General features: G+C 33.6%; 6 protein-coding genes across 10 annotated transcripts; 4 read left to right on the top strand and 2 right to left on the bottom strand.

Moving 5' to 3' along the window:
• The first annotated feature begins 13,906 nt into the window (after nt 1-13,906).
• LOC106775673 (glutamate synthase [NADH], amyloplastic) lies at nt 13,907-25,954 on the top strand. Of its 4 annotated transcripts, XM_014662819.2 has the most exons (22): nt 13,907-14,565; nt 14,640-14,759; nt 16,256-16,360; nt 16,683-16,835; nt 16,988-17,088; nt 17,179-17,275; nt 17,750-17,859; nt 18,157-18,260; nt 18,330-18,509; nt 18,602-18,945; nt 19,029-19,099; nt 19,188-19,657; nt 19,741-20,610; nt 20,820-20,974; nt 21,175-21,336; nt 21,433-23,034; nt 23,223-23,429; nt 23,524-23,792; nt 24,028-24,333; nt 24,464-24,731; nt 24,815-25,072; nt 25,341-25,954. In XM_014662819.2, the coding sequence occupies exons 1-22, from the start codon at nt 14,227-14,229 to the stop codon at nt 25,629-25,631; spliced, it is 6,582 nt and encodes a 2,193-aa protein (XP_014518305.1). In that variant the 5' UTR covers nt 13,907-14,226; the 3' UTR covers nt 25,632-25,954. The 4 variants fall into 4 exon arrangements, with proteins under 4 accessions (XP_014518305.1, XP_014518309.1, XP_022642455.1 ...); XM_014662823.2 differs by lacking the exons at nt 13,907-14,565; nt 14,640-14,759; nt 16,256-16,360; ... (1 more) ...; nt 16,988-17,088; nt 17,179-17,275 and adding an exon at nt 17,339-17,400; XM_022786734.1 differs by lacking the exons at nt 13,907-14,565; nt 14,640-14,759; nt 16,256-16,360; ... (1 more) ...; nt 16,988-17,088; nt 17,179-17,275 and adding an exon at nt 17,345-17,462.
• Nucleotides 25,955-26,085: 131 nt separating this feature from the next.
• On the top strand, nt 26,086-28,840 carry LOC106775366 (putative RING-H2 finger protein ATL21A). The gene is made up of 2 exons (XM_014662483.2): nt 26,086-26,978; nt 28,179-28,840. The coding sequence occupies exons 1-2, from the start codon at nt 26,288-26,290 to the stop codon at nt 28,622-28,624; spliced, it is 1,137 nt and encodes a 378-aa protein (XP_014517969.1). The 5' UTR covers nt 26,086-26,287; the 3' UTR covers nt 28,625-28,840.
• Nucleotides 28,841-30,048: 1,208 nt separating this feature from the next.
• On the top strand, nt 30,049-36,481 carry LOC106776205 (phosphomevalonate kinase, peroxisomal). The gene is made up of 10 exons (XM_014663582.2): nt 30,049-30,281; nt 30,380-30,533; nt 30,612-30,709; nt 30,847-30,956; nt 31,036-31,088; nt 31,170-31,550; nt 32,248-32,352; nt 33,645-33,872; nt 34,914-35,036; nt 35,910-36,481. The coding sequence occupies exons 1-10, from the start codon at nt 30,274-30,276 to the stop codon at nt 36,174-36,176; spliced, it is 1,527 nt and encodes a 508-aa protein (XP_014519068.1). The 5' UTR covers nt 30,049-30,273; the 3' UTR covers nt 36,177-36,481.
• Nucleotides 36,482-37,174: 693 nt separating this feature from the next.
• On the bottom strand, nt 37,175-40,963 carry LOC106776124. 2 transcript variants are annotated; one of them, XM_014663458.2, is made up of 3 exons: nt 40,816-40,963; nt 39,666-39,777; nt 37,175-39,411 (listed from the first exon to the last, which is right to left on the bottom strand). In XM_014663458.2, exon 3 carries the CDS (start codon nt 39,354-39,356, stop codon nt 37,539-37,541), a length of 1,818 nt encoding a protein of 605 aa, XP_014518944.1. In that variant the 5' UTR covers nt 39,357-39,411; nt 39,666-39,777; nt 40,816-40,963; the 3' UTR covers nt 37,175-37,538. The 2 variants fall into 2 exon arrangements, with proteins under 2 accessions (XP_014518944.1, XP_022642440.1); XM_022786719.1 differs by lacking the exon at nt 39,666-39,777.
• A 3,617-nt stretch (nt 40,964-44,580) lies between these two features.
• On the bottom strand, nt 44,581-52,577 carry LOC106774582 (mRNA cap guanine-N7 methyltransferase 2). The gene is made up of 11 exons (XM_014661616.2): nt 52,394-52,577; nt 52,239-52,314; nt 52,053-52,147; nt 49,116-49,187; nt 48,763-48,872; nt 47,864-47,986; nt 47,690-47,782; nt 47,275-47,343; nt 47,063-47,151; nt 46,851-46,948; nt 44,581-44,965 (listed from the first exon to the last, which is right to left on the bottom strand). Exons 1-11 carry the CDS (start codon nt 52,472-52,474, stop codon nt 44,834-44,836), a joined length of 1,038 nt encoding a protein of 345 aa, XP_014517102.1. The 5' UTR covers nt 52,475-52,577; the 3' UTR covers nt 44,581-44,833.
• A 219-nt stretch (nt 52,578-52,796) lies between these two features.
• Nucleotides 52,797-56,048, top strand: LOC106775232 (uncharacterized protein HI_0077). The gene is made up of 4 exons (XM_014662322.2): nt 52,797-53,022; nt 53,116-53,235; nt 54,605-54,835; nt 55,552-56,048. Exons 1-4 carry the CDS (start codon nt 52,834-52,836, stop codon nt 55,921-55,923), a joined length of 912 nt encoding a protein of 303 aa, XP_014517808.1. The 5' UTR covers nt 52,797-52,833; the 3' UTR covers nt 55,924-56,048.
• The last annotated feature ends 12,051 nt before the right edge of the window (nt 56,049-68,099 follow it).

Genomic DNA, 68,099 nt, shown 5'->3' on the forward strand with positions numbered 1-68,099 from the left:
GAAGTAAGTATATATACCTGAACATCTTGCCATAAGAGGTTCTTCTCCACCTCTGGGATGTGATCCCAAGTTGGATGAAGGATAGAAACATAGGTTTTTGCTATCTTACCCAAACGACTTTTAAATCTATCAGCATTTGGCCCTGTAGCCACACCGGTTTTTGGGTCAAAATCAACATGTATCCTCAACCCAAGAACCTGTCCGGATGCCGCTTCTGGCAAACGTGTCGCTCCTCGTGTACGTCTGCTATGAGTTGATGCTGAGTCTGAGGTCGACATACCTAAAAAATATATACAAGGTTAATATGAATTGAAATTGTAATATTCATCAAAATAAAAATTCATATAAAATCTAAACAAAAATAAACACGTTACTTATTAAGATATTGTTTTCTCCCAGAAACCTTCATTATGATCAGTACGAATTGCATGTATGTCATCGGCAACGTCATCAATGGAGTCTTCATTGGGTCTTGATGTGGTACATGTTGTCTCAAGAATATCAAGACATTCTTCATCATCAAAACCGTGCATGTTTTTCCCTTCCAAAACCACTGACCATTTTTCATTCGCTGGATCGCTGACGTAGAATATTTGACTTGCTTGACTTGCCATAATAAATGGNTCATCGGTGAAACTCATCTTTGTCAGATCTACCAATGTGAAACCAGAGTCATCTGTAAGGATACCAGAATTTATATCAACCCATTTACACTTGAAAACAGGGACTCTAAACCTGACATAATCCACCTCCCATATTTCTTGTATTACTCCAAAATAACTAATTGATGCAGTGATGGGATTTTTGTCTTTAGAACTACAGAAGTGCATTGACTCAGCTTTTAGTGTAACCCCACTGTTTTGAACTCTACTTTTATCATCTTCTTCCGTTGTCTGAAAAGAGATCTTGTTAATATAGTACCCACCATATTTAATGACATTTGTGTTCGGCCCCCGAGATAGCCTCAATAGAGTTTTAAAAACATTTGGAGTCGCATAAATCTTTTTCTTAAACCATGGTAAGAAGGTTTTGACATGTTCATTAAGCTGCCATTTGTCATTCATTCTTGGGTGTCGTACCTTTATTTCATGAACATGTTCAGAAATGTAAGGAATAACATCATCAATGTTGTTTAAGATGTACAAATGAGCTTGATCAACTTCTTGTCTACTTACACGTTGAATCCTCACACCATGACCCTTACCTTCACATCTTCCTTCACTTATGCTATTAGGTAGACCCACTGGTTCACAACTTGGCATGTAACTTAAACAAAATTCAATGGCTTCTTCTGCAATGTATCGCTCTATGATTGAAGCTTCTGGTCTATACTGATTCTTGACATATCTCTTTACGATTTTCATGTATCTTTCAACAGGATACATCCACCTTAGGTAAACCGATCCACATATTCGAATTTCTCGGACTAGATGAACGATCAAATGAACCATGATATCAAAACAAGAAGGTGGAAAATACATTTCCAATTCACATAGTAGTCTTATTCCTTCATTTTCCAATTAATCTAAACATCGAGGGTCAACAACTTTTTTGCAAATGGCATTAAAAAACAAACACAGACGTGTCAGAATACCCCTAACAAAACGAGGTAATATGCCTCGAATAACAACTGGTAACAATTGTTGCATCAATATATGACAATCATGAGACTTTAATCCAACTAACTTAAGGTCTTGCATAGAAACAAGGTTACTAATATTAGAAGAATAACCTTGTGGAACCTTCACACTTCGTAAAGAATTACAAAAACTTTGTTTTTCTTTTTTAGAAAGAGTATGACAGGCTGGGGGCAAATAAGTGCGTCTACCTATTGTCTGTGGATGTAACTCTGTTCGAATTCCCATGTCAGCCAAATCTTGTCTTGATTTTATCCCATCTTTGGTCTTCCCTTTGACGTTAAATAAAGTTCCAATGACACTGTCACAAACATTTTTTTCTACGTGCATCACATCAATACAATGTCGAACATCAAGTATAGACCAATATGAAAGATTAAAAAATATTGATCGTTTCTTCCAAACTTGTTTTGCAGATGAACTTTTACGATGTTTTCCGAATACAATGTCAATGTTTTTGACTTCGTTGCACACCTCTTCACCATTCCGGGGTCTGCACACAACCTCATCCTCGACACTTCCATTGAATGCTTTTTTCAATCTACGATAAGGGTGATTGTGAGGAAGGAATTTCCGATGTCTTGTATAAACCGTCTTCTGACCATCCTTCAATTGAACGTAACTAGTGTTTTCTTCATAAATCGGACATGCAAAATGTCCTTTAACACTATAACCGCTCAAGTTTCCATAGGCTGGGAAATCATTTATAGTGCAAAACAACATTGCACGCAAACGGAAATTGTCTTCAACATCTGAATCAAACACTTCGACACCTTCTTCCCACAACAATTTCAAATCATCAATTAAAGGTTTCAAGTAAACATCAATGTCATTGCCAGGTTGTTTAGGACCAAATATCATCATTGACAACATGACATATTTTCTCTTCATGCACAACAATGGAGAAAGATTGTATATCATCAACATAACTGGCCATGAACTGTGTTTGCTACTCAAATTCCCGTACGGATTCATACCATCAGTTGCAAGTGCAAGTCTTAAGTTTCTTGGATCTGCACCAAATTCGGGAAATGTTTCATTGATCTTCTTCCATTGTGGTGAGTCTGCTGGGTGTCTAAGAAGATTATCGCACTTTCTTCCTAAAACGTGTCATTTAAGGTTCTTTGCATCCTCCTTAATAGAGAACATACGTTTGAACCTAGGTATTGTAGGAAAATACCATATGACCTTACCAGGTGCACCATCATTACCCTCTTCAGTGTTTTTGTCACGTTTCTTCTTAAAACGGCTTAAACCACATGTTGGACAATGCTTTAGTGAAGCAAATTCCTTAATGTACAAAACACAATCATTGGGGCAAGCATGTATCTTTTGATATTCAAAACCCATTGGACACAAAACTTTTTTGGCCTCGTAGTTACGAATAGGAAGAGTATTATTTTCTGGAAGCATCTCCTTCAGCAACTCCAACAACTCCATGAAACTTTTATTCGTCCATCCGTTCCTTGCTTTTAAACTGAACAACTTCAAAGTTGCAGACAAACGTGTAAAGTTCGTGCAGCCTGGGTACAACAGTTGCTCAGAATCATTGATAACAGAATCATACAAATTAGCCCTTAAGAAGTTATTTTCACCAACATCACGTATCATGTCCTCTAAATGATCAGTCATCCATTCTTCCACATAATTTGTTCCTCGTGACGTCATAGGCTGGTCTAGTANTTCTCCATGCCAAGTCCAAACGGTATACGATTTCGTTATGCCGAACATGAATACATGATCATGCAAATTGCCCAGGTCTTGTCGTATTTGATTAGCACAACGAACACAAGGACAAAAATATGTCTCGTTCACAGACTTTGCATTTTCTTTAACATATTGCAAGAACACCGAAACACCCTTCTCATATTCTTCAAAAATGCGTTGTGCATTCATCCAGCTTCGATCCATACTATGTTCGTAACGTACTTCATTAGTATTAAATTGGACAATTGGACAATCAGACAATTCAAAATTTAATAAAAACGATTAAAAGATTAATCGTTTGTGTTAAATTTCAAACGGGAAATACGTTTCACTAAGTGATTCCATACTAATGCATGTCAATTATAATAACACAACTAAACTTAATCACGTGCATATACTAACAATCTGCAAACACATGCATATACTAACAATTTGCAAACATATGCATACCTAAATGTCAATTTGAAATCATAAAAAAAAAACCAATAATATCCATACGCAAATTCAAAATGCCAACATCATACGCAAAAGCCAATAATATCCATACAAATTAAGTTTTCAAGAAACAACCTAACATTTTTAGCAAATTATATATAACCAAATGAGATAGCTGTCGTAGTGCACGCCCAAATATAGGTCAGAAATGCAGTCCAAAAACAGTCCAAAATGCAACCCAACAAAGACGTTTGAAACTGTAACAAATAGGAACGAAATGAAATTATGATCGGTTCAAATGAAAGCTTTTTCATCAAACACTGATTCAATCGAAGCAAAACTAAATTTAAACGGTCAAAAACACAGAAAACGAACCTCTAATGGCGCGACGGAGAAGAGCTCTCGACGAAGAAGACGATCAATAGTGGAAACTGTTCGCGGTTCACGTTCTGAAGTTTATTTCACTATAGACGTCGGTTACCAGTCGAGATAGACGTCTGAAAGGTTATAGACGTCGTTCATCTCACTAATGCGACGTCTATATCATTTAAATATTAATATTGGCACGGATTATAGACATCAGGTAGGTGCGCAACTGACGTCTAGTTGGACAGAGTCGTCGGTTGGATTGTAACCGACGTCTAGTCTGTAGCATAATCATTACAGTTTCACCTAATTGTCAAGTTATAGACGTCTCTTAGGCGGGACGTGGACGTCTATGTCTCAGACATTAATGGCACCAAACTACCTATCAGGTTATGGACGTCTATTGGGGGGGCATCGACGTCTACCTCGCGACTTTTCACCATCTGTGAGACCGCTTAGACGTCGGTGGTGTTCTTGCAGACATCTACAGGTCGACTGTTCACCTTACATGGCAGCCTGTAGACGTCTCCTTTTTTGGTGAGCGACGTCTATAATTCTTCAGGCATCAGGTGGGCCAGGGCCCGACGTCTGCTTGCCCTATATTATTACGAAGTAGCCACCGATCATCGTTTTATGTCCGTGCACATAACAACCAACGTCTAGGCGGTGACGTTAATCAACGTTTTTGCACTAGTGAATACAAAATCATGGACCAATTTATAATTTATATTATCAACAAAAAATTTTATTGATAATTTGTAATTTTCATTATCAGCATAATTTTTTACTAGTAAAATGGTTAGTGAATTTTTAACTAATTTTGATGATTTTTTATATATATTAAAAGGAGATGAGTGAGAATAGGAGAAGAATAGAAAAAGAGAAGAAGGAAGACAAAAAAGAAGAATAAGAGGAAGAGAAAGAGGAGATCGTGGAAGTAGTGGTACGACGACGATTACTACGATGATGGTTAAAATTAAAGGAGAAGGAAGAAGAAAAGGAAGAAAAAAATGAAGACAAAGAGAAAGATGAGAAAGGGGAATTGGAAACGACATTAATGATAGAGACACGATGATAAAATGAGGAAGAAAAAAAAAAGAAGAGAAAATGAGGAGAAAAAGTATTTGTTAATGATATTTACAAAGATCCATAATCCATCAATATCTACAAAAAAATATTTATTGACATATTTAAAATAGTTGGTAATTATCAACAGATTTATGATTCGTCAATAAAATTGATGAACATTTTATCAATTTAATAATCAATTAATAAATTTAAATTATTCACATATTTTTTTATATTAATACGAAATTTGCATTTTATCAATTGTTAATAAATTTAAATTATCCACATATTTTTTTATATTAATATGAAATTTGCTGTAGTAAATATTTATTGACTTTTTTTAAAAAAAATTTAAATAAAATTTGAATAGTTATTATTATTTTATTTCAACTATACCACTTTTACTTTTAAAAAGATTATATATCTTTAAAAAAAACATATATTATATTAACAAATTTTATAGTTAAATTTAAGGATACAACTTTATTTGTTTAAAGAACATAATTATATAACACATTTTTGTTTAGTTTAATTCTTAGATAATTTATTTATTTTAATCTTTTACCTTTTAATTATTTCTTTGTAGCTTTATTTTCCTTTTACTCAGTCTTAGTTCACAAATACATGAACCAAAACTATTATAAAATTGAAATTAATGTTAATTTTTAAAGTGCTACAACTAGATTAGATTATATAATTGTGTATATTAATTATTATAAAATAATCAATTTAAAAAATGAGATTTAATATCAATTAAAAATTAAGGTAAGTTTAAAATCACTAGTAAGACATAAATGATATAAAATATGTTACCTTTTTCGATAAATCAGAGTCATAACCAACATAATTTTTTCTTAAATAATCTTTTCTTCAACAAATCAAACAATAGTTTCAAATATATTTCACAAAATTTAATCCCATCTAAGTGATGAAAAAACTTATAGTTATAATAATACTAAAATTTTATATGCAATACCTTACTAAATCTTAAATCCTAAAATATTACAATTGAAATAGTTGGAAAATTTGAAAGTATTTTACTACACAATTTATGAATTGTGTAACATCTGCATGTTATATATTTCACATCCATTACATAAAGTATTAGTCACATTTAACATTTCTTTATTATTTATTACATTATATCATTGGTAACTAATTTAATTACTTTGAAATTAAAAATTTATTGTGATAGGTTCATAAAAAATGATTAAAAATTCAATATATAATATTTTTACCTAGTAAATCTTAAAACCAACACATAATAACTGAATTTTTAATTAGGAAAACAATATTATAATGGAATTTAGAGTATGTTATTAGTTTGAACAAATTATAATACCTACGCATCTTATAATAAATATATAATGTTTTACTTCTTTTTAAGGTTGTGTTAAAAATGATTCTACATTTTTTAAAAAGTTAAAAATGATCCCAACTTGTGAAAAAAATGTCAAGTTAATCCTTTTTGCGTAAAAAATGTAATAGTACAACTGCCTTTGGACAAAACATAATGTCGTGTCCATTTTTTTTTCTCATACGTCGCACACTAAGATAATATTACGTGTCTATTTTGAATTTTAAAAAAAAATTGTTTGTCACATCAGCTTATCTTCCACCTCCAAAAATCTTAGAGCCACAAACTACCGCTGCCAACACCTCAGACCACCGCTAAGGCTACCAGCTTCTTCTTAACAACCAGATCACGTTTTCCTCCTCCATATGCACTACAATGAAACCAAAAAACCACCATCATCTTCCTAACAACGAATCATGGCTTTGATATTGGAATTTACTTCTGTAAATGGTTGAGAAGGAGAAGAAAAGTGGAAAGTTGAAAGAGAGAGAAAGATCGAGGTGCAGTGCAGTTTTTGGTATCCCTCTTGCCATTCTCGGTAAATAATATCTTAACTTCCAAAATTGATTTGCTTACCGAGTCACTCCCTCTGTTCCCGATTCACTTGACAAATTGCTTTTTCCCTTTCCCCTAATTTCAATGCTACTTTGTGGTTACTGATTGAGAATGTTTTGTGGTTACTGATGTTTTTCTTGAATTGGGTGTTCTTGGCCGCAAATTATTATTTTAGTTCAAGAGAAGAATATTCAAAGATTGAATGAGCTAGTGCGACATCTCTAGAGTGTAAAGGACGAAACAAAAAACCACCACTATCTTCTTCATCTGACTTTCGAAGAAACTTATAAACAAAAATGCAAGCTCCTCATGTTGGAAGTCCCACATCTACTAGAGATAAGAGCAATTTATAATATATAAGTGAGGTGTAAACCTCACCTTATAAGCCGATTTTGTGAGGTTGAGTTAGGCTTAAAACCCATTTTCTAATATGTCCACCAATCTCCTCCTTCGAACACTAATCGCAGGATAGGAAACCCTAAATTAGGAACCCTAATTGCGAGTTCATGGCGAATAAAAAAATGCCCAACTCTCTTGCGCATCAAACTCTTCGAACCTGCAAGCAAACCCTTCATCGCGCCATCAACATCTACATCTTCTTCAACGTAGAGCAACCAACCCCTTTTCTTTTAACCCTCTGTCAAAATATTTTTTTAAAAAAATTTAAATTTTACACGTCATTTAACCTCACACTGCCACACAATAAGATAAACTGGATATGTATTATGTTTTGTCCAGGGGGCAACTGCACCATTATATTTTGACGCCGTTATTAATTTGACCTTTCACAAGTTGAAATCGTTTGTAACTTTTTAAAAAAGATATGACTATTTTGAACACAATTCTTCTTTGAAGAGATCAAAAGAGATATTAAGCCTAATTTTAACTAAAACTGTTAAACATTTTTGCAATATATTCTAATAAGAGTTAAATACCTTAAAACAAATTTAACTAAGATTATGTGATGATAACATAAATTTATTGTTTAAACACTAGATAGATGCATGCTATTGGTAAGAAAAGTTGTTAATTGTTTGCAATTCGAATAAAAATACACTATTGTTTCTTAATTAAATAATACTTTTATATTACAAAATTTTAAATTTAGTTTTTTTTGTTTATTTTCAATGAAGGAAACATTAGAGGGGATGTAAAACAATGGAAAAGCTGGATTTTGAATATCTCAAATAACAAAAAAAAATGAGAAGATTTTCAGATCCAACTTTATTCAGAATGTAAAAAAGATGAAAAAAATTGGACATGATCCATTATATTCAAATGATTCATTATTATAAATCTTTTGAATATGATCAATTTTACACATAGATAAGTATAAGGTTTAATACCTATTTTGTTCTCTCTTTTCGGGAGGTTTGTTCAAAGTGGTTCTCCCTTTTTTAAAAAGTTCACTAAAGTCCTACTTTTTGCAAAAATTGTGCAAGTTAGTCCTTTTTTCTAACGACGTTAATTCTGCTAACGGTAGAGCTGTCCAGCTGGCAAATATTTGATGATGTGTAATATTTTGATTGTGTTGGCACTGTTATGTGTTAAAAAAAATTATTAATTATGACATGGAATGTAATAAAGTTAGGATTAAATTAAAAATTGAAATTAGGGTAATTTGGATTAATTAAAAATTAAAATTAGGGTAATTTTGGTTAATTAGGTAAACAGATTGTTAGTCAGATGCAAATTTTACCCAAATTTATGATTGCAATTGGGATTTTCTAGATTTGCGATTAGGGTTTATCAACCTTCAATCATCGATCTTTTACATACATCAAGCAACCGAAAACGCTTGAACCCTTCCAAATGCAAGTAACAAATTACAGATGCCAGGCACCCTCGCTCTTCTTTAACAAAAACAATTCAAACCAAATATAACCCTTTGCGGAAGATTCACATGTTCTAATATACAAGAAACTCTCGTAGCTCCAGAAAACAAGCAAGGGAAATGGTTAAATGCAAATCAATTCAAATTCCTCATCCCATTTCAACGTGAGTACAAAACCCACTAAAAAGATAAAGCTTTCAGGGTTTAAATTTGGGAGGTGCACTGGGTCCTGAAGCCTTCCCGAATCCCAAATACGACGACATTCTTCTTATTCTTCTTCTATGAAAAAACTATTCTATTTTGGCACAGAGCAGAAGCTTCTTCTTCTTCTTCTAATAACCTTTTCTCCTTCTACGCTTGGATTCAAGATAAAGAAGAAACCCAAAAACCAGGTATCGTTTTTCTTCCCTTCCCAGCGGGAGTGAACTTTTAAAACATCTATGGGTCTTACGAAAACTCGGTGTGGTGATTCCAAATCGATCCTCAAGGTGATGAAGCGAGTGAAGAAAGGAAGCAAGACTATCAGATAGGTTAAAATTTAAATTCCAGTCACAAGCTCAGAAAATCTCAATCTTAATCATCTTGAAGATTGATGAACCCTAATCGCATCCTCAGTCGCAATATGCAAATTTGGGATTTTACCAACAATCTATTTACCTAATTTAGCCCTAATTTTATTACATTCCAGGTCACAATTAATATTTTTTTCACATAACAGTGCCAGCACAATCAAAATGTTACACATCATCAAATATTTACCAGCTGGCAGTTCTGCCGTTAACAGAATTAACGTCGTTAGCAAAAAGGACTAACTAACACAGTTTTTACAAAAAGTAAGACTTTAATGAACTTTTTAAAAAAGGAAGGATCACTTTGAACAAACCCTCGGAAAAGAGGGACCAAAATAAGTACCAAAATAGGTATTAAACCTAAATATAATAAGAGATTTCTGTTTTTTCTATTATAATATAATAAATAACTACAATAAAAATATAATAATAATATGAGCAAATAATTTACATTTTAATATTTTTATAAAATAAATTATTTCAATATTTAATTAATAATCTTGTAAGAAAAAAAATAAATTTAACTAATTGTTTTTAAAATTAATTTTGTTATATAATTTTAAATTTATATGTAATATATAATAACTAAATAGTTATAAATATATTTATTAGTATATTAAAATGAATAATATTTAAATAATGAATAAAATAAAATAAATTTAATATTTTTTTAATATATGTCATATGTTAAAAAATAATTAAAATAAAATATTAAAATAATAAATAAAATAAACTTAATTAATTTACATTTTGATAATTTATTTTAATATATGTTACCTGAAAATATAATTTTTTATTTATTAAAATTTTATAATAAATTTGCATTTTAATTTAAGTAAAATATAATTTCAGTTTTAATTTACATTTTGATAAATTTATTTTCTTACATTAAATTATTTTTAAAAATTGATTTTATAGATTATTCTCCAAATATAACATTACTACATCATTGAATTTTCTTTTTTAATCCGTCCTCAAATAAAGACTCTTTCTATACTACTGTGACATGTTTATTATTAAGAAAATACACTCCATGATCATAATAATTAGATATTCCATGTTTGTATACTGCTGGAATAAAAAATAAATTATACTTGTTTTTTATTTGAAAAGTTTACTGAAACTATAAGTATAATACTGACAAAGATTAATATTTCCACAAATGAATAAATTAAAAATAGGATAATGATATTTAGACAACATTTTTTTTGAAAACATTTTAACATTAATTACGTATCAATATGTGATTGGTCAAAAATTACTCCATAATAATGTTTATTATTATTATTATTATTGATTGTGGAGTAATTTTTAATCAATCACTTGACACATAATCAATGTTTAAATATTGTCAAAAAAAATTGTCTAAATATCATTATCATTAAAAATAATTGGTGACAGTAAGAAAGAGAACCTTGAACTAACAACATGAAATATACTAGAAAGAGTAAAGCATCGGATATTGGAAAACATTAATTTTAAGTGGAAGTTTTTTTAACAGACGACAATACAGTAGTAGAAGAAATCCTATAAAAATGTGAAAGGTACATGTGTGTTTGTATGATGAGAAAGTGGGGTCGTGTTTGGCACGCGACTTTTGGGATGAGTGAAAGAGCGCCACCATGTGCTTGTTAAGCAAATGGTGGAAATTAACCACTTAGCTTCTCAACTTATCAAACGGTCATGCTTTATGGATTGAATATATGTGGCTTAAATTTTAAACCAAAATTTCAAAACAGATAATATTTAAACAAGTAATGGTATCATGATATATTTTTATATCGGACACCAATATTTGTTAGGAAGAAAAACCCTTACGGATTTATTTTTTATATTATCCAAAAAACCTCTTATCTTATTATTGGAGGTATTCACGTGTATATAAATCCTTGACCAGTTTTTTTTACTTAATGTAAGATTTTGTTTGCACTTCAATAATGTTACCTGTCCACAAAACAGAAAAAATTACATATATTAAATTTGAAATAAATTTCCTAGAAAGATGAATGGATGAAGGAATAAAAATTACTGGTGATGTGCAGAGGCAGCATTACCCAGATGAATGGGTAAGTTTTTGGATAAGGTGAAATGGATTTTGGCCAATAATACAAGGTGTTGACTGTGTGTGGAGTGTAGCCTTGCCACCCTCTTTAGCCAGTATCCTCCTTACAAATATAAAACTGCAGTTCTGCAACTTGCATAAGCATGAATCACACACGGTCATCGAAAACAAATTTGATACTCACAATGAAAAGGAACACACGCAACAGCAACCTCGATATGCCGCATAAATATGTTTTCTCTTTGTTTTCTGAATTCTGGAAATTAACGACTGACGTAAACATTTGTTTTAAATTGGTATCCTTTTTCATTTTCTTTTCTTTCTTTGCATTGACCACAGCACATGTAAAACCAAACCAGGTGCAGTTCAATGTTTACTCTGTTTGGTGTTGCGTCAGTCATTAAAAAAACCGTGGGACCACCCATTATTGAAGAGCCTGTTTTCAACTCTTGACAGTAAAGGGTAGTGTTCATCATTCTGCTTCAAGATCAACCACAATAATCACAACTTGTCATGCTGATGCTAGATTACTTCTGTTAAAATTTATGTAATATTAAGATCCTCAAATCTTCAACTTTCTTTTATATATCAATATTAATATATCTGCATATGTAACTCTAAATAGCTATATCTATAATATTTAATGACAGATTCCTTCTTGCATGTTTTGTCTGTTTTTCTTAATGAAAACTAACTTGTTTTCGTGAAAAACTACACTGCATTGTAAAAATTAATAAAGAATATTTTGTAGGATTTTTCTAAGCATATATTTTAATATAAAATTTAATATTTTTTTCTTTTACTAATCATTGTACTGTTTTTTAATTATATTTTTCTTATAAGCAAATTTAACACACATGCTCCTGTCTCCCTGAGTTCTGTTAAATATATAAACATTATTTTTGTTTTAGAAGAGCTGCGTAGTAATTATAAATTTTAAATACTTTATATATTACATGTCCTTTTTTATAGTTTTTGTTTTTTTAAATAATATATAAATATCTAGAATAACTTTTGTTTTGGTAAAATTTGTTTTTTTATCAATAGTTAATGTTAGTTATTTTATTCCTATTCATTTTTTTTTCAGAGGTATCATTTTACTTCATTATAAAAAAAAGTATGTTAGTAGTTAACGAGAAGGTGGGACCGATGAAATGCAGTTGTCCCATGCCGCATAATCTCATGGTTTCTTCATAATTTAATTATATTAAAATAATAAATTTTTAAAATTTGTTATTATTTTTTATAGAGATGATCTATTAGAATTATATTAAGAAAAATCAGATTTTAAATTGTTAGAGGACATATTTATTTCTGAATTAAGTTCTGTGGTTACTTTATGTGGACACTAATTAATAATCAATATTTTTGTTTATTATTAATGGATATGATTTTTATGTTTTTACTATAAAGTAAATACTATTTCACTTTTCTCCGATAAAATAAAAGGTAAAATAAAATAGAATACAATAAAAATACTCTTCAAATTTTAAGGACAGTCATAAAAAATGTTTAGACAAGCAAGAATACAAAAAGTGGATAATCTTTATTATTAATTACTTGTTATTTGATGGATGATAGATAACTAGCGTTAGAATTTTTATCTCTCTTATTTATTTACTAAAATTTTAAAAACTATTAATGTAGTTTTAGATCAATGTAGTTTACTCCACCTGATTAATATTATTTTTAAATCAAAATTAAATTTTACAGTAATGATGTGTATAATAAGTTTAACTAATAGAGTGTTTGAGTTATTGAAAAACCTTTTAAAACGTGCTAATTTTGTGGTGATAAAAGAATGATAGACACACAAGCTAATTTCGTTACATATTATTAAAATTAAACTTTAAATATAATTAAAGAGTCTGAAAGTTCACCCTTTTCTATTTCATTAATTTATTTTATCTTTTCTTTTAGGAAAGTATTGACTGTTTCCTTCTAAGCCTGGATTAAGATTAATTTATATGTATAACAAAAATAAATTTCTGTATCTCAATAAAATATTAATAAAACTTCCTATATTGTCTATTATTTTTTACATAATAATAAATATATATTTATAAGATTTCTTTATGTAATAAATATATGCAAACTAATTAATAATAAACTGAGATGTAAAATTTAAAAAATAATGAATATATTTTCTTTGTTGATAATTCTATTACACTGCTGTATAACTATAGGTTAATTGAGAGAATTCTGTGATATGTTTTCATAAATTCTATATAGATGATGATAAGAAGTATAAATATTTGGCTAGTAGAAGATTATATGGGAAATAAAAATGATTGAAGGGAGAAAGTAATAAATAAATATCTTGTGTTCGCAGTGAGCTTCTTTTCCTTTTTCCTTTATTTTTTAGATAAATTCTATGGAAAAAAACAAACACCTCACTCCCTCCTTCAAACACGCACTCTCTATAAATTCAACACTTCTCTGCCATTCACTGATCTCACACCAACCGTTTACCTCGCGGCGGCGCACTCCTCTCGCTTCTTTCATTTCCATACCAACGGAACATCGTTCTCTTATGTCAGATCTGTTGCATTTCACTGTAAAAAAATAATATAACAATCAAACACCCAAGCCTTTTCAACATTTTTTTTTTCACATATTCACAATCTCACCAAGAGATGTCTTCATCTATCTCGTTTTCCACGCTGAAGGTTCCTTCCGCGAGAACTATACCTTGCGAAACCGAGAAATCACTCTTTAACGCTCGATGCGCGGTGAGAGTGACGAGGTTTTTGGGAACGCGGTTGCGTTCCAACGGGAAATGGCTGGGGTCCGAGCGGCTTCACGTTTGGAAATCGGAGGGGCCACTTCGTACGCCGAAGCTGAGGGTCGTGGTTCGGTCGGGGATGTCCACGGTGCCGAAGAAACCACTCGGACTTTACGATCCGGCCATGGACAAGGACTCCTGCGGTGTGGGATTCGTGGCGGAACTGTCTGGTGAAAGCAACCGGAAAACGGTGAGTGCGACTTTTCCGTTTGCATGTGAGTTTGGATATGCGTTTTTGTTTTGATTCAGGGTGATTTTGTTTAGGTGGCCGATGCTTTGGAGATGCTGGTGCGCATGACGCATAGAGGTGCTTGCGGTTGCGAACCTAATACTGGTGATGGGGCAGGGATCATGGTTGCTTTACCTCACCAATTTTACAAGGAGGTATTTTATTTCGTTTTAATTTTTTATGGAGAACTCGTGATTTTCTTTGCTGGATCAAGCATATTTCACTTATTATATACTGTTTTTAAAAGTTTATTATCATGAAAAAAAAAATTGTTGTTTTATTTTCCACTTTTGATTTATCATATTTTGGCCAGTCTGTAACAATGATTTAAGATACTAATAATTTAAAAGAATTCAGAAGTCTTTCAGTTTTATAAAATAATAAAGAAATATAAAATATGATTAAATCAAAAGTTAATTTGAATATTTTTCATAAAGTTAGTATATACAATTAATTTACGTCAGAATTATTATTTTTGGTATGTAACTGTTTTTTGTATTGGAATGTAACCAACTTTTTTTATTGTTTTTTATTCGGAAAAAGTGTTTTGGTCATGTGTTTCAAAGATTCGGCGCCGGCGCACAGCTATATTCGCTTTTCATCTTTTTTATTTATTTTTGAAACTTTTCTGATATGTTAAAGTATGCTTTTTTGAACTTTTTTATTATTATGCAATTATGTTAATATTTATTCCGTAAGTAGGACTGAATGCACCAAATCTAATAAATCTAGTTGGAATTTCGTAGACTTAAACATTTGAAAAATACTAAATTCAACATCACTTTTGGTGGATTATTCAACATATCTTTGGGGTGGGTTGGTGGAAAGAAGAGAGAAATAAAAATAAAGAATAAAGTGAAAGTTAAAAATATGATCGAAAAGGAATAAATAAAATGGTTGAATTAAGTGGCGTATCTATATGTCAATTACGCCACAGTATATTTTAAGTGCAGATAAAAAATTACCTCTACCAACTCCATATATAAAGTCTAATTTCAAAATATAACAATATTGTAATTTTTGTTTAACTTCTTTCATGAATAAAACTGTGCATATAAAGAAGCACTTCTGTCCCTTTTTTTTCCACTACTTAAATATCCTTTTAAAATTATTAATATTTCACATAATATTATTTTAAAAATATGGTCAATTTAAATTATTAAATTATATTAAAATACGTGTGAATATTCTATTGGTATTGATTCTGGTGCGTACACGATTTTCCGATAGTATAACATTACTTATGACTCGATTGTTTAAATTCATATTAGTAAAGTCTAGTACATATCTTACACACCAATTAACTAATCAAATACCATAAGAATTTTTATTTATTTTTGGTTTAACTTCTGAAATCATGAAAACAAATTTCTTCATCTTCTATGCAGATTTTCATTGTGCTTTTCTAGGACCTTTTTACTTGAGAATCAGATTAATCACTACAAGATGTTCTGGATTAAGGATAACTAAACATGAATTAGTTCTTAAATGTATCCATAGATGTGTTGACTGATTCTTCAATCTCTAACTTCTTCAGGGAGCATGATGATGAATGGAAATTTGCATAGTTTTTCATTTACTGAAATTTGTTACAGTGATTTAACTTGTTGTCTCTTCAGGGTGATGATTCTAAGAGGTTTGCTCTTTGCAGGTTGTGGATTTTGAGCTTCCACCACCCGGAAAATATGCAATTGGCATGCTTTTCTTGCCTACATCCGACAGTCGCAGAGAAGAGAGCAAAAGTGTATTTGAAAAGGTAGTTTAAATTTGAAATTCTTCTTTAGTTTAAAACTTAATTTCGTGCATGCTTGCATGAGAAAAACTGCATTTCAAAATGTAACTTAAATTTGAAATTTCTTTGTTAGTTTAAAGTTTAAGTTCATGCATGCTTGCTTGAGAAAAACTATATTTCAAAAGGTAGCGTTTGGTATGTTATGCTGAAGTTGTAGTTGACATTGACATGTGGTTTGTTTCACTAGTGTTTATTATTTGTGTTCTGCTATTAAAATCACCGTGATAATATATTTATTTTATCTTCGTGTCATTTATTTTTAAATGTTCTGTTTCTTTGTTGTCAGGTTGCGGAATCTCTGGGTCACTCTGTTCTTGGTTGGCGTTCTGTTCCCACTGATAACTCGGGATTGGGTAAATCAGCCCTGCTAACTGAGCCTGTCATTGAACAAGTATTTCTTACACCAAGTACTCTGTCAAAAGTTGATTTGGAAAGACAGGTACCTCTCCATATGACTTTTACTTTAAAAATTAACATTTATTTTAGCCTTTGTAATAACATGCTAGCAAAATTCTTGGATTAAGAGGGAAAAGTGAGGTTCTTAGTTTTTGTTCTGTCATGGTTAATGTATATTTTGTTCCTTCCACGCAGATGTATATATTAAGGAAGCTGTCCATGGTTGCTATAACATCTGCATTAAACCTCGATAATGATGGCATTACAGATTTCTATATCTGTTCTCTCTCATCAAGGTAAGAGGCTGCGTTTTTTTAATTGAGAACTAAATTATACTTAATCTTGACGTCTGTACAGGACTTTAAATCATTATCCAATTTGTACAGGACTGTTGTTTACAAAGGTCAGTTAACACCAGCTCAGTTGAAGGATTACTATTTTGCAGACCTTGGCAATGAAAGGTTTACGAGCTACATGGCCCTGGTAAATCTATTATCCATTAACTTCTCTTCTTTCTCCACTAACTCTATATACTCCAACAAACAGCATGGGGAACAACCAGTAACTGAAGAGATGCAAGGTTGGGGAATGACTTCTGAGGCATTGAGGTTTGAATGATCTCTTAAGTTCTTCCGCTTCCTTGATTAAAGTTTGAATTTGGATGCAATGGGTGAGTTGGTAAGACAGCTCATTATGAGGATAATCCTGTTTACAGAAATTTCTGCTGATGTTCTGTGTTTACCTGGCCTGGAAGACAATTTCATCATATCGATGGAGGGAAAAAATCATTTTGGTGAAAAATGGAATAGGATTTCCGGAATTTCTACTGGAAATTCAGTATATTTTTATTGATGTCCTTCGAAAAAACATTCGTTTATGCTGTTGATTTTCTGCAACAGTTTATATCTAATAAGAAATAGCCATAAATACTAAGAACTTGGCATACATGATGTGCAGGTACATTCACGATTTTCTACGAATACTTTTCCGAGTTGGGATCGTGCTCAACCTATGCGTGTATTGGGGCACAATGGAGAAATCAACACACTTAGAGGGAATGTAAACTGGTATGTCTGGAATAAGTATTGTTATGCCATAGTTTAAGAACTAGAAGGATGAATATTATACTGCACTGCAAATTTAAATTGTTGTATAAGAAATATCCTGGTGCTGTTGACATGGATGAATTGAAGAGTTAATTCATTATTATTTTTCTTAAACTTTTATGTAATCGCTACCATGTTCCAGTCAAGTTTTCAAGTTTGATGCTAGTTGCTTTTGAACTAGGAGTAACAGCTTTGTGTTGGATACTACTCGTTGCATTTGCAGTGAAGGACTGTCACCTAATAAATTATTTTTTATAGGATGAAGGCACGCGAAGGCCTACTGAAGTGCAAGGAGCTTGGTCTGTCGGAGAATGAGTTAAAGAAGCTTTTGCCTATTGTGGATGCAAATTCATCTGATTCAGGTTATCTGAATTTATTTTTGTTTGCCACATGTATTATCATAATATACTAATATTGTTTTTCTTCTGCAGGAGCTTTTGATGGCGTCCTTGAGTTTTTGATTCAGTCTGGAAAAAATCTTCCTGAAGCTGTTATGATGATGATTCCTGAAGCATGGCAAAATGACAAGAACATGGATCCTCAGCGTAAAGCATTTTATGAATACTTCTCGGCTCTAATGGAGCCATGGGATGGGCCAGCTCTTATAGCATGTAAAATTACTGGACTGATTATTACCTGCTTTTCTGTAACACGCCCTTTGTTTATGGATTCTTAATTTGGTATTGACTCAATATTATTGCAGTTACTGATGGCCACTATCTTGGAGCCACCTTGGACAGGAATGGGCTTCGACCAGGCCGCTTTTATGTCACCCACAGCGGACGTGTTGTAATGGCTAGTGAAGTTGGGGTTGTAGACATTCCTCTTGAAGACGTGTGTAGAAAAGGAAGACTAAATCCGGGCATGATGCTTCTGGTGGATTTTGAGAAGCATATTGTTGTAAATGACGATGCCTTAAAAGAACAGTATTCATTAGCAAGGCCATATGGGGAATGGCTAAAAAAGCAGAAGTTAGAACTAAAAGACATAGTTGATTCTGTTCAGCAATCTGAAAGAGAGCCACCGGCAATAGCAGGAGTTGTGCCCGTAAGTATAAATAAAAATCCGTGTGAACTTTGCTTGAATTTGTAGTTGCCAATTCTCACTGATACATTTTCCACGAGTTACAGGCATACGGCGATGATGTGGATATGGAAAATATGGGGATTCATGGTTTATTGGCTCCTCTAAAAGCTTTTGGGTATGTAATATCCACCCTGAATATATTCTTTACTTTATCTGTTGTATTTTCAGAGGATATATTTATATAGTCTGTTTTATTCAAGCAGATATACTGTTGAATCCTTGGAAATGTTATTACTTCCCATGGCAAAAGATGGTACGGAAGCCCTTGGGTCAATGGGAAATGATACTCCGTTAGCAGTAATGTCGAATAGAGAAAAACTCACTTTTGAATATTTCAAGCAAATGTTTGCCCAAGTGACAAACCCACCTATTGATCCTATTCGAGAGAAAATAGTCACTTCAATGGAATGTATGGTTGGTCCAGAAGGTGACTTGACAGAAATCACCGAGGCACAATGCCACCGTCTTTCCCTAAAAGGCCCCCTTTTATCCGTTGAAGAAATGGAAGCCATTAAAAAAATGAATCATAGGGGATGGCAGAGTAAAGTTATAGATATAACATACTCGAAGAGTCGTGGTAAGAAAGGGTTGGAGGAAGCCTTGGACAGGATATGTGCAGAAGCACATGATGCAATTGGTGATGGCTACACTACCCTTGTGCTGTCTGATAGAGGTATTATATTATACTTGAATTGTGTATATACTATATGCACTGCGCTTCCTTCTGATCGATTTGTATCTCATTGCATCTTGTAGCCTTCTCAAGGAAACGTGTTGCCGTGAGCTCCCTACTGGCTGTTGGTGCTGTTCATCAACATCTAGTGAAAACACTTGAGCGTACTAGAGTTGCATTAATAATAGAATCTGCCGAGCCACGAGAAGTGCACCATTTCTGTACACTTGTTGGCTTCGGTGCTGATGCTGTATGCCCATATTTGGCTGTAGAGGCAATTTGGCGATTACAGGTTGATGGAAAGATCCCACCAAAATCAAGTGGGGAATTCTACTCAAAAGATGAGCTGGTTAAGAAGTACTTCAAAGCAAGCAACTATGGAATGATGAAAGTGCTTGCGAAGATGGGAATATCTACTTTGGCCTCTTACAAAGGTGCTCAGATTTTTGAAGCTCTGGGTCTTTCATCAGAAGTGATTGCCAGGTGCTTTGCTGGAACCCCAAGTCGAGTTGAGGGCGCAACATTTGAGATGCTTGCTCGTGATGCTCTTCGATTGCACGAGTTAGCCTTTCCTTCTCGGGTTTTCTCTCCAGGAAGTGCTGAAGCAACTGCATTGCCAAACCCTGGGGATTATCATTGGAGAAAAGGCGGTGAAATTCACCTGAATGATCCACTTGCCATGTCAAAGCTTCAAGAGGCTGCCAGAACTAACAGCATAGATGCCTATAAACAGTACTCTAAGCTCATTCACGAGTTAAATAAAGCTTGCAATTTGCGGGGACTTCTGAAATTTAAAGAGGCAGCAGTAAAAGTTCCCCTTGACGAAGTAGAACCTGCCAGTGAGATAGTTAAGCGGTTTTGCACTGGGGCTATGAGTTATGGATCAATATCACTGGAGGCACACACAGCATTGGCAACTGCTATGAATAAAATGGGAGGAAAATCCAACACAGGTTTGCTTTTAAAGAAAATATGGCTTTATGTTGTTACAGGAAAAAAGTGTCAAGTTTCTTTTCGAGGGTGTGTGTGTGTATTTATCGAAATGCATTTTGGGACAATTTGTACGTGAAAAACATCTATTTTCTCGAGGTTTATTTTTTCTAGATCAATCTCCTAAATTCTTATTCTTATGAAATGATTATTTTGTTAACTTTTTCCAAAGGTGAGGGAGGTGAGCAGCCATCTCGTATGGAGCCTCTTTCTGATGGCTCAATGAACCCTAAAAGGAGTGCTATCAAGCAGGTTGCTAGTGGTAGATTTGGAGTTACAAGTTACTATCTTACAAATGCGGATGAATTGCAGATAAAGATGGCGCAGGTAACTGTCAAAAATATCACATTTGGATTTGATGTTCTTTCTATTTCCTGATACTATAAAGAAAATCATCAGATGGTCTCTAATATCTGAGTGTTGTTCTACGTATATTTGATTACTTCACTTGACCTTCGGGAAAGTTGAATTTTATCAGTGAATGTAGAATACTAGAATTGTACTATTTTAACTTATGTTTTCCTCAGGGAGCAAAACCGGGTGAAGGTGGTGAACTTCCTGGCCACAAGGTTATAGGAGACATTGCTGTCACAAGGAATTCAACTCCTGGTGTAGGACTTATCAGCCCACCTCCTCATCATGATATTTACTCCATTGAAGATCTTGCCCAATTAATTCATGATCTAAAGGTTCATATCTGGCTTCAATCCTTTTACATTGGATGCTTTTGGTGGAATTTCGTTGTCTTGAGTGTTCATCCTCAATCCCTTTTTGTTTATATGTAGAATGCGAACCCTGCTGCTCGAGTTAGTGTGAAGTTGGTATCTGAAGCTGGAGTTGGTGTAGTTGCCAGTGGAGTTGTTAAAGGCCATGCTGATCATGTCTTGATCTCTGGCCATGATGGAGGTACAGGAGCATCCAGATGGACTGGCATAAAGAATGCTGGTCTCCCTTGGGAACTTGGCTTGGCTGAGACCCATCAAACTTTGGTGGCTAATGACCTTCGAGGTCGCACCGTTCTCCAAACTGATGGGCAACTTAAAACAGGAAGAGATGTGGCCATAGCCACTCTTCTTGGTGCTGAAGAATTTGGTTTCAGCACAGCTCCACTCATTACTCTTGGCTGCATAATGATGCGCAAGTGTCACAAGAATACCTGCCCAGTTGGCATTGCTACGCAAGATCCAGTACTTAGAGAGAAGTTTGCTGGAGAACCCGAGCACGTCATTAACTTTTTTTTCATGATAGCAGAGGAAATGCGAGAAATTATGTCCCAGCTTGGATTTCGTACTGTCAACGAGATGGTTGGTCGTTCAGACATGCTCGAAGTTAATAAAGAAGTCATTAAAAGCAATGGGAAACTAGAGAACATTGACCTTTCTTTATTGCTTAGACCTGCAGCTGAACTGCGACCAGAAGCTGCTCAATACTGTGTTCAAAAACAAGACCATGGTTTGGACATTGCGTTGGATAATAAGCTTATAGCCCTGTCCGATGCTGCTTTACAAAAGGGTCTACCAGTATACATTGAAAGTCCAATCCGTAATGTAAACCGTGCGGTGGGAACTATGCTAAGCCATGAGGTTACTAAAAGGTACCACTTAAATGGTCTTCCAACAGACACTATTCACATCAAATTTGAGGGCAGTGCAGGCCAAAGCTTTGGTGCATTCCTCTGTCCTGGCATCACTTTGGAACTTGAAGGTGATGGCAATGACTATGTTGGTAAAGGGTTGTCAGGTGGTAAGGTTGTAGTTTATCCTTCAAAGGTGAGTACCTTTGACCCTAAGCAGAATATTGTAATTGGTAACGTGGCTCTGTATGGGGCCACATCAGGTGAGGCATATTTCAATGGTATGGCAGCTGAAAGATTTTGTGTGCGTAACTCTGGTGCTAAGGCAGTAGTGGAAGGTGTTGGTGATCATGGATGTGAGTACATGACTGGTGGGATAGTTGTTGTGCTTGGAAACACAGGCAGAAATTTTGCTGCAGGTATGAGCGGTGGGATTGCTTATGTTCTTGATATGGATGGAGAGTTTCTATCTCGGTGCAACCATGAGCTTGTAGATCTGGATAAGATTGAGGAGGAGGAGGATATCGCTACTCTAAAAATGTTGATCCAACAACATCAGCGCCACACAAATAGTGTGCTTGCCAAGGAAGTGCTTGCTGACTTTGATACTCTTCTTCCAAAATTTATCAAGGTTTTCCCCAAGGAGTATAAACGAGTTTTGGCAAGTATGAATTTGAAGGAAGCCTCCAAAGATGCCGCAGAGTCTGCCTCTAAGGATGGAGAGGAGCAAGGTGAAATGGAATTGGCGGAGAAAGATGCTTTTAAAGAGCTCAAGAAACTGGCTACTGCATCACCGAATGGGAAGCCTAGTGAGGTAATATTAACTTATTTTTTAAAGATGGGATCCAGTTACACCAAATGTAACCCTTCATATACTTACATTTTGAAAAAAGTTAAATCTTTTATAATAACTTTATATGGTTGTTAAATTTTGTTCGTCCACCTGGCGAAGAAAATTTTTCATATGGCTGATGTCTCTAATATGTCCTGACTATTGAACAGGTTGAATCTTCCAAGAGGCCTAGTCAAGTATTTGATCCTGTCAAACATAGGGGTTTTGTTGCTTATGAGAGGGAAGGTGTTCAGTACAGGGATCCCAATGTTCGATTGAATGATTGGAAGGAAGTGATGATGGAAACACAACCTGGTCCACTTTTGAAAACCCAATCTGCCCGTTGCATGGACTGTGGTACTCCTTTCTGTCATCAGGTGTGCATTGCCACTTCCATGAACTTCTTTCTTTTGTGACTTCCAATTTTCACTTTCATCATTTAAACTAAAGAATACTTGAATCAACTTGCAGGAAAACTCCGGGTGCCCTCTTGGAAATAAAATACCAGAATTTAATGAGTTAGTATACCAAAACAGGTGGCGTGAAGCATTAGAGAGGCTTCTTGAGACAAATAACTTTCCAGAGTTTACTGGTAGGGTATGCCCAGCACCTTGTGAAGGTTCTTGTGTCCTTGGTATTATTGAGAATCCAGTATCCATTAAAAGCATAGAATGTGCCATCATAGACAAAGCTTTCGAGGAGGGTTGGATGGTGCCACGACCTCCAGTGAATAGAACTGGGTATACACTTTTTTCCTTCTAATTTACATCTCCTCAGTTTTATTTCCGTTATTTCTGATGTTTCATTTCAATCAGATAGGTCTAAATGTACAATCCACAACAGGGTGTCTTGTAACTTTCACTTATTAAAATGTTTGGCTTCGTGGTAGTTATAATTAAACCGATCAGTAGTTAAAGTTTATTGCAATTATTGCCAAGGTAATAGTTCCATTAGTAAATATCTTAATTCATACAGGAAAAGAGTGGCCATTGTTGGAAGCGGACCATCTGGCCTGGCAGCTGCTGATCAGCTGAATAAAATGGGCCATACAGTAACTGTTTATGAAAGAGCTGATAGGGTTGGAGGGCTTATGATGTACGGGGTTCCCAACATGAAAGCTGACAAAGAGAATATAGTTCAACGGCGGGTTAACCTTATGGCAGAGGAGGGGATTAACTTTGTCGTGAATGCTAGTGTCGGGCATGATCCTCTATACTCTCTTGACAGGCTTCAAGAGGAAAATGATGCTATTGTCTTGGCTGTAGGAGCGACAAAACCAAGGTGAGACATAACGCAGGAGTCCATATTATCATTGTTTGTAGTTTCAATTCAATTTTTCTTGGAATGGATGTAAGTTAAAAAAAACAAAAGGTCGTTGTGTTAAGAGATGGGAGTTTTACGTTCAATGCAGGGATCTCCCAGTACCCGGGCGGGAGCTGTCAGGTATTCATTTTGCTATGGAGTTTCTGCATGCAAACACAAAAAGCTTGCTTGATAGCAATCTCCAGGATGGAAACTTCATTTCTGCCAAGGGAAAGAAAGTTGTGGTCATTGGTGGAGGTGACACGGGCACGGATTGTATAGGGACATCAATTCGGCATGGGTGTAGTAGCATTGTAAATCTGGAACTTCTGCCTCAGCCACCACAAACTAGGGCCCCAGGCAACCCTTGGCCACAGGTTAGATCCATGTGAAATTAAAGTTGTGTTTATTTTTGCAGCCCATTTTGTCAATATTTAAATTCTACATTTCTGGAATACAGTGGCCTCGCATATACCGAGTAGACTATGGGCACCAAGAAGGTGCGGCAAAATTTGGCAAAGATCCTAGATCTTATGAGGTATTGACTAAGCGGTTTGTGGGAGATGAAAATGGAGTAGTGAAGGGGCTTGAAATAGTACATGTTCGCTGGGAGAAGGATGCTACTGGGAGGTTTCAATTTAAGGAAATTGAGGGCACTGAGGAGATTATTGAGGCTGACCTAGTTTTACTGGCCATGGGATTCCTTGGCCCTGAACCTGTGAGTATCCATAATAGCTTCATCTCGTCATAATACCTCACCGAAAGTTGTCGAATACATGTTAGACTTGATATCATAGAAAAACTGAAAAAAAAAATGGTTTTAAAAGGCGAATATTTCATTAATTTTAATAACTGTCATTTCATCATTTCATTTCTAGATATATTTCCTATATTGTGATTTTAACCTGGAATGTTACATGCCTCTTTACAAGTTATGTGCATTACAAAGTTGCTAATTACTGATTTTTGTGCTTTGGGTATGGTAGACAATCGCAGAGAAGTTAGATATGGAGCGAGACAACAGGTCAAACTTCAAAGCAGAGTACGGTCGCTTCTCAACGAGTGTTAGAGGGGTTTTTGCAGCTGGAGATTGTCGACGTGGTCAGTCCCTGGTAGTATGGGCAATTTCAGAGGGGCGACAAGCTGCAGCACAAGTTGACAGATACCTAACAAATGAAGATATAGAGCAAAATATAGCTGGGAATCCAGACGAACTTATGAAACGCAAGCAGAACCTAACCAAGAAGGGCACTGTTGCTGTGGGAAATACACAGTGATAACTTAGAAGACTTCTGTCATTTATCGTTTCTCTCATTTTTAATTGAATAATAGAAGATGGCTCCAAGGTCCAAGGTTCTGCCCGATATTTTCATTTAGCTGCTGTCCCATCTAAATAGAAGGGGATATAATAAAGAAGCGATTTAAGTTAGTGCCTAGAAAATTATAAACGTCTCTTTTAAGCAGTGCAGAGGTTACCTGCTGGAAAGATTAGTTCTTAGGTAATTGTGGCATCGTGTAGTATGAGATGTACAGTTTGGTAATTAGTGATTCCTATTATTGTTTCCAATTTGAATTGCTTTGAGTGAGTAGAGTTCTTGAATATGCTTCTCTTTTATGTTAATGCTTCTTCAAGCAAGCAATAATTCAAATTGACCAGCGTGATGACGCACAGTAAAACCCATCCCCAGTACGTTATCTACACTAATTGTTTGGGTACTAATGGAAGCAAAGTAGGAGAAGTTTTATTGATATGTAATATATAATGATAAAATAATAATTATTTGATATTATTATTCATTTTTATAACTTTTTTTTTTCTCACAAGTGTCAAAATCAACAAATGTCCCCTTACCATTACTCCTGATAATATCTATAAAAATCTGAATATTGAACAGTCGAACACCACTCTGAAGATTTCATCGAAAGCCCAAACATGAAAATCCCGAATCCCATACTCACGCTCTTGGTCCTCTTGAACCCTCCCCTAGTACTGGCAAACATAGAAACATGTTCAGACAGCGTTTGCCAGGGTGGTGAGCCAGTAATCCGATTTCCCTTCCGCATAGAAGGAAAACACGCAGAACCATGCGGATACCCAGGCTTCATAGTCTCCTGCAATCACAACGCCCAAACACACCTCAACCTACCAAATTGGGGTCCACTCAAAATCCAAACTATAAACTACGCCGCGCAGCAACTGTGGGTCAACGATCCCGACAACTGCCTCCCCAAACGCCTCCTCTCTCTCAATCTCTCCACCTCTCCCTTCCGCGCCGTTTACCACCAGCAATTCACCTTCTTCAACTGCTCCGTCAATTTGCCCAACCTCGTTCGTCGATACCGTCCCATAGGTTGTCTCAGCGATTCTTCCAAGTACGCCGTTTTCGCCACGCCTTCTACGACTGTGGTTGGCCACTTGTCTTCCGTGTGTGATTTCGTGGCCACGGTGAAGGTGCCTGTGCAGTCACCGTTTTATGATCAAGTCACATCGTCGGAACTCGGCGAGGATCTGCGTCTCTCGTGGGATTCGCCGGCGTGCGGGAGGTGCGAGTCCCACGGTGGCAGGTGTGGCTTCAAGAGTGACGAGACTTTTGAGCTTGACTGTTATGGTTTCCCTTCGAAAGGTAGGTCCCTCCCCCACTGCCTAGCCGAAAACTTTTAGTAAATTTATTTCTCTAATTTAGTAAAATCAAAAATTAAATTTGGGTAAAATGTGTTTTATGCAAGGAAACAATTTAAATATGTTAAATACTTTTTTATAATTTGTTTATATTATTTAGTTTTTGTTAATAATGAGACATTAAAAACTTTTCAAAAGACAGCAATTTTAATACCGATTTTTGTAATTAAAAGAATTTTAATTAATATTGTTTTAAGAAAGTTGTTTGTGTAATTATATTTTTATTAAATATATGTTTTAGTCCTCATATTTATTTTCCATTCTCAATTAGGTCCTTATGTTTTTTTGTCCCAATTGCATCCTAATATTTGTAAATTTGAGGCAATTACTGGCCACTAACGTCGTAGGCGAATTGAGAGGGCTTAATTGTCTCAAATTTACAAATATTAGGATGCAATTGGGACAGAAAAAAACGGAGAGAGTTTAATTCTTCAAATTTACAAATATTAGGATGAAATTGGGACAAAAAAAACATGAGGACCTAATTGAGAATGAGGAACAAATATGAGGACTAAAACATATATTTAACCTTATTTTTATCTAGTATTAATACTAATAAATGCCTAAAAATATATTTAAATTTTAGGAGAGCCTAAAAAGATATATTTACATTTTAGAAAAATCTAAAGCATATATTTAAAGGTTGAAATGCTGAAATTAATATGAAAATTCCTGGTAAATATATTCAATACTTTAGAAATTTTGTACGAAGCAAACGTGTATATGAGGCACTAAAAATAAGCTTATAAAGTGAGAATACATGACAAATGAAGAAAGAATTAAAAGCTTCTGGCTAAAGTAAAATAAGTTAGATAAAATGAAAAAATATTATATATAGTGTGAGAAGTAACAAGGATTTGTTAAAGGAAAAATAATAGTAAAAACAAGATAAATAATATGGTGAATTATATATTTTAAAATTATTATTTTTCCTTCTATTTTACCATAATCATAGCTTAGTTTCATCTTTTGCTGGATTCTTTGATTTTCCCAAGCAGAAACTGAAATTGAGTGAGAAAATTTGAGACAAATACAATCTAATCAAAAGGAAAAGTGTTGTAGTTATAAACCTGTGTTTTAAAATAATTTTTCATTAAAATTTACACTGTTGTGGAAGAATTAAGCATTAATTTAAAGAGTGCAGGGATTTCCCGTGGTGCCCGTTACGCCATAGCGATATGCATAGGCGTACCAGCTATGTTATGTTCCTTTGGAGTATTGAGTTGCATCTGCAGCTGGCTCAAAATGAGGAACCATGAAGGACCTTGGGCTCAGGAAACTGTGGCAGATTTTGAGGCTCTATCGGGCTCAAGGCCCACATTAGTGTTGGGCCTGGACAAACCCACAATCGAATCATACCCGAAAATAGTTATAGGTGAGAACAGACGGTTACCGAAGAAGGGTGAGAAAATGTGCTCAATATGTCTCTCAGAGTACATGCCAAAAGAGACAGTGAAAAGCATACCTGAATGTGGACACTGCTTTCATGCACAATGCATCGATGAATGGCTTCCACTGAACGCCTCCTGCCCAATCTGCCGAACTTCTCCCCGAAAGTTTCCACAACCTCGTGCTCGATCATCAACATAATACAGTAATGCTTCCACCTTCTATATATCTCTCTGTCAATCATGAAGTTGCCATCAAATATGATTAATCTTTCTTTAATGCCTCCAACCATAACTTATTTAAGAGTATAATTGTTTTATTGTTTCTTGTGCATGTAATCAAGTGTTTAATGGATGCCAATTTTAAAAATATCTTTTCTCATGTCCCTTGAAACAACCAACTTTTAAAATATCTTTTAATTCAATTTCTCATTTATTTCTTCAATTTTTTTTTATTTTTCTTTGTTTATTTCTTTCTACGTTACCGAACTCGAAAATCTTTCCACTTTTAACATTATAAAGGTTAAAAGAAATACCCACAACTACAATTAATTGTAAGTTTTAGGTTTAAACCTCTTTTGTCCCCGTTTTTAAAAATATAAATTTTTGGTCTTTTAAGTTATAAAAAATGTATCGAATGTAAATTATTAAGAAACAAATCAGAACAATCTAAAGATGTAATAGTTGTTAAGAAACAACCAAAAACAATATTTTAAGTTAAAAAAGGACTCATTTGATACATTTTTTATAACTTAAGAATAAAAAATTTACATTTTTAAATTAAACTGAACATCCGCTCATAACTTAAGGGCCAAAAAAAGATTTAACCTAAATTTTAACACACCAAAACTTGGCATAAATTTTAAATTAGTACTCACAAGGTCTAACTCTTTTGGAAGCCTAGTATTTTGATCTTCTGAATTTGCATTTATATATCATTTGAGTGGGGAGGTCGTAAAACAAAATCAAAACGTCTTGAAATTTGTGTATCCGTGATTACAGGTAATATTTAAATAATCTGCTATAATGTTTGTCCTCGTTCTTAATTATAAAATATTAAAAATATTTTTAAAATATAAATTTTACTCATACCGAACTATATATAACCTTACCCATATTTAGCTTTTTCTTCTTCTTCTTGCACTCCTATTATCACTAACTGCACCCCCATATTATATTCTTCACTACAAAACATTCACCACCATCGCCGCTGCAAAAAATTGAACAAGAGAGAGAACGAATGGGAAAAAAGAATTCATCTCGTGTTCCAAAAAACTTGTTTTTGGAAAGATTGTTTTAAAAAACTTATTTTGAAACGACGTGAAATGCATTACAGAAGGTTTGATCTGGAAATTCCATTTTAGAAAAAAGTTTTTTGAAAAAGTGTTCTTAAATATCTCACAACTTTTTCTGAATTTTTTTTTAAGAAAAAGTGTTCTTAAATATTTTAGATATACATAATTCAGAAGTTACTTTTATAAAGGGTATAATAGTCATTTAAAAATTATGGAAGTTGTGCTAAAAATGATGGGGGTGCATGAAGATAAAGCCTTATGGGGGTGCAACATCATAAAGCCTAGAAATTTATGTAAGAAAAGTACGGCCCAGAAACACATCCCAGTTAATTTGAAGACATAGTATTGGAATGTGGAAAGTGAATGAATTTACTACTAGTGTGACATGACAACTGCACCTTCTTAAACTGAACTGCACCTACATCCGCCACGTGCAACGCGAGGCCATTGATTATTTGTTGTGGTTCTTCTTCAGTGTCTGAAACAGAAAGAAGGTGGTGGTGATCACATCGCGTCTACAGCAACCGTTTAAGCCATTTGGAGTTGCATAGCAGCGATGGCCGAGTAAGTCAACAACTAATCACATTGTTTTGCACTTTGAGGTATCAATGTTGAATTGAATTGGATTTGTGGTAGATGCGAACTAAAATTGAGATTGACAGGGTTGTTACTTCAGCTCCCGGAAAAGTGTTAATCACCGGTGGTTACCTCATTTTGGAGCGACCCAACTCAGGACTTGTCCTCAGTACAAACGCTCGCTTTTACGCCATCATCAAACCCCTTCACCACGAAATCAAATCCGATTCCTGGGCATGGGTCTGTCTATACATCTTCTTCTCTCTTCGCATTATTCTTTTTATCTTTTACTCACTTCTCTTATTGATTTTCATTCAGGCATGGACGGATGTCAGGTTAACCTCTCCTCAGCTTTCCAGAGAAGCTCTTTACAAACTTGCGCTAAAAAATCTTGACATCCAAACCGTTTCCTCAAGGCACGTTTTCCGTTTCAGATTAATTGTTTCACTGTTAGCAAGCAATGTAGAAATTGTATGTTTGGTCGATGTAATATTGTGCTCTTTGTGGTTTCTCGATGTTTGATGTAATTTCTGTGATTGGTTCATCATTTCAGTGAAACGAGAAATCCTTTTGTGGAATACGCGGTGCAGTATTCCGTGGCTGCTGCTTATGCTACGTTTGACCAGAGTAAAAAGGAGGTGTTGCACAAACTGCTTTTACAAGGTAATATCACGCTTCTTCGCCTTTTTGAAAAAAAAAACAGGTTTAAACGTTCGATTTTGTAACTGGATTGATCTTGTAGGTCTTGACATTACAATTTTGGGTTCCAATGATTTTTATTCGTACAGGAATGAGGTAATTTGTCCTTTGTTTTCATGATTTGAGCATTTAAAAGTTTTGACCAACATATTTATTTGTTAATAAACGCTTCTGCAGATTGAGAGACGTGGACTCCCTTTGACGCCAGAAACGTTGGCCTCACTTCCACCTTTTTCCTCCATCACTTTCAATGCTGATGGTGCTGATGGGGCAAATTGCAAGCCTGAAGTGGCTAAAACTGGTTTGGGCTCATCTGCAGCGATGACTACGGCTGTTGTTGCTGCCTTACTTCATTACCTGGATGTTGTGAAGCTTTCCTCTTCGAAGGATTACCGGGAAAGGAAAGATGTCGCAGATCTTGATATGGTGCATAAAATTGCTCAAACTGCACACTGTATTGCACAGGGGAAAGTAGGCAGTGGGTTTGATGTCAGTTCAGCTGTGTATGGCAGTCAGCGGTACGTGCGGTTTTCACCAGAAGTGATTTCGTCCACCCAGGTCTCCCCTCCCCTCTCACATCCTGTTTAATTTCTTTTCATAGACATTTAGTTTCACCTATTAAACCCTTTAATCTTGTAATTTAAGATAGAATCTTGTCATATTATTACAATGCTCATTAACATTAAGTTTTAGATAAATTAGACATTTGTTGGTTTGTAATCTTATGGATGACATTTACTTGTATTTTAGACAAAAAGGTTTTGTTAAGTTGAAATTATTTGATGAATTATCAATTAATTTTAAAATTTTATAAATTTTTGTTGATTTGATTATTGTAATGAGTGCTTTCAATTTGGCAATTGGATTTGTGAAATTTAATGTCTTTGAACAGACATAGCGTGGAGTAAGTAGATCTCACTCTGTATATAAAAACCTGCATTCTGCTAACAATGCAAATGTTATGGAACTGGCATAATGCACCCTCCCTGGTTTGTTTGACCCATGGTTGGGTTCCATCTAGAGATCATTGACAACCATTATCTTTGAGTTCTTAAATTGTCGTGAAAAATATTTTCATATAATAAGTAGCCACCACCATGCATTGCAATCTGTGTTTTTTCCCAATTGTTAATCAATCATGCTAGGATTCTTCGGTTGGTTTTGTCTTACACTAAGCAAATTTTCTTTTGGAATTTGTAGCAGTCTTCCACAAACTTCAATAACTTCGTTGTCTTTTGTTTTATTGACATCGTAGATTGCAGATAAAACAGTGCCTTTACCAGATGTTCTCAATGAAATTGTTAGAGGAAAATGGGACCATGACACGATTGGGTTCTCTTTACCACCTTTGATGACTCTTGTAAGCTACTTAAATCTTGCTTATTTTACTACATTTATGTCCTAAAAATGGCTATGGGCACTTACTCCCTGCCCCACCTCCCTCATCCACTACTGTCTCTCTTCTGGTTGAAAGGGTGGTTATGGTGGGATGCACCCAAGTCCTGACGCTATTTATAGATTTCGTTTCTATTCACAGTCTTCTTTTAATAGAAAAACAAGAAAAATATTGTTGAATATAGTAAAACTAAGTATAGGATTAATTTCCCTTGTGTCTAAAATACACATAGGGTAATATATTTGTAATGAAGAATGATACAAGTATGTATGGCAACAAAGCATAATATCAACAATATCTACTAATATCAAACAATAGCAAAAGTCTATGTTTTCTTAATTAACATAAAACACAATATATCTGACACAAATAATGGTGTGTTGCTTGCTAGATAGAGTCTTCTCCTTTTAGGATTCCTCTAGGCTTTTCAGAATTCCAGAATTGCTTCTGCAATCCACATTTTGGACTCATGCTTACCAAATGCATTTTACAATGACTAAAGTTCTGAGCTTTCGGTTGATTAGATGTTGACTTTTAACGTGAGTACTTGGGTTTCCTATATGTGGAAATTGGGTGCTGTCATTTACTTAAGCTTCTAGAGTACAGTTTCTTATGACAATCATGTGGAGGAAATTATAAAACTTATATCTAATTTTTTGTTAACAAGAATCCGATATTTGGGAGCTAAAATCCATTAACAGCTTTTTCATTTTTAATATCTTTTTATGTTGTTTTATCTCATTGAACTTTTCTATGTGCATCCTATGTAAACCTTGAAATGCATTTGCATATGATGACCGAAGTGACAGAATTTTAATTCTTTGCTGCAATAATACAATTAAATTCAAGTTCACTAGCCTAGTTTTGAATAGCATCAGATGACATTTTTGCAAACAGAGAGCCTCGATTTTTTTCAATATTTTCTGAATGTATATTACTTAAAAATCAATTAGGTGGTTTCAAACTTTATATGTAAACGAACCTGAAAGATACATAAGACGATTTGATTGTTTTCTGTCCTCATCTGCAAATTGAGACCTGTTAGGAAGATTATAGCGTCTCTTGGAAACCCTGTTATATTTGTTTCTGTTTCAGTATTTACCTTTCATTGCAAATCCAGCCTTGGTAGTGGCAACACAGTGATATCAGTATCTGCAAATGAATAATATTGAGGGTTTCCAAATGTGTTTTGGCCATATTCTACGACATATGAATTCTCTTGTCTCTAAGGCTGATTGATATCTTGTCCTTTCTAGTTACTAGGAGAACCTGGAACTGGTGGATCATCTACTCCATCAATGGTTGGGGCTGTCAAAAAATGGCAAAAGTCTGACCCTCAGAAATCCCTGGACACATGGAGAAAATTGTCAGAGGCAAATTCAGCATTGGAAATGCAATTAAACTTGTTAAGCAAATTAGCAAAGGAACAATGGAATGCATATAAATCTGTGATTGAAAGCTGCAGCATACTCAGATCAGACAAGGTATTTCTTGGGAATCAATTGTGACATCAATTTAATGGAGTGATTTTGATTCAGAATTTGTATACTTATGCAACTAAAGTAGATTGCTTGAGAATTCTTCCTGTCAGAATCAGATAACTTAAGTTGTTTCCCTATGATATTCTTTGTACTGGATTAGCCTTTTACCCTTTTTTTTGACAGTTTTTGATCAAGCGGTACATCTTTGCTGATTATATACAGTTCTCTTATCCTGACATCCTTCATACCTGATATGACCTTGTTGCTCGAGAATTATGAACTTTGTTGAATATAGAGAAAAGCTAGGTATAGGGTTAATTTCCCTTGTGTGTAAAATATACATAGGGTAATTATATTTATAATGAAGAATGATACAGATATATATGACAACCAAACATAAATATGATAATGTCTATATTTTCCTAATTAACATAAAACCAATATCAAATAATATGAAATGTCTTTATTTTCCTAATTAACATAAAACGCAATATATCTTACAAACTTCATAGTTCACAATAAACTCAAGTCTTATAATTATGGAATGATGTAAACAATTGCGGCCCAACTCTAATGGTCAGTTTTGTAACACTTAGATATGAACGATGGAGTGTTCATGTAAATGAGATCGATTTAAAAATTATATTGGATATACATCTATTAGTTTTTCACCCCCAGTTTGAAGGGGAGCTGGGGAGGGGGCAGAGGGTGAAATTGAAAAGTTTCTTTTGCATCAAGAGACGGAGGAGAAATTAACCTAGATTATTCCTACATTGCTTCTCATGGCCAGAAATTAAATTTGATATTGTGACTATCAAGAAGCACCCATGTGGGATAATTCTATGATTCTTGTCGACTTAATTTCAAGTTCTGTAGTCATTGTAATCGGGATTTCAGTTTCAGGTTGTAAACTTCACAAGTTCAGTTATAAGATTTCTTATTTGAGACGTCTATTTTATTTTGTCAAGTTCTAAGATTTTTTTCACATAACTTTTCTCCTTTATTTTGGGTTTTATAACTTTGAAATTCAAATTGCTTTATCAGTGGATAGAACTATCTTCTGAACCCAACAAAGAAGCAGTAATTAAAGCGCTGCTTGGTGCAAAAGATGCCATGCTGAGGATTAGATATCATATGCGCCTGATGGGTGAGTCTGCAGGCGTTCCGGTAAGTTCATTTAACCATAGCACTTATTTTTATTGTTCTCTGTTCGTAATACCTATCTATCTGTGCATTCCATAGCATGCATTGCTATGATACACATACACTGTCAATCAAGAACTGAAAAATGTCCCATATCAAGATTTCGTCCACTACCAAATGATTACTTTATTCATGTTGGGTTAGAAAGTACAATTTACTACCTATATCATAAATTAATTTCAGGGAGTTAAATAACTTAGGCTTTTGAGATCGTTCATAGCATGTTTCTAGAGCCTATATGACCAAGTGGTCTAGAGTTAAATCCTTAGCACCTTCATCCGTTTAAAAATTTGAATTGCAACACAAGGTTGGTGGGTTGTGCTGTCCACACTTCAAACCTAAAGAGCTCTTCGTTGAAGGGGCACGTTAGACATGCTAAAAGAAGATCATTTCTGTAACAAATAAAGCAAAAAATAAGATAAATTCTATCAGGCTTTTCTTGTTACAGTAGCCTTCAACCCACTGCCCACCCCATTGCAAATCAACAAAAAGTCATGGATCATTTAACATCTTCAGATTGAGGTATAGTTGATTCAAGACGACAGTTTAATACCTGAACCTGCTGGGGGTATATCTTTTAGTATTGAGGAGTGTCACAACTCTGGTTGAGGTACACTTAAAACAGTTGTTGTTTCAATTTGTGAATTATGAACCCCTTGAATCGATCAGAAAATTGATGTTTAATGGATTATATTAGATTTAGACTGTGTTTATTGAGCATAATTGCTATATTTCCTTCAACTATCCAATTGTCATCAGAGATTTGGTGTTAAAAACTCATTTTTCTGAGGGATTCGTTATTTTAAAAGCTTATAAGTTTCGTTCCAACGTGTACAGATTGAACCAGAATCACAAACGCAACTTCTAGATGGTACATTGAACTTGGAAGGAGTACTGTTGGCTGGAGTGCCAGGGGCAGGAGGATTTGATGCAGTCTTTGCTGTTTGTTTGGGCAATTCTAGCTGCAATGTGACAAAAATATGGAGTTCACATAATGTTCTTGCCTTGTTGGTTAAAGAAGATCCTTGTGGCGTTTGTTTAGAAAGTGCGGACCCCCGAACCTATGAAATCACATCAGCTGTGTCTTCAATTAATATCGAATAAGTTCATTTCCATCAATTAAAGTTTGCTAATTACCACAAAATAGTTCCGTGGATTGTGGCTTCACTAGGTATTAGTTTGCTTATTTTAAATTTCAGGGGGAAATGAGTGGACTGAAAAGCTTGTGATGTATGATAGTTATTTTCTAAAGCCCCCCAAATTATTCTTGGTTTTATAAACGAGCTTAAGATTCGTTGAACCTAGTTTTCTTCGAACAAGAACAGAAGAAAACAAAGTGTATCATCCAAATTTCCGATATATTGCGTAACATCTAACGTGCTTATTCAGATGTACCTACTTTTCTACAACTGGTCGAGGGAATATTATCTAAAACTCTCCTGGCAACTTTATTTTCTTTTGATCATATGTCTTACTTGTACTGCGTGTGATGTAATAGCAATATCATTGGCCAGACACGAATTAGAGCCTGAAGACCTGATGCAGCCACCTACTAATTACAACAGGTAATATTTGCAGATGAAATCTAAAACAGTAAATTACAACTCACCGGGGTTGATATATGAGAAAGCGAGAGATGAGAGAGTGACAAGAAAGAACAGAGAGCACAATAGAACGAGTAATGGGAGAGAAAATAAGACTGCACAAATAGGAGAATGTAAAAAAAAACATTTTTTTTTATTTGAAATTTTACAATTTATAATAAAATATTCTTATAAATTCTTAGAATCTCAGTTTTTTTTTTTTTTTTTTTTAAAAATGTATCCAATCATATTATATTTCATCAAAAGTATAAGTTCTGTTAAACAATAATTGTTCTCTTAGAAATTTTCATTCAAACGCTGACTAGTAAATCTACCGTAAACCAGTGGATAGTATGGATTTGAGATATACAAATTACTCCACGGACGGGTTTGTAATTTGAGCTAGATATAAATAGACGCAATGACATTTTAGCAATTTTAGCATGCAAGAAAAATAGATTATGGTACTTGCTATCAATAGTATAAATTCAGAAGATATTGCAGAATAACCATTCACTATACAATTTAATATGAAATGTTCATAAATATGCACACCCTAACCATCACGTGAGAAGTAGGAACTCATCAAGGAATAAAGAAGGCCAACATTGCAAAGATGAGACAAGCCAACCAAGTTCTAGCAGCTACTAACTCATACAAGAAAATTACGATGAATGATTGAAAAAATTCCTCACCAGGTACGCATTTTGATACTAAATTTTCACAATAATGAATACATAGGTACTTCTCTTATACTTCATCTAGCGTTAGATTCACATTTGTTGATTTAACAAGAGTGATGGTTGCTGTTTCTGCTAGTCCTCATCCCTGGCAAGGAACTGGACTCCTGTAGGAAATGGCCACAACCTTGATACAGATTATTTCATCCATTGAGATTAGGATATTCACTGTCTACCCTAAAACTGCCACACTCTGCCAGAGCTTTCGCATTAAGCTCTCTACCGTATTTCCAGACATAATTGAGACCAACAAGAAGCTCAGTGATTACTTCTTCCGTCTTGTCTTGATTTGCAAAGTAAAGGGTCTGTACCAGCAGCACATTTGTCCGGGAAACAAAGCTCTGCTGCTCATAACTTCTCTCAGACTGCCATCTTATCATGTTATGAGCAAGTGGGGCCAACCATTCCAGTATACTTGACATTGCATCATTCCATTCTTCTGCTAGACTTGGGTCATAGATGGATGATGATGAAGCCATGGTCTTCGTAAATGGCTTTAACTTGGTCTTAAGGGAAGCTCTGACACGTCCCGGTAACATATTGTACAGGTCATCTCTTGCATCGAGACCAATCAAGTGTGAAGAAGCTGCTAGCTTCTCAATCACAATGATAACATTTGCATAATGCAGTGCCAGAGCAGCAGCACCCAGTGTTTCAGGTGGAGGATTCAATAGCTTGCGGAGAGGTTTGAAGACCGATTGAGTATGATGAACTACTTTTCCAGGACAAAGAGGATTTGAATTAACATCTTTGGGATTCTGAATTCCATGATGAACACCATTTGTACTTGACTGGCAGTCAGTGAATAAGGCATTGTCCCAAGCCATACATCCTTTGAAAGGTCCTACTTGAGTCAGTCTACTGGGTCTTGTGGGAGCTTCCTTCCCAATTCCGGCAGTAGAGTGCCCATAAAACCTCCAAATCTTGTTCTTTTTATTTCTTCCAGTAACAGGTATTGATTGATTCGATTTCCTTCCAAGAGGACCTGAGTAAAAATTGACACTTGTATACTTTCCTAAAATCTGACCTGACTTAGTGGATGAGTCACCAAGAGGACCAGAATTAGAAATATTTGCTTTATTTGTTGTTCTACCAATTGGACCTGATCTGGCGGTAATAGCATTAAGGGGTCCTGAAGAAAATCTGGCAACACTATTCTGTGATGGGTTGAAAGAAGATTGCAATAATGTGGAAACCGATTGACTTCTATAAATGAAATCTGTGTTCAGGACACTTGAATTATTGGTTCCACCAACACCCACCATCTCTTGAATTCCAAAAACACGGTTGATCTTACAGAATATTGTGAATAAGGACCTTGCTAAAAGAAGTATTGTGTAATCGTATGTCCTGTTCCACAAAGAAATATCCTGCAAGTGCTTTACCTCCTGCCTCTTCAATGCAACCTTCTTCTGGTACTCCATTAAAGTTACACCATCTGATTCACCATGAGCCTTCACCCTAGTAAAAGTTTGCTCAAGATCAGCAAGCACTTCCATCTCTTGATACAAACTAGCATTAGTTGATATAAACTTTTCCATCCTTTTAATCTTTTTTTCCATCTTCTTGCCAGTGAATTCCCACCCATATGGATCAATACCTGTATTGATAAATTCGTAAAAGGCATTTCCAAAACCTTTCAAAATCGGTTCGCTGCATTTCTTAGCAAGCCTGGCCACAAACTCTGCAACGTGTGCCAAATTCTCAAGTGTCTCCAAACAGATTAAACGTTCAATGAAATGATCATCATCTGAGACAAGCTTTCTTATGCCCACCGAATTTGTGATTTCCTCCCTTAGTTTAACAATCTGTTTATCACTCAGAGACTGCCATAAATTAACTACCTTTGACATCAAACTTGCTATTTCAAATGCTAATACTTCAATGACCACCTTATCAGAATTAGCATCATGCTTCCGAGGAGCTTTCCACAGACTACGAAACCATGATTCTGAAACCATTGCTTTTATTGGAAAATAAAACTGCGCTCTTTAAGATAAATCCACCTCCATAACTCTGCAATGTTCAGCAAATAAAGTGTAAAATGAGATACTTAAAATGGACATTGATATTCTTATACTCATTTCAGAGAAATTTCAGCCAGTATAAAAAAAAAATTCAAAGCTCAGATACCTGTCTCTACATAAAACCAAGAAGCTATTAACACCACATGTATGAAAGGAAACAAAAGACTGTCTACTGCGTTACTACTTGACAATAAAAAAAAAAAAAAAGAACTACACAAAATATGCATAATGTCTTTTTCTTACCTGATTTGTTTTATTATTCTGTCCTCACACCAGAAGAAGGAGAATAATGAGATTGAGCTCAAAGTAATTCACTATGGTCTCGAGCAAACTTATTTGGTACTCTTATTTCTCCCTGCCATCAAACACTTACAGTCATGCCAAGCTATTCAAAGTGATTTAACATTAAAACTACTACACTACATTATCTATCTTCTTTTTATTCAGATGATTCAAGCACAAAAATGTATCAGTTAGAAATTTAAAGCATTTGCTTCGTTTTTTTCTACCCACTCAATCTTTGTCCCCCTTCACAACATATGGTTCATATTTATTCCACATAAGCATTTTAAAAGAATGGATAGATAGGGCTCAAGTAAATATTCTTGATGTTTTACATGTTTTGTCAAGGTATACAATTCTAACAGATGTACTAACTCCTTGCATCAAATCATCAAAAAGTAGACTGGTATGAAGTGCCTCTCCCATACCAAAGAATTAACATATATTCCAGTAAAAGCAAAAATAATGTTTATATTCTGTTTTGTTGCCCTCGTTGGTGTTTGCCCTTGCCCCTGTAGTTTCTGATGGGTAGAAATGCTTCACTGAGAAGCAACTATGGAATATAACTTCTCAATTATTTCAAGTAAATACAGCTGAAGAATATATACTGAAAAAAAAAAAAATACAAGACATAAACCAAAATATGGATCTTATTCCCTGTCTACTCATTCATTATATCAAGAATTAACTGACATTCAAAGCTGAAAGAGACTACATTTTTTTCTGCACAGTTTCATATCAATTTACACTGAAATTATAATAACACAAATCCAAAATCTCATAATTAAACCCAAATCCAAGCAGCAAACCCAGATTCCAGAACTTTATTTTTTGTTCTCCTTGATATATAAATAAATAAATAAATATATATATATATATATATATATATATATATATATATATATATATATATATATATATATATATATATATGTCAACTTTACATCTTGTATGCTTATATGAATAATAACTATAGCAGCAAGAACTGAAATCTTAACAGCATCAAGTGATTGTAGCAAAAGTGAAGAGAAATGGTGTAGAATTAGTTGGAGAAATGAACAGGATGGAGCACAGTAGATTAATAGAGAGAGAGAGAGAGACAGAAACTCACCGATCACGAAAAAAGAGGAACCCGTGAATCTTTGAGGAACAACAGAGAGAGAGTGTTAGGAAATAAGATGCACATGGAATGGAAACAAAGCAGAAACTCAGATACAGAGAGAAAGCGAGTGAAACTAATGACCCCCCAAAATAAATATTTCCTTTTTCGAATTTAAATATTCAATCAAATCAATATTTCACAACTCATTCAAAATCTACCATCACATTTCTTATATATTATTAAAGAAAAAATAGTAAGTATTTCTGATCAAAGTTTCTATTTTTTTTTTTATGTTTAGAATTGGTTCTAAATACTAAATTAACAAAATCATGTTTATTTAATTGATATTATTTTTTATAAGTTTTTTTTTTTTTAAATTTTGATATAAAATTGAAACTAGTAGATGTTTAAAATTGTTATATTTTAACATTGAAACAAAACTATATCAACAATATAAATAAGTTAAATATTAATATTAATATATATTTAACACGTTAAATAATATAATTGGATTAAAAAAATTATATAATTTTTTTCAAAATTTAAGACTAAAATGTATTTAAATTTCAAATAGAAACAAACCTAAGTTAAAATTCAGAATTAAAAATATATTGAAATATTTTTTATATGTTGAAAACTTAAAATACTTTTATGCCTATATCATTAAAAGTTTATTTGGTTTAATTAAGTTCACTCATTTTTCTTGAAGTTCAACTTTATGCATTTTTAGGTTGTTCTTATGTGTACTAGAAAAAGGAGTAGTAGTATGTTTGAATAAAATTTATATGTATGATTGAAAACTTTTGTTCAGTATAAATAATGAAATTATGCAAGTAATTGAATAGTTTGTAATTTTCTATTGAAATAATCCATGCAAAAGCATTACAATGTATTTTGTGATGTCCTAATTTCAAATACCATTGTATTTTATTAAAATGAAATTCAAAATTCAGATTTTCTTTTTTTGAAAAATGGATTTCATGCACAATAGAAAAAAAAAACATAATTCATTATTATTCACCTAAAGTTGGTGAAAAAAAAAGTGCAATGTATAGTGTTGGAAATCTTATTTCTAAATTTTAAAGTGTTGGAAATATAAAAATGAGTTCAAATTTTTCATTGAGTCAAAATAAAAAATTAATAAAAAAAACTCATAAATAAAACGTTTAAAGATTTTGAATTGGGATAATGTTAATTTAAATTAGATAATATGCTAATGTTTTACGTATGAATTATGCTCATATGTATTATTTACATTATATTTTTCAATGTTTTTTTAAATAAATCTATAAAAAGATAACTTTTATTCAGTTCCAACATCCATTTAATCATCCATAAATAAAATTTAGCAGTAGAAAGTGTAGCTTTGAAAAAAAATGTATATTGAGATGACTGAAAATGCCATTTGTTTGAAAAAAGAAACAGAATAATAATTAATCCCTTAAAAATAAAATTGATGTTTGAACTATTCTGAAAGACAAATCCAAGAGTTCACCCAGAAAATTTTCTTTGCTACAGCAACAAACAAATCATTGATAAGTCAATTTTCATTTCTTGCTTTGGACACACTTTTCAAACAATTAAGAACAAATAATTCATCATTTTATATATATATATATATATATATATAAAATAATGCTATTTTTTTTTTCAATTTTTAATAGAACAAATAAACTATTTAGATTATTTTATTTATTTTTCAATTTAACGGCACATTAAAGAAAGTGTAACAATGCATATGACAGAAAAAATTGAAAAAAAATTGAATTGGGCTCCGCAACTACAAAGAGAGAGTCCCGTCATAATCATTAATGGAAGCTACGCGGGATTCTGTCCTTTTACCAAAATACCCCATCTTTATAAACCCGGATCCGATGTTGTAAAACAGAGTAAACGACTGCGTTTAGGATCCGGAATCTTTTGCCCGACCCAAATTGCTACGGCCGCGTTTAGTTTGGTAAGAATGAAAAGAATGTTTGGTATGTAGTAGTGATCATCTTTGCATCTTTTTCTTTTTGGTGAACTCTTTTCGACCCTTTGACTAATCAACTCCAATAACTTTTTTTTTTTTTTCAAAAAGTTTTTTCAAGTTAAAAAAAAAATGAAAAACACCAAAAATCAGAACGCATAGTTTAATGAATTGGGTTTATTGAATTTAAACTTGATATTATTGTTCAAGTTTTTTTTTTATTATTAGAAAATAAGAGGGTCCTTATTTTGTATTTACTGGGTAGCTTAGTATTTTTAAAGCATTTTTACCTGTGATGTTGTTGAAGGAGTAAGTAATGGTAAAGAGGTAATTATTTTGGATAATTTCATATATGTAAGGAAGTTGAGGTTGTTTCACTCATTAATTGCTTATGGAATAAGACAATAAAACAATATTATACATTTTCAGCTTTAATTTTAATGACTGTTTGTAATGATTATCCTACAGCTGTATGATGACAATGTTTGATTAGGTTTGACTAACTTGTTGACTATTTAACACACTTTCTCTTCCAATTTCCCTTTGTTTTAATATCAGATTAACAACCATTTAATTTACCAAGTTATACAAAAAACAATAAAATAAAACTTTGCATAATTTAATTGTGGAATTGTAAGACATTTTTTAATATCCTCAAGAAAAGTTGATAAAGCTTAACACTAAAATTCAGAAATATGCAATAATGTATTAAAGAATTTTTTTCACAGATAAGACATTATTGACATTGGACATTTTACATTTATTGTAAGTTCTCAATATTTTGTTATGCATCAAAATAATTTAGTTTAATTTGTTAAAGAGTGAATTATTTTAAAATGTTGATATCTGTATTCAGTTAATAAAAAAAACACGCACAACGACGGCATGGAAATTATATTAAGTGTAATATATAAAAGATATAATATTTATACCAAAATTGAAATGATAATGAAAGTTATGCGTGTGGGGTTGAAAAGACGTGTGTTTTTACGTGAAATTAATGTAAATATGACAATAACAAAAAGAAATCACTTTAGTCTCCTTTGACTATAAAAGTTGACATAAAAAAATTATAAAAATCCAATAATAGTTTTATTGTTGATAAATTACATCTTTATCAAGCACGTGTATTTGAAACATTTGAGAAAACAAAAATGCAATAAGATTTCAATTTTGTTTTATTCATCATTGCGTACCGAACTAATTTAAATCTGTAAGGATCTATCAATGCATGTTTGTATTAGTTGATTTAGCACTCTTAAATTAAATGTTTTTAGAAGTATTAAGAAGGCTTAAATCCTTAATTGGTCCCATGTTAAGAAGGAATTTTTAGTTTAGTATCCGCTTTTAAAAATGTATACATTGAATTCCCATGTTTTGTATCTTGTGTCAATTTAGTCCCTTTAAACTATCAATTTGGCTTGAAAATTGCAAGGGGACAAATCATTTTGAGTTGTAACATGTTTATTAACTGTTTGAACGTTTGGACATCTTCCAATTGTTGTTACAAACTTGTTTGAAGTGTCATTAATTCACTAAATTGACACAAATTGCAAAATATGAGGATTTAATACATACATTTTTAAAAACAGGTATTAAACTGAAAATTCCCTCCTAACATGGGGACCAATTAAAGGATTTAAGCGAATAATTATTTTCAACACAATCTTAAGTTATAAGTAGAAGCAATTTTGGGACGCTAATAGAAATCTAGCGTTGGAGACAAGGAACACGAAAAGCATAAAGTGTGCATTTGTTATTGGGGACAAGGGAAATAAGATAGGACCAGTAACATTGACTCCATGTTATCCCAATTTCGAAGAAAGTGCAATTGATTAAAACTTGTTCATCATTACATTTTTTAATTCTACTGTTTTGGAGAGTGAAAAAGTGAACTAATCCTTTCACACTGACTACAAAAACACCTACCCTAACAACCTTCACCATTTTAAAAAGGATGAGAACACCTAACTTCCTTCTTCTTTTTGCTAATAAAATTAAATATTGGTTGCATCAGAAAAAACAAAATTACCTAAAACATTAGCTTCCGGAGAACATTCAAAGTGCTTCTGGAAAACGTAAATCTGCTGGACCTGGGCCCAATATTCCTTTCTGTTCGCTTATCTTGCCCAGCCCAATAGCGGGTTCTACATGACCATTTATTATTTCATCATCTCGACTACTGGTTCCCTGCTTGAAGAATAATAGCATGATTAAAGAATGTAAATGCATCTCACAAAAAAACATAATATGGATGCAAAATAGTGTTGTACATTTTGGTAAAGCAAAACCTTTGAATAGAATATTTTGTAAACGCAAAATCCAAGAGTAAGAAGTTTTTGCACGTAATTAGTGCTGTATAATATACAAAGCTGGATCATGGAAATTAGAAGCAATTTAGGATTTGAATGCTTGGAAAGTACAAACCCGTTCGCTTGAAGTCATTTCTGACTGTACTTGAGAAAGTTAGGTAGCATATGATCACCTCTTTGATCATACCAACAATGACCTTTTTGTCTAGAAGTTCCAAATGTACCACTTTCAAGATCACTTTCCTAGCATAATAAAATTTTGATTTTGTTTTAAAAAAACTATCAGTTTTGGTTTGTTGCTCCCTTTACATCCTCTATCGATTAATCCTTCACAAATTATACAAAAGTGCATCATCCACCACTTTAATGACTGATATTAATATTATTGGTGAAGATCCTATGTCAACAAAAAGTATTTATAATCTATAAATGAACGAAGAACTCATCTTATTTTAATTAATTTTAAAGTTTATTTTTTAATATAATATCAAAGTCATTCTTATTCAAAACCTATCCTAACAAAGTTTATAAAATTAATCTATTCTGTCTCCTACTATCAAACTACCTACAAATATTTAATTTTACACTCTACATATATCAACATATACATGTTAAGGTGTGTTAGAGATCATTCATCGACTAAAAATGTAACTAATTTATAGTACAGATGCAAACCGGTTTTCCAGGATTTCATTAGACTTAAATAAACTTCTTAACTATTATTATTATATATAATTTTTATTATAACTTTTATGATTGACGTAAACCTTTAGTCTCTCAATAGTTTATTTCTCAAATTTAGTTTCCTAATTTTTTGATTGCTATGATAATTTTTTTTACTTTTCTTTTTCTTAAAATTCTCAAATTTTAAATCTCCATAAATTGAATAAACTATAAACCATTTTAATGAAAACACGATCTTTCATTCAAATTCAGAAAATCTCAGAAAATGTCAAAAAATTATATGTATTTCATAAAATTTTGAACAACCTTCCAAAGCATCACTTATGGCCAATCTGTTATAAATCCTAAGATGTTTTAGTAGAAAAAATAAAGGTTTGAGGGGTTTAAGAACAGAGAAACTAACAGAAAGCTTCAATTACACCAATCGAAAAAATTGAGAGATCAAATTCAAACAAAAGTTATAAAAAATGTAAATTCACACAATGATCACATCAGAGAAGACCAAATATGTAACTAAACATTTTAATTCATATTAAAATTGAAAACTAAATATGCATTCACGGTATAGAAAAAATTATACTATCACTGATAAGTAGAATAAGTTTATTGACCTTTATAATAGCAGCTATTTTAAAAATTATGAGTGGTGATTTTAAATTAGTTGGCAATATAGACAAACATTAATAGTGCATGTCAATTAAACTCATTAAAATCTTATTATTTTTCATTTATTTTAAATTGATGTTTCCTACAAGTATAGTAAAAGTAAGCATGGCTTAATTTATGAAAATTATATTTGCAGAGCATGTTGGCTTTCACATTGCCAGTAATGAGTCAATGCTTAATTTGCAGTGGCCATTTCCTAAAATAATTATAAATAAAACCTGTCTGCTGTCTGCATGGGGAACAACACCATCTTTTAAGAGATTGTTAAAAGGGAAAATTATATGGTACTTGCGTGATAGAATAAAGAGAAGAGGAACAAAGGGCACCCGGCACATTCTTGGGAATAAAATAAATATTGATCAAAGTAAAAGTGGTAAATCAAGGTAAAATAGTCTACAATATCTATCGGTTACCTCATCGTGATTATAAATTGCATCTGGCAATAATGGAGTCGCAACTGGGGGTGCAATTTCTGGGTCAGGCTTTTGAAATATAAAAGTGGTATAGAGACCTGCATAGGAATGGAAAATACAGTATCTGAGAATCTGCATAAATAAGAGGTGAAAGTGACACCAAGTAATTTATAAGCAATAAAAATAACTAAAACATAATAGCAATGCATCACCTAGCGCATCGTATGAACGTGGAAGAAGTCTTCCCCTCGGATCCAAGAGGTTTGGAACATAGTGTGTTAACATGCCAGCTAATTGTGCTCTGAAGCAACAATCACAGACGTATATTCAATAAATATTCTTGAAAATCCAAAAATACTAATAACATATTTGAAGGATTTGAGAGGATTTTTCATCAGGCCCCACCAGAGAATGTGAAACTAACCTGTTGTCGTCATAAAATTCGGTTAAATTTTGAATCTCCACATACTCAAGGCCAGCTTCCCTGGCCAACCTAAGGTTTTATGAAGCAAAACATCAGATTTATTCAAAAAAACATAATTGTAGATATGAGGTATGAACCAAACAAGCACAAGTTACAGATATTTTCATCCTTTCATGGATTTAGTTTTACATTCCACGTGGAATAGAGTCAATTTTGGTGCGTTTGGAATTTCTTTATGACTGAAAGTTAAAGTTTAAACAGAAATCTATGTAAAAGTTGGCGATCAAACTTTTCCTTTTAAAATCAATTTTGCTAGGTAATATCATATAACATCATCGGCTCACATTGGCACCAAACAACACAACAATTCACAGTAATGAGTCATCCATCTTGATTTGAGATACTAGAGGATAACCTGATGAAACTTGGAAAATGAACCAAGCAATTAGTTTCAGCAGAGATATCATTAGCAAATTTTAGCTGGTACTTCTTTCCAAATAACGGAAACCTGAAAATGTTGAATAGATTTTAACTAAAATAACCTAAGAAAAGAATAAACAATATGCAGTTGATTGATTGAAATATGTACTTTTCTTCTTCAACTTCAAAAGTAATCATGTAATTCTCGGTCCGGATGCAGTTGGGAACAATGTTTGGCTTCATGCTGCTGCTTTTGTTGTGATAGGCTTCAACATTCCTCTGGTATTTAGCCCTACACTACTACAATGTTATTTTATCTATTCTATTAGCGCATAAAGATCTCATGCGGACAATATGAATTACCAGAAAAACAATGAAGACAAACACCAATAGAATCCAAGTTCAAAAGTATAACATGGAGGAAAGAATGCAATTCATACATAGAAAATAGATAAAACGCATGTAGGAGAATGAACAAAATTGTCTAACCAAAATAAGACCATTTGTGATTATAGACTATTTTAAATTTCATCTGAAACCACTAGGCCATTCTTCTACCTTTTTCTCCCTCTGCGGGACAGAAAGGGATTCCATTATAAATATAAATGCATTTGGCTTGAAATTACACCTAAACGTTAATAAATAAATGATTGAAAGAAGATTGAGAACTAAAGTCTTGGCTGTAAGAAATAAAAAGCATAGCTAAAAGACATATTTCAGAAATCTCACACATAGGAAAGAATCACGATGTCAAGACGTATTATCCAGTTTAGAGGAACAGTTTAAGAGATGCAACTGAAAAAGGGGCAATGTTCTACACCTTTGAGCATCCCATGGCACTGTTTCCAGAACAACAGTTATATTTTTGCTTGCAGTAACATCTAGGTGCACACAGACTAGGGGAAACTTTTAACCAAATCAACAAAAAGTAATTTGGACACTATAAATCAAATGAAGTTCCATCACCAATAAACCAAATAAAAAATAATAGTCAAGAAAAGGAAAAAGGAAAAATAAGCGAGAATGCAACTAAACCCAAGAATAATAGGCCTCCGACAACTCCCATACCATATGGTAGATGAGTCAGGAGTAATACCAAGAAAATAACCCCCGGGTTTCAGCAGAGATGACACATTATGCAGTAGTTTCCGTGCTTTCTCTTCAGTCTCAAAACACAACTGCATTAGAGATGTTTATCATAAGAGGGCTAACAGGAAAATCTCAAACAATTAACTAAAACAAAAATTTAAAGGACTCGGACTCTAACTGGGCTTGCTTATCATATTCTTGAATAGGATTTTATCATACAAAAACAAAGCAACGTTAGATAATAAGACACCCTGGACACAAGCTAAATAGCAACCTTACTCAGACCTGCACATACAATGATTCAAAACATCTTCATAAAATTAAGGTCAGACCTGCAAATGCTGCAAACAGCAGACAACATCAGCCACATTGATTTTCTCCTCCAAATGTGTTTCTATATTCTCCTGACAAAAAAACAAGAAAACATATAATTAATACTAATAATATATAATACGATTCCTTTTACTTCAATTCAAGGTAGTCTGAGGCACTAGAGGTTTCAAATTTCAACAACTTACCACACAGTGTGAGCCTCACTAGCCAAAAGTGACAAAAAGGAATTAAAATATATGAATCATACACCTTAAAATTATCATATGTACTCAACACGAAAGCACAACATTCACAGCAAAAATTGGAAAAATCAAGTGCAGTTCAAAATACCTACGAGCCAAGAGTCTCAAACTATTCTTATAATCACATTCTGACTATCGTATTGTATGCCCTTTTAAACTTCATATCAGAGTGTCAATAACAAGTTAAATGGCTTGATTTTTTTCTAAAGCACTGTGAATAAGGAATTATAGGCAGCAGCGGAGTCCTCCCAAACAAACCCTATTTCACACTGTGATAAGATGTTACGAGAAAACCTATTCCTAGGACAATAGAGAGAAAGCCAAAGAACAAGAACACAGGAAACCACAAAATGAATGGATTCCAAAACTGAGATAGAGAATACAGATATGTTTGTCTGTTTACAGTATGAATGATTTTACAATAGCTAACTAAGGTTTACATAGCTAGTGTACTGTCTGCTTAACAGTCAGTCATGACCCCTATACAACCTTATTTCATAACAAAAATACCCTTCATTCCATCCTTGAGATCAACAATGTTTTCAAGGGAGTGATATTGTCATAACTGTTGTTTCTCAACAGTTTTCTTAACATCATCTGCCAAAGCCTTGTATAACTGCTGTTACTTAACAGTTTTCAAATTAGGCGATGTTGCTACTCTCAACCCTTGTCTCCACCCCTAAACTTTGAACTTCTAGTTAGTTTATCAAAGTTCCAAGTAATGTTGCCTGACATTATCAACCATCCAAATCACAACAACCTAAAGGAAGTAGCAGATATGTAAAGGTGGTTTGTAGAACAGTCCAACTGAAATTCTTGACTATTGAAGAAATCTTGAGTTTAAAACCATCTGCCATCATCAAATTCAAAGGTTCCATTGACATGAAATAAGAATAGAGATTTGAAGTGAATCTGAGAGAGTATGTAAACCCCTCTCAAGAGTTCTAGAAGACATTTCTAGGAACTAGAATCAGCACAAAGTATATATAGCACCTAATAATAAATCCGATTAAATATCATCTATTCTAACACATTGGTTCAATTCTGCAACCATATTTCTTACCAATTTGTATGTCTAAGAAGTTGGGTACTGCCACTATTAATCAAGATGTACAAGGGTCGTTTCTGATGGTATCCTGTAATTCTCATAGTTCTAAAACCAGCCACCACTGTTAGGATATAATGTGTGCAGAATAAAAGGAAATAGATTAGGAATTAGTTGTTAGTTGGTTAGGGAGGCCTTTAAAAGAAGGCAGTGAGGTCTTGTGTCAGGGTACTTTTTGATAATTTTGTAGATTGGGCTTTGGCTCTTTGTGAAGGGGAAACCCTTGGAGGAGGGAGTGCTCTCCTATTCTTGTATTCTGTGGTTACAATAATAATACAGTTTTGTTTCCAGTAATCTAGTGAGTGAGTGTGTGCTGTTTTGAGTGATAGTTAGACTTCTTTCTCTTCTTCATTATTCATCTCCATAACATGAAGTTGCAACTTTTTATGAACCAAGTTGTGCTCCACCAAATAAGGCTCATCACAATAATAGCAAAGCCCTTTTGACCTTCTTTCAGCATATAAGAAGGTGTCAAGCTTCTTGCTTGTCTTTGTTTGGAGGGAACAACGATTGGCATAGTAGATGATGGACTCACAGGTGCAGGACCTAACACCCCTCTTCGAAACTTGTTGGAGACATTGATAGGGTTAAACTTCATACATTCTTGCTAGAGCAAAAGTTTGTCTAGTTGTAGATGGTTGACACATTCGAACCATCATTTGTACCTCATTCTTGAGACCACCAAGAAAACAACTCAAAACATACTCCTTCGATAGACTCAACCTATTAATAATTAAATCAAATTCTTCATGATACTCGCTGACAGAATGTTTCTGCCGCAGCCTCATTAACTCTGCCACGGATCATCACAAATATCACCAAAACATTCAATCAATCTTTTAGTGTAATCATTCCAAAATAATAAAGATGAAACAGGAAAAGATTTTGCCAGAGTCATGTGCCATTGCAATGCCCGACCCTCCAAATGAACAATAGCAAACTTCACTTTGAATTCATCCAGAGTCTTATCAGTCAAGAAATAGTTTTTGCATTAATACCCATTGATTGACGGTTTCTCCACTAAAACAACGAAAATCAATCCTAGCTAATCTTGTTCCACGAGCATAAGAAGAAGGATTAGGATGCCTACCACGTGAGAAAGCTTATTTCCATCATCAACCCTCTGTTTTACCAGTTCTTGGAGTGTTTAATTCAGGGAAACTGCCAAAGTTTATTATAGAGAAGCAGCCAGTTTCATGAAATGAGAATCCATGCGTGTTGAGAGGCGCTCTTCAATATCTTTCATTGGCTGAGCATCCGCCATTGCCAACCAAGTATACTGGATACACCAGGTTGATTCCAATTGTTACGAGAAAACCTATTCTAGGGCGATGGAGAGATAGAAAGAAAGTCGATGAGCAAGAACACGGGAAACCCCGGAATGAAGGGATTCCGAAACTGAGATAGAAGTGATAGAGACTACAGGTATGTTTGTGTGTTTACAGTATGAATGAATTTACAACAGCTAAATAAGGTTTATATAGCTACTGTACTGACTACCTCACAGTGAGTCCTGACCCCTATAAAAGCTTATTTCAAAACATAGTTAAAGACAGAAGAAAGAATTGAACGTAGAGAAGAAAGGTTACCACGGAAGGGTCGACCTGGAAGAACTGGGCAGTGTAAGATTTCCTGTGACTCTCCCAAGCTTCTCGCATTTGCTCTATCCCAGACGAAGACGCGTCTGCAGCAACAACAAGAACAAAAAGAAGAATGAATTCGAATTGGAATTCAAATTCGAAGGAGACATGGAGAGGAAGAAAGGGAAGGGCTACCAATTCCAATGTAGTGACCAATTTGCGCGTCGACCCATTTATCAGAGCCGGAATCAGCACAATACAAATCGCACACCTTGAATGAATGAGAGTGAGAATAAGAATGGAGAAGGAAGAGAAGAATGAATTGGTTGGGACGAAAGAGCTTGACGAACCGTAGCGTAAGGGTGAGCGAATATGTTTATGAGAGCCGTTTTCGCAAAATCATACAACCGCTGGTGTGTTGACTGACTCATTCCTCAAACAACCCTCTTCCTCTGCTGATGTTTCACAAGTTCATCAACCCTCAATTTTATTCACTCTATAAATTTTATAAATTTAAAACTCCCATTAACAGCTTCTTACAGTTCATGCCTATAAAATTATCATTTAACTAGTAAAATGTTGAGAAAATGAATAATAAGTGATTAAACTTATTACAATTTAATAATTAAAATTTTTATAATTTAATAAATTCATAATATTATTGAAGTTTACCTTAGAAATATTTAACTCTAACATTTTCCTATCACATTATATATTTTACAACTCGTTTCTTTATTAAAGATATAAATGCTTAGAATTTGACCAATGTAAACAAATCGAGGGGGGAGATATGGTCCCCAACCAAGAAACCTTAGTGGAAGCGGCGCTCCGAGTTCTCAACACCGCCGACCCCTTCGAGAAGGCCCGACTCGGCGACTCGGTGGCTACCCGGTGGCTCAATGGAGCCATGGCGGAACCCTACGACCCTTCTGCCGGCGATCACCTTACGCTCCCTGATCGCCCCGCAAGGCTATCTTCTGTCTGCACCATTCTACTCTCACCTTCTTCCATTCTTTGGTGTTCGACGAAATGCCTCATTTTCACTTACGTGCATAGAATATTGTGTTGGCAGGTGAAGTTGGTGGCGCCGAGTCTGATGCCGAAGCTGGGCAAAGCGGGAAGCTTGCAGAGCAGAATAGCCATCGTTCATAGCCTCACTCACACTGAAAGCTGGGCCATTGACTTGTCTTGGGTATTTGTGGATTGTTAATTGTATTCTTTAACTTCACTTTCGCTAAAATGGTTTGCTTGCATGGAACACTTTATTTTTGGGTATATTTGAATTGGTTGCTGATAGTGGAAGCCAATGGATAAGAATATAATGAGGCGGTATAAATTGGAATAGAATGCTTGTATGTTCTAAAATGGAATCAAGCAAAGATTCCATTCTATGTTTTTGAAAAATGATTGAACAGAATGAGTTATAACTTTTTAATTCTAATGTTCGATATATTAGGCTCTTCTAAACCAAAGGAGGGTAAAATAATTATTTTATCATTGGTAAGAAAATCATTATTTTAACAGACATATATTTTCTCATTGACTATTGAGATTACTTGTTTAGTCATCTAAAAGAAGTTGTTCACTTTAGAGGAGCTGATATCCATTGATTTCAACCCCTCAAAATCAGTTTGCAGGACAAAAAAGATATAAAGAAGATAATAGCAATGAAAAAGGATCCACAGAAATATTAGATTACTTGTTTGTGAAGAGAAGACGAAGAAATATTTTACTTGGATGGAGTTTTTTTTGAAGAAAACTACACTTATCTCTTCTAAAGTCTTCTTGAATGATGCCTATACTCCCTTTAGTTTTAAACAAACATTTACCTCTTCGATTTGTTTAATCAAGTGACATACACACCATGTAAAATAACAAACCTTACCTTGCTAATGATAGACACCACAGGACTTATTTTACAACTGTGCATTTTTTGACTCAAAGTTCTATGTACTTTTAGTAAAGTGATCGTTCTTTCTTTATGTTTCTCCGTAATTTTCTTTTCATTGCATATTTTTTGTTATTTTTTGGAGAAGAGATTGGTATTTGAGCTATATACATGAAGAATACACGAATTTTAGAGGGATCTTCTTTGATTCTATGTTTGGGGAGGTGAGTGTTGTTTTGCAAAGTAATATGTGAATGTCATTTAATGAGACCTCAAGTTAGGTTAGTTCAATTTTCTCTTGTTTTAAACTTGCCTTACAGTGACACAGATTGATAAGGTAAATGTGGAAATTTTCTGATTAAAGTGCTGGGTTTTGTGAAAATAGTTTGTGATTTTAATGGTGGCTGGAAATGGAATGATGATAGTATTGGCGGATAAGAGAATTGGAGAAGAGATTATCCATATTTAAGGAAAAGTTGATAAAGATAAAATAGTCAATCATTGATTTCAGTTTTAGGATCACACTCATCACTCTTAGGGTTTGAACTAAACTTTAATCGGCCCTCCTTGTTTGTAGTGTGTTTTATTGTTTGTTTGGAAGAAGTTTAGTTTTTTCATATGCCACCCCCAACATTTATTGGAAAATATTTTTATGCATAATACATTCATGCAGGATATAATAGCACGTTTTGGCAAGCAAGAATCGATGCCTAGAGAGTTTTTTACAGATTTTGTGAAGGTAGCACAGGATGAAGGGCGGCACTTCAGTCTTCTTGCTGCACGACTTGAGGAGCTTGGTTCTTATTATGGAGCATTACCAGCTCATGATGGTCTTTGGGATTCTGCCACTGCTACTTCCAAGGATTTGTTAGCACGATTAGCCATTGAACATTGTGTCCATGAGGTGTGTCTTTGGGTTTTTTTGCCATTGTAATTTATGGTTTTGCTTTTTGCCAATTTTCTTACATGGTTTTGGTGCTAACTCAGCAAGACTAAGTTGAATGTAAATTATTGTATTGTTTCTTTAAAAAGTTGTTTACAGTTATTATAGTTGGGAAAATCTTGCAATTATTCAATATGATAATCAACTTGATTAGCATCTGAAAACTCTAATCTTCTGTGCCAGAGTTTAGTTTTAACAGTTTTGATGGCCTGAATGGAATCACTTGTTTACATTCAAACTAGTGCACTATACAGCATATAAAAATTTTCATCTGTTCTCATTTCTGAAGTAACTTATTTCTCGGAGGTTTTCCGGCCTTATCATTCGATGAGGGAAAAATACTGCAATTTCATAATAAAACTGTTAGAAGTTAAATTGCTACTGTAGTAAAACTCTTGCTATGAACTCTGCTCATCACAAGTTATTGTTTGTGGGTTCAATGGGGATCCAACAATTCTGACAAAAAGGTCTTAGATGTGAACTTCTAATAGTAGATCACGTATTAGTCCCACTATTATGGCTTGGGGCATATCTTGACCTCAGAGAGAGGCAACCTCCCAAAACTTTTATAATCCCAAAACATGATAGAATGTTTGTATTATTTTGATGCATTGTCATTAGATAAAAATTGTGGTATTGCTTGTATCTAAAGATACCTCTTATTGAGAATGAAACAGGCCAGAGGACTTGATGTGCTGCCTACAACAATCTCACGTTTTCGCAACAGCGGTGATAACACTACAGCAGATTTACTAGAAAGTGTAGTTTATCCGGAAGAGATTACACATTGTGCTGCTGGAGTGAAGTGGTTCAAGTATCTATGCCAGAGGTCTACGAATCCAGCCTCAGAGCAGGAAGAGGAAAGTGAAAGTAAAGATGAAGAACATGAAGTCATAGCAAAGTTTCATGCAATAGTGAGAGCATATTTTAGAGGACCCTTAAAACCACCATTTAATGAGGCTGCGAGAAAAGCAGCTGGATTTGGTCCCCAGTGGTATGAACCGCTTGCTGTTAAAGAGGTTGATTTGATACCATCCAATAGCCAATAACTAACTAATATCTTTCATTTAATTAGCAGTATCCTAGCTTCATACATGGCAAATGTAACACATAAAACAGCAGTTTTCTGTCTTTTTTGTTTCATATTTTAAATAGTTTCCATTTTTTTTTCCAACTCTTTAATCTTTTTATGTTGTAGTGAGTACGCACTTTGGTACTTTAAATTTTAAAAGTTTTAATATATATTTTTTAAAAGCTTGTTTTAGTTATTTTTAACAAAAATGTAGAAATGATTAACAAAATTCACTAATATTTATGTTTTTAAAAAGAATCATACTAAAAAAGTATTAAATAAGGCAATAAACTCATTAACCAATTCTATTAATTTCTTTAGCGTTTTTTTAAATATAAAAATATTATTTTCAGAAACAAAAGCAGTAAATTGAACAAGTTTAAACTAAACATACTAAAACATAAAATTATACAGGACTAAAAGAACAAGTTAGATTTAGGCTATATCTATCTATAATCTATAATAATACAAATTAAGAGAACACAAAGAGCAAGTGTTACAACCAATTTTTTTTCAAAAAAAATACAAATGAAAATAAATCAAAACTTTACTTAAACAGGAAATAAAATAGTCTTATAGCCTTCTTCACATACGTTTCTAATTTGGAAAAAATGTTTACTATCATCTCAGCTCTCTCTGCGTTTCTCATCTAAAGGTATGTCATCTCTGTGCACGACTTATCCTTTTTATTATCTCATTACAAAGTACTTTTCTATATGCCCTATTCTGTTTTCTTCTTCTTTTCCATTTTTTCGCAAGCTTGATTTTGTATTGGGTTTTTCATTTCACTCAGATTCCCCCAAAAATGAAAAGGTGTGTTCTTTTAGATAGATGTTTTCCAATGTAGATTTGTGTTGCCTTACAGTTTTTTCTATTTTGAGAAGAAAAAAAATTAAACTTTACAGTTCATGATTCCTAATTTTATCTCATGTTTTTAATGGTAACATCTGCATCTAAGGTCATATCTATAACCTACAAAACTTTTGAATTCAAAATTTAAATATGAAATCTTCAATGATAATATATACATGTAGTATGTAATAGTTACTGAAATATTAATGCCAAATATTTTCTTATTACAGTACAATTTGAGTTTTCACGATTATAGTGTATTATGAATCTGTGTATATGTACAAATATAGCATTAGGAAAGTGCCCATTGATTTAGTTTTCCTTATAATAAGAAAACTAATTACATTGAACAAGTGGTATTTTGAGTCCATGATGTATAATCAAAGCAATAGTAGATTTTAAATAAGATCATTTAAAATTATTATTTCCTGAACAGTTTACAGCATAACAATTTTGAAAAAATAAAATAAAAATTGTTTTTCTGCAATTAATATATTGTAATTATTTATTAAAATTTAAGTCAATTTTAATTTTTTAAAGTTGGTGTCTAAAAATAAGTTTAAACAGGTAATTATATATTTTTTTACTGTTTATTAATAACTATTTAAAACTTTATTTTACAATAGATAAGTTCGAATATATATATATATATATATATATATATATATTAAATTACATTATAATAAAATTGATAATAAACAAAAATAAATATAAACAAAAAATTTAATTCATAACAAATATATAAATATGAGTGATTTATTTTATAAGTTTATCCAATTAGTTTAGTTTATTCTGACAAGTCTGCTCATCTCGGTCATCACATAGTATGTCCATATTGTTTAACTTGGCCATCTCATCATCTTAGCTAGCTTTGGGCATCTCGTTAGTTTGTCCATTCTAGTTATTGCATCAGTCCGTTTATATCATTCAACTTGTCCAATCAAGTCATCTCGTCACCTTGACCATCTTATCAACTTGTTCATCCCAGTCATCACATCAGTTTGTCCATCTTGTCCAACTCGGTCATCTTGTTGGCCCAACAAGCCTGACCATCTCGTCAACACGTCCATCCCTCTCAGGGTGTTGATCCCTCCACCTCCACGTTTTTGGTCCTCCACCTCCCCATTCCACTTTTATCCCTTCCTTTCCATTTAGATTCCTATTATATCCTTAAGTAAAATTTATTTTTTAGGTTAATTTTAATTACAATCTCCTATTACACAAAACCTTTTTTTTTCTCACGTTATACTTTCTGCTCTCTCTCTCTCTCTCGTTTTTGTTTCATTGTGTTTATTGTTTTTTTTTTTGAATTCTTTGTGCTCTCTTTCTTTCACTATGAGGAATTGTTGGCTGGTGGTGGAAGGAAAGTTGTAACTGTGCAGAGTTCGTCGTCTCCATGGTCGTGTTTGAAGGCGTGGTGGTTGAAGGAGAAACGTGTGCGGCGTAGGTACGTAATCCACTCTTAAAAATAACTTAAACCTTTAAATGGATTTGATCATTCTTCAACGGATGTCAACATGCGTTTAAAGTGAAAACCAAAACTAACCTCTCATAGACTCGACACAGAAGCAAAGCACCAACCACCGCACTGCTGCACACCAACTACACGCCGCACCGCTGCCGCCGCACACACCGCCGCATCAACGAAAAAGAGGAACTGAGAGGAACTGTTGGGACTTGGGGTGGGGAAACGGATCTTGGAAAGTTACTTGGTTAAAAAACGGACCTGGAAGAGGGGTGAGAATGAGAGAGAAGAAGTGCTACTACTGGTTACTAAAATTGAAACTAGGGTTTTTGAGTTAAATTAGTTAAATAGGGGTAAAAGTAAAAAAAATAATAATAAAAAGTAAAAATGTTATTTTTGTAATAAAATAAGATGTGGAAGAAATTGGGGAGGTGGAGGCCAGAACGTAGGGGTGGAGGGATCAACTCTCTCCCTCTCATCCCGTCAGTCTGATCCATCTTGGCCATCTTGTCAGTCCGTCCATCACGGCACGTCGCACGTGCTTGACCATATTTTCAGCTTGGTCCATCCCGACTATATCGTTAACTTGGTCCATCCCAACCATACAATTAGTCTGGTCCATCTCGACAATCATATTACGTTCTCTATCCCGACCAGCCCAACCCATCCCGACCAGCTTGATCCATCTTGTCAATCCTTCTATTTTATTCATTCCTTTGTCTTCTTCGTCAACCCAGTTCATCCTACTAGTGTTCACAGTTAGAGGACCCACAACATGCTTATAGATTTTTTAATCTAGCTTGTCCTGTCGGCCATATCGGCCTCCCAGTCCAACCCATTTTTGTTTTCTTTCCTATCATTCAAAATGTAATATTTTTATTTTTAATTTTTTATGGTTGGGCTGCCAACTAATGTCTGACTTATGCATTAAGTTTAATGATTAAGAATAATATAGTTAGAGACACAATCGAGAATCGAGGAAGGGAGAGAATAGTCACCTTAAATGAAGTGTAGTGTTCCATATACATTCCAACTTTTTTAATCATCTCAAGCTCTCTAAGGAGAGGATTGGTGTTGAGCCGTTGGTTGTAATGGTGCTACCAAGCTAATGAGATGAGATGATGGGAGAATAAAATAGGGTAATGATACTTTGACATCCAGAATGTAACAAATTTTTTACACCGCCACTTGTCACATTCTGGGTGGTCCACGTGTTTTAAAAAATAAAATGACAGAATGACATGGATTCACTTGGAGTTCAAAACAAGTGGCAGATTCAAAGATGTCCTCTTGGTCCTAAAAGTTAGCCTAAACTACCCAATTATTTGTACATTGCTATCACTTTCTTTTCTGCACCATCACTTTAAAGAAAAACGTTTCCTTCGAGATGGACTTCGATATAAATGTGTTCTTAAATGATAATTAATGAATTTTATTCAATAAAATTGGTTAAAAGTAAATTGTGGAGTTCAAAACAAGTGGCAGATTAAAAGATGCTCTCCTCGTGCTAAAAGTTAGGCTAAACTATCCACTTATTTGAACATTGATCTCAGGTTTGTTACTACACATTGAATCCATGTCATTCTCTCATTTTATTTTTTAAAACACGTGGACCACCCAAAATGTGACAAATGGCGGTGTAGAAAAATTGTCATATCCAGAGTGTCAAAATATCATTACCCAATAAAATAACGGAGAAAAAAAGTGAAATGGAACATTCCAATTTTTTTTAATGGAAGTGTTGTTTTATCAAATCACAGGACAAGAAGAACAAAATTGTAAACTGTGTACAAATGCAAATGACTAACAAACCATTATTTGGAACATGTGTCAATAAAGTATATGCCAAGGATATTGTTTTCCTATATAGAAATTGATTTAAATTTTAAATTTATTTTACTTTTTAAAAAAATTCCCTGTATTACATGTGTAGATATATTTAACAAAAGTTAAAACAAGAATATATAATATATGATAACATAATTTCAGTTGTTGTATTTATAATATATATATTTATTTATTATTATTTTTTAAAAATCTAAATCCACAATTATTTGTTGAATAAAATAAAAATTTCATAAAATTTATAAATATTTACAAATTATTCTTGATTTATGTTTCAGGTATACAATTTAAATAAAACATTTAAAATTATCAATTATTACATTAATTTATATACGTTATTTTATTTTTTATCTTTTACTATTAAATTGATTTGAAAAACTAAACCATTTATCAGAAATAAAAGTTTAATTATTTATTATAGATAATATATGATGACTGTTTTTACACAAATTTATTTATTTATTTATTTAATCTATTTTAAACTCAACGTATTATATTAATCTAATCCTTATAAAAATATTTAATAATAATTTAAATTAAAATATACACAATATTTTGTTATTATTATTTATTACTTTAATTGCAACATTTCATTTTAATAATATAAAACTATCAAAATGAAACGTCACATAGATGCTAAAAGAATAATTAGATAAAACAAACCTCATCCCAAGAAGAGATTTACTTCTGTAAATCTATCTATCAACTCAACTGATTATCTTTCACCTCTAACTGGAACAACTGAAAAGGTGAATTCCTAAACTCACACCATTAGGTGATCATCGCGAAGAGAAACAACATACAAAGGCAGACAACAAAAAAACAGGAGTAAGCTAGTTTATAATAGAGGAACGATATATATATATATATATATATATATATGTGTGTGTGTGTGTGTGTGTGTGTGTGTGTGTGTGTGTGTGTGTAAATTCATTTAAAACATGTTACGTATAACAAACATATCACTACATAATCATCAAACACTTTATGCAAAACACTTATTATGTATGGACTGTCCAGACTTAGAACGATTGTTGAGCTATGGTGGGTTGTGCACTCATGGTAGCCTTTATTGCTTTGCAAAGTCATTGTCAATGGGTTTCACCCTACCACACTCACGAGGTTAGTTTGTACCACGCCTTGGAGCATACTGGAAGCCTCCAAGACTAAGACCTCTTGCTACTCCTCACGACATGGATCAATCCTCTCTATGTGAGAATGAAAGACCATTGGATTTTTAGATAACCCCCAAGACTGAGCTCCCTACAATCATTCTAAACTTAATTGAGTCTCACCAAGAGATCTCACTTTGGAACTTACTTTTATCACTTTAAAACCATACTTACACTATGAAACTTCACTCATGACATGATCAATCAGATACTATAATACACATTCATATGTACTTCACAATTAGTCTAAAACTTCATTTAAATCAAACTAGAACAATTCAGGAAAAGAGTAACTAGAACTTGAACCGTTCGCTCAATGCATACCCTCGCTGAGCGAATCTAGAGGTTTCTCGCACAGCGACCCAAACTCGTTATGCGAATAAACTCCCAGTGGTACCTAGGGATGGCAACGGGTCGGGTCAGGCACGGATAATGCCTACCCGCATCACGACCTGATGGGTAAAATTGTACCGTACCCGTCCCGCTACCCGCTTTAAAAAAACCCACAGATTTTTTTCATCCTGCGGGTACTCGTTGAATACCCGTTTTCAACCCTCGAATATTTAAAAAAAAAATACATTTTATAAGTTTTTAAATGAAAAAATTCAAATTAAATTTAAAAAAACAATACAAATAATATTTAAAACATATATCCAAGAAAAGTCAATGGATAAGTAAATAAAATTTAAAACTTAAATTCAAATTAATACAATTAATAGTAAAAACAATTCAAATTAATACAAATTAAAACTTAAATTCAAATAGTTGTTCTAAAAATAACACTTCAAGATTCATGCTTGTTCTTCCACATCTTGATTTTGACCACTTAGTTCCTGAAACAAATAAATACAAATAAAGTCATCAATCAATGACAGAGTGACACTATTAATAAAATTAGATTGCAATACTATAAACAAAACTACTAACATCATCATCAATTATCTCCTTTAGTATTGTATTAAGCTTCATGTTATCCACTTTCAATTTTGAAGAACCTGAAAAAGGAAAATAAAATCATTTGTCATAGCCAATCATTTGAATGAACATAAATATGTAATTTAAATTGTTCATTTAATTACCTTGTATGTCACTCCATAGCCAATCTTGAACACACATCAATGCCTCTAAAGTGTCTGGGTGTAATCTACTCCGATGTGGAGTAAGAAATCGACCACCGATACTAAAAGAAGACTCAGAAGAAACTGTTGAGATAGGAATGGCTAGAAAATCTCTTGCAATCATTTGTAAGATTGGATATTTTAATCCATTAGTCTTCCACCAAATTAAAACGTCAAATCCTTCATCTGAGTCCGGTAGTGTCGGTTCCTCCAAGTAATAATCGAGTTCTAACTTATAATTTGTTGGTTCATTTTTCTTTCCAATCTGGTGTTTTGCAAAATCTCTCCTCCAAGCATCTTTTCTTCCAGCAATAAATTGGCCTACATTTATGTTCGGATTTTGACATGAAGAAACTGACTTCTTACCTTTCATGCACATTTCATACTCTCTTACCAAGTCCTTAAAAAGAATCTTCACCTTTTCAATTTCATAATCAGATTCGTTGCAATATATCTAAGGGAAAAAATAATCCAACAAATCAATTTTGTACCTGGGATCTAAGACAATACCTATAGCCATCACTCCACTAATTACACTCCAACACTTGTTAAACTTTAAAACCATAGATGTAGCCATTTGGTGAATAATAGAATTGGGAGAGTTAAGTCATTCCATCAAAGCCAACTTAATTTCACATACCTTTGGAAAGAAAATGTTGGCAGTTGGATAAGAGGTACCAGAAAACAAGAGTGTCACATCATAAAATATTTCCAACTTTTGGCAAATTTCATTTGCCATTTGCCAATCATGTGCATTAGGCAAAATTTTATATTAACTCTCTCATTGTGATAAACGATCAAATACATCTTTGTATTGTATGGCTACTTGAAGCATTAAAAATGTAGAATTCCACCTAGTTTTGCAATCAACAACTAATTTTCTTCTGAATATAATATTCAATTGAGCACATGTCTCTATAAATTTCTCTTCTCTTTTAGGTGTAGCTGTTCAAAAATTAGCACTTTCTCTGACCTTTTCAATGACATTAGCTATTATGGACAAACCATCCTTTACAATCAAATTCAATATATGTGCACAACATTGCATGTGAAACAATTGGCCACCCAAAATAAGAGACCTAGGTGAAATCTTGTCTAAAATGCGATCAATCATAGCATCATTTGTAATGTAATTATCAACTGTCAAAGTAGAAACTTTTCTATCTAGATTCCAATCCATTAAACATTCAACCAAAAATTCAGCAAGAACTTGACTAGTATGAGGAGCAGGCACATACATAAACCCAAAATTAAAAGTCATATTTTATAAATTTAGTGAAAAAGAACAATGTTAATGTAAAAAATACACTTAAAATATAGTATAGTGTTATTACCTCACAAGTCGAATTTGTAGCCTCCACAAATCATCAATAAAGTGAGTTGTTATAGTCATGTAGCCTCTATTTTGATTATTAGCAGTCCACATATCAGTTGCAATTGCAACTCGACTTTGAATCCTTGACAACAATAATTTCAATTTCTCTTTTTCGGTAATGTAATCCTTCATAATATCTTTTTTTAAGGTGTTTCGAGAAACCACTTTAAATAGAGGTTGTACAACAACACAAAATTCTTTAAAGCCTATGTGATCAACCATTAACATTGGATACTCATGTAGAATTATCATCTTACGGAGTGCATCTCTAGCTATTTGTTGATTAAACACATAATTGCCAACAACTACGGTTTCACCACCTTCTTTATGAGTTTTTAAAAATGATTGTTGGATGTCCCGTGTTGTTCGAAGCTTGCAACTCTTGAAATGGTTTCTCAAATGTGAAGTACCTTGTTTTGCCTCACCTAGAAGACTTTTTGAACAATAATTGCACACCGCTCTCCATTTCCCATCTACCTTGTGTTTCTTAAAGTGATTCCAAACATCTGACAATAATCTTCTTGAGTTAACAGTAGGAGTTGAACTTTCAGTTTGATTGGAATCTACAGGAACATCATTTTGATTTGAATCTCCTACTCCTACATTAGGTTCTATAAATTGTCCTTGTTGGTCATCTCCTATAGGAGAAAATGTATCTTGGGTAGACATCCTAAAAAAAATTGATCAACATATAGTTGATTATTATAATGTATAATGTAGAATCCAAATAATCATATTGATGGTCCGGATATCAAATGCGAAACAAAGTCTTGGATAATAAAAATACTCTTCAAATTTTAAATATGTGGAGTGAAGTTTAAATTATAGTAAACTATTTTAATATTAAAATACTTTTGTAGAATATTTTTAAGATAATTAATTGACGCTAGAAATATTTAAAGTCGTGAGTTCAGAATTGTCCTGTAAAAAATTGCCACATTCTAATGTTAGGTGCTTTAAAAAAAGAACAGAAAGGTCCCAATTAGATAAGGTGATTGAAGCTACCTTATAGTGATAGTTATTTGGCGAACCTGAAAAGAATAAAATTTCAAAATATAAATAATTTGAACGTCTGTTCTGCTATCATTATTATCTATTATGAATGAATATGACAAAGCAATTCTATGAATGAATATGACACAAGGTAAAGATGCCTCTTGTGTACATAGAAAAATTGCAATTGCTTCTTTGTCAAAATACTATAATTAATGTAATCCATTACCACAATCATAGGCAATAACAGCTAAAATTGATCATGTGAGAAATATTCTTGTATGTAGATGAGTGCTAAAATATATATTCTTGTAAAAGTTGATAACTTTGTTTCCAATGATGTAATTGTGATTTGTTTTTCTTAATAGCTTCCCCTTAGCTACTCCAACGAAGAGTATCAAAGATTGAAGTTTCTATACAGTTCCAGGAACGCATTAAAATGAAAGAATAAATTCTTAATTTTATTCATCTTTCCCATTCAATTTCTACTCTCTGTACTTACTAATGTATTTGTGAAAATAAAAAACGCAACTATCTTAGAAGTATTTTTTTCAGAATCAAGTAACTGTTTGACAAGAAACACGAAATTATCCAGTTCCAACACTCATTATAAGTAATTCAAGCATATTTAGCATAATCTCTAGTTTCAAGCCAGGAATATATTTCCTTACTAATCTCAAATGATTATTCAACTTCACTACAATGGAGTATTCCAATCATCACAGTCAAGTATTGAATATATGTAAGTAGAGGATAACCAAGAACTAATACAAATCAACATTAAATAGCCATGTAAGTAGAGGATAAACAATGTTGAAAACTTCAATCAAACTCCCAGAAGCCATAACTTTAGGTATATTCAATATGTTCATTAATGATACAAAATAATTATAAAGTTTGTGAATCAACAAGAAATATCCATGTAAGTATGAAGAAGAATGTTGCAGACTTCAATAAAACTGTGTCATAACATAAGGCAATGATGACTTAACATAAATTACAAGGCGCCTAATAATTATATTCAAATTTCGTTCAATGCATGAGAAAAAAGACATGGAAATTGCAAGGTATCAAGCACCAAAACAGTCACACTCGGATATAAAGACATGGATATAAAGTCTTAACCAAAACCACCTGCATAGGCGCCTAATGTTTTAAAGTTTTCATCCTTTTTATTATTCTCGGACTCTTTGAATAAGGTTCTTTGTAAATATTTATAAAAGAAAAAGAAAGAAATAAGTTATTCTCATAAAGTTAAAATTGCCTCAAGCGTAAGTTAAACAATTCTTTAGAAGTCCAATCACTTAAATAATAAAAGGATAAAACTATACTGACAATGGAGGAGAATGGAAACTAGTGGTATCAGAAACAGAGGAGACAAAATAAAGAGCATTGACAACTAAAACAATTGGATACAAAGTGGAATTTGTGTTTCAGGATGCTGGAATACAGGCTAAGGAAACAATAAATACATGAAAATTTTGGGAGTCCAAATTTGAAGGGTCTTAAGGTGAGATCTAAATTGTCCAAGGTTTATAAAAACTACATTCGCCACATTTCTAGAGAATGTGAGATATCAATATCCCCTTCACCCGCACCCCCATCCCCCTCAATGCTTAGTATTAGACATTTGGAGGGTGGACAAATACAGATAACCTAATAGCAATATCCCCTCCAGCATGGAAATAAATATCTAGTGCACGGGAAATACGGGTGACCCAATATCCTCATTCCTTTCTTACTCTCATTCACACTTTCTACTAATCACACAAAATTTATAATAATAGATAGACTAAGAAACAAACACATTAAACTGTTATATATCTGAAACAACAAATCCACATACCTGAATATAAACTTCCTGAGGTACAACCGTACAGGCCTCACACTTGGCTTTGAAATTTTAAAACTAGAAGGAGAAGAATGGGAAGAGAATCAAAATGAAGTTAACCTATTGAGCTTTGCTAACATCCCAATAAAAAAGAAAGAAAAGGACGAAGGAAATGAGAAGAAAAAACACACCTTAAAAAATTTGTTTGAAAAAAGGGAAGAAAAGAAAACCTCAGTTGTATTTGGTGAGAAAGAAAACCAGCAGCTGGATCTAAGTTCCTCTTCACACAAGAAAAACAACAATTGGACCTAGTTCCTCTTTGCACAAGAAAACCAGCGGCAACAGTGAAAAAGAAAGTTAAGGTATGTGGATTTGGTGAAAAGAGAAAGGTAAGCTCAGCATTCAGGATTTCAGAGGAAGTTAGGGTTTGAAGAGCCAGAGGCAGAAAGTATTCGAAAGTAAGAAAACCTAACAAGATAAAAGTGTAATTTCACCACTCAAACGGGTAGTGGGTACCCGCGGGTACGGATAGGGTGATACCCGAACCCGACCTGTTAACAAGCGGGTATTAAAATACCCACTACCTGCTACCCGCGGGTACTAAATTCCCGTGGCGGATTTTACCCGCGGGTACGAATTTTTTTGTCATCCCTAGTGGTACCAGGCCTCAACCCTTCGCATAACGCCTCAATTCGCTAGGCGAAAGTATAAACAATGGTTCAGACCCCCCAAACACTCGTAGTGCGCACCCCTTCATTATTCGAATAAAACTGACAATGATCCCAAACCACCATCAGGCTCTCAGTGCCCGGATTCGCTATGTGAATCATCAGACAGAGAGAAAACTTTCTCAACCATTCGCATAACGCACCCTTTCGCTGTGCGAATTGCGCAGACAGAGATCACTCACCTTGACCACTCGCTGTGCGAATCCATTCGCTCAGCAAGTCTACATAATTCTACAGCACGAATTCTGCAGAATTATGCAACTCAACCCAAGTTTACCAATTCTAACTACTTTTCCCAACTTCTGATAATGGTTGAAAATACCGTTATCGATCGGCAAGTGTACCGGGTCGCAAAAGTAATACAAAATTTCCCAAAAGACTCTCGGCGCTAGACAGTCGTGTGATAACAAGATTAATTAAGACTTAAAGAAAATGAGATCATTGGTTCTAGATGCAAAAACAGAAAATTAAATATAAATGCAATTGATCAATAACATAATATAACAAGGATGAACATATGTTGTTTAATATGAGATGAATTGATGGGGGAAAGGACCAAAACAAATAACAACTTATCAAGGAGTAATAATGTAGCGGAAATTCAATCCCCCTTCTTGCGAGAATCTACGAGGAGCACCAAACAAATAGAACAAAAATAGAATCCAAAGCACAAAGAGACACCAACAATTTTTAACGTGGAAAACCCCTCAATGCAAGGGTAAAAACCACGAGTCGTCCAGACCAAAGAAAAATCCACTATGATCAATAATAGGG

The sequence above is a fragment of the Vigna radiata genome, chromosome 10 (genome assembly GCF_000741045.1).
Source record: "Vigna radiata var. radiata cultivar VC1973A chromosome 10, Vradiata_ver6, whole genome shotgun sequence".
NCBI classification, from domain to species: Eukaryota; Viridiplantae; Streptophyta; class Magnoliopsida; order Fabales; family Fabaceae; genus Vigna; species Vigna radiata.

Bases quoted from the DNA above. Each gene is read 5' to 3' on its own strand.
- LOC106775673 (XM_014662819.2), top strand. From the start codon at position 14,227: ATGTCTTCATCTATCTCGTTTTCCACGCTGAAGGTTCCTTCCGCGAGA. The intron at 17,860-18,156 runs GTATGTCTGGAA...TATTTTTTATAG, and splicing joins CTTAGAGGGAATGTAAACTG to GATGAAGGCACGCGAAGGCC. The intron at 23,793-24,027 runs GTATACACTTTT...TAATTCATACAG, and splicing joins CCTCCAGTGAATAGAACTGG to GAAAAGAGTGGCCATTGTTG.
- LOC106775366 (XM_014662483.2), top strand. From the start codon at position 26,288: ATGAAAATCCCGAATCCCATACTCACGCTCTTGGTCCTCTTGAACCCT. The intron at 26,979-28,178 runs GTAGGTCCCTCC...TAAAGAGTGCAG, and splicing joins TTATGGTTTCCCTTCGAAAG to GGATTTCCCGTGGTGCCCGT.
- LOC106776205 (XM_014663582.2), top strand. The intron at 30,534-30,611 runs GTCTGTCTATAC...ATTTTCATTCAG, and splicing joins AATCCGATTCCTGGGCATGG to GCATGGACGGATGTCAGGTT. The intron at 33,873-34,913 runs GTATTTCTTGGG...TTGCTTTATCAG, and splicing joins GCATACTCAGATCAGACAAG to TGGATAGAACTATCTTCTGA.
- LOC106776124 (XM_022786719.1), bottom strand. From the start codon at position 39,356: ATGGTTTCAGAATCATGGTTTCGTAGTCTGTGGAAAGCTCCTCGGAAG.
- LOC106774582 (XM_014661616.2), bottom strand. From the start codon at position 52,474: ATGAGTCAGTCAACACACCAGCGGTTGTATGATTTTGCGAAAACGGCT. The intron at 49,188-52,052 runs GTAACCTTTCTT...TTTTTTTGTCAG, and splicing joins TCCAGGTCGACCCTTCCGTG to GAGAATATAGAAACACATTT. The intron at 46,949-47,062 runs GTGATGCATTGC...ATTCCTATGCAG, and splicing joins ACGTTCATACGATGCGCTAG to GTCTCTATACCACTTTTATA.
- LOC106775232 (XM_014662322.2), top strand. From the start codon at position 52,834: ATGGTCCCCAACCAAGAAACCTTAGTGGAAGCGGCGCTCCGAGTTCTC. The intron at 53,023-53,115 runs GTCTGCACCATT...TTGTGTTGGCAG, and splicing joins GCCCCGCAAGGCTATCTTCT to GTGAAGTTGGTGGCGCCGAG. The intron at 54,836-55,551 runs GTGTGTCTTTGG...AGAATGAAACAG, and splicing joins TTGAACATTGTGTCCATGAG to GCCAGAGGACTTGATGTGCT.